The sequence below is a fragment of the Onychostruthus taczanowskii genome, unplaced genomic scaffold, assembly GCF_017590055.1.
Source record: "Onychostruthus taczanowskii isolate IOZ18803 unplaced genomic scaffold, ASM1759005v1 scaffold123, whole genome shotgun sequence".
Lineage (NCBI taxonomy): Eukaryota > Metazoa > Chordata > Aves > Passeriformes > Passeridae > Onychostruthus > Onychostruthus taczanowskii.
This window is the reverse complement of record NW_024498385.1, coordinates 167,483-239,571: the sequence shown is the minus strand read 5'-3', so window position 1 is coordinate 239,571 and position 72,089 is coordinate 167,483.

Below are 72,089 nucleotides of genomic sequence, written 5' to 3'. Positions count from 1 at the left end.
AGCTGGATCAGCTCTGGAGCCAGGATTAGCAATCTCTCTCCTCCCCTTATGCCTTTTCTTCTCTCTTTAATCTATTTGTCTCTCTTCCCATCTTTAATCCATATCTCTCTATCACTCTCCTTTCACCCTACCCTTTTGCTCAAAACCCACCTCTCTGTGCTTGGACTGGGAGATCAGGTGTCGGAACCCAGGTCATTCCTCTGGATGCCAAAATCCTGGCAGGGGCTCGGAGACCCTGGCAGGAAGCCAAAGACATTTGGGAATTCAATCTCAACCCATGGAGCAAATTGGCAACTTTTTATGAAGAATTACATGTCACAAAAGTTTAAGTAGCATAACAGTGGTAGTCACAGGGTGAAAGGTGGAATTTTGAACAATTTTACTATGGGGGTCTAGGGGCACAAGATGTAGGGATTTGAGCGTTGTCCTGCTCTTCTCCCTTCTTCTTCCTAGCCTCCATCTTCTTGGTGATGGTGGCACTTTGGGATTGGTTTAGAGTAGAAAGTCACTGTCTAACATAGGTGATAGGTATTGGAACATAACTGTAAATATCGAATGCTTAGTTTGTAGTATAAAAGACAACACCAGCCCGTGGGTGGGGAGTGTGCCTCAGACTGACCTGCAGAACTTGGCAGGCCAGACAGGAAATGTTTTAGATAAAGAAATAATAAACAACCTTGAGAACAACAGCTGAAGACTCCTGATTTCTTCAGCAGACAGCAGGGTTGTGAAAAAGAGACTTTTTAACACACCTCGGGATCCCCTCGACTGGAGGAAATCCTGAGAATCAGGGATTGATTTCTACCAGTGCCCATGCCCAGTGTGTTATTTACTCATGAAACTTCGTAAGCCTTTGCAGAACCTCTGCCTTCTGCCATTTCTTTCTACCACAAACATCAATGAATCTTGGGTCACTCTTTCCCTTGAGGATGGGACATCACAACATTTTAGCATGTTTCACTCAAGCCACCAATCTGTTAAAGAAAATATTGCTGCAAGACCACAATAAAAGAAGAGGAAATAGTGTAGTAATTTAAATGTTGCAATATTTTTTCACACTGTCCTCAACCCTTTAATAAAAGGTTTCTGGAGCATTACACACCTTGTTGGCATGATCTAATTCTAAAGAATTGCATAGCATGACCAGATGGGTCACTACTGCATTAACAAATAGCTTAATAATGCTGTGCTGGGTTCACCCCACTTTCTATGCTTTTTGCAGGAAAAGAACAAACTGTGTAGGTAGGTTATGTATTCCTTAGAGTGTTACATTTGGAAGAATATGATTTAAGTATATATATTTCCATTTGCCAGAAAGTGAATGAGTTTCTTTTCCCCTAGCTTGGAATGCCAGGCACTTGTACATCCACTGGGTTTTAACTGCAAATATAGAAGATTTCAGAAGGAAGCAACTTTAGTAGTAAATGATCAAGGAGAATGGGAATGATGCAATGTCAAGCATCAAGATTCTTAATAAGGATATATCTTTTCATTTTTTTGTTTCTTAGTGATATGCTTTTCCTTTATAAATCAGGATGATTAATTTACAAAATCAAAGACTTGACCAAGACTTAGTTTGCTATTTCCCATATCCATCCATGTAATCCTTCAGTACAAAATCAGAGAAGACAGAAGTTTTTTTGATAGTTTCATCTACTAGTGAACAGTTTAAATTACTTTTGTTTAAAGGCCAGGGCAGGAGGCTGTTGTGAAAAGTCAAAAGTATTTTCACATAAGTTTGCAAAAAAATATGAATCAAGTTCCCCTGGTCATTTGTCCACTAAGACAGTCAGAAGTTTTTCTCTGAACAATAACCTAGATAACCATGTGGTAGGTCTCAGGTCTCCAATAATTTGCATTTTTATGGAAATTTTTTTCTCACTTTGGAAATTTTTAAAAAGGTCAGGTGTTGACCCCATAGACTGTGTTTTGTACGGTTTCCTGGTTATATCTGTTAGCTATCTCCTTAAGTGAAGAATTCCTTTCAACACATTGTATAGACATAATAGATGTATGGTCAAATGCAGGGAATGTTGGGAACTAGAACTGGTCTTCTCTTAAGAGGTGTGAAAGACCTGTTGCACTGTAATGCCAAGAGAAGCAGTAGGTTGTGTGTTTCACACAGCAGGTGCTGATATATTGCACCCATCAGCTGTTGCTCCCCGTAGTTCATGCTCATCCAAGCACGGCCACTGGAAGCAAGTCCAGTCCTGCTCCAGGCTCTGTCTGCCACGCAGCAACGCCCCCGTGGATGCAGCCCAGGGGTTCATTTACCTTTGCACTTACACCTGATAAGCTTGCTCTCCACCAGGAGCCTAGATACCTTTCAGCAAAGAGCTGCCCAGCAACACAGCCTGCTCTGGGATCTCTGGTCATGCCATCCCAGGAGAAGGACTTTGCACATATCTTTGTTAAACTCAGTAGAGTTCTAGCTCACCCTGCCCAAATCTCTCCTTGTAAGATGGCTCTCCCTTCTAACATATTCATCTCACCAACCAGCTTGGTGTTATCAACAAACTAGCTCACTTATGGAGATGCTGGACAGTGTATCCCAGTACCAACCACTGGGAGACTAATAGCTCTGATGTGCAGACATGCCTCATGTGTGCACTTGTGTGCTAACAGTCATCTGAATATTTGTATGAGTAGCAGATACATTGAAAATCTCAAATAATAAACACTTTGAAGATTTATCTTTACAATTATTTTTTATTTATTGCAACAGGTGGTCTGTCAATCTGTTGATCTGATCATCTGAAGATATTAGCTTGGAAAGATTTTTGAGAAGATTCTTCGGGAAGATTTATTTACTCTTATATGTTTTGGACTTTACTATTCTGTGCTAATCTATTAAATAACTTTTACTATATTTGGATGTGTATATTTTGAGACACCGATGTACAGATGTCTTTTTTTCTTTTCCATTTCAATTTGATAATGTTCAATAACTTACAACTCTGAAAATTGTTTCTTTATTTTGTTTTGAAACTTCCAATGAAGTGAAATCTTTTACCTCCCCAGGAAGTTATTAGAATCCTTAATTAGTATGAAAGTTACCTTGCTACACTTAATTTTAAAGTCCAGTATATTTATTGGTTTGACTCCAAGTTTTGTTTTCAGTAACAAGTTTCCATGCTTATACTTCTCATTTGGTTAATCAATCATTCATTACATTTGATTATAACTGCAACATTTTCTTCTTTCAGAAAACTTCATGATCAAGCATGAATTCTACTTTCTTGTCCATAACATATTCAGTCTCATGCAGTCTACAGTGACAACTTGAAATTCAGGCACACTACAAGATTTATTTTAAAGTCTTTAAAATTAGTCCTTTTTACCCTCAGCTGAGCTTTTTCCTCTCACATGCCCTGATCTAACATGTTTCTCTTCAGCAGAGCCTTCCTCCTCTTTGTATATTAGTACTCATTGCAGACACTAATTTTTCATTATTTAAACAAAGTAATTTTGTGGAGAAGTGAATGAGAACAGCAGAAGGACAAGAAAACTTTCTCCAGCCAGGAGTCTCTTTCGTTACCAGCAGCAGTGTGTTTTAGTGCTCCAGTGGTGTAAAACTGTGTGAGTCCCAACAAAATGCTATCATTGTAAGAGAATGGTTTCTTACATTTCATGTGGATTCTGTGCTGGATTGTGTTGCCTGTAAGGTCCTTGCTATATCTAGAAAATCTTGTCCAAAACACAGAACTGTTTTCCCTGCCAGCTAGCCCACACACAGTCAGTGACCACAGACACACACAGAGCCTGCCATAATCAGTAATACGAATCTCACATTCCAACATTTGTTACTCACACTTCTCCAGCGTCCTTGCCTACCTTTGTGAGGGTTAGAAAAATCTCATGCATGGAGCAAAAGGCTGGCAACCAGGAGGTGATAACTTGATTCTGTAGGTAAGCCATTGTGATCAAAGCTTTGCTGTACATTTCAATGAGCATGTAAGTTAGCTTAAGACGGTGCGATTATCACAAAGGGGATGCAATATTGGGAGTTGCATCATAGATGAATCATGCTATCAGTGGGCGTTGCTTTCATACAGAGCAGGGAAGACTGATCATGTTAATATCTTCCATGAAAAGTGATAGCAGCAAGATGGCTACCAAGAGAATTTCTTCCCAGTGATGACTACAACTTGCTCTGCAGCATAATAGTAAGATACATTCCCTAAAACCCCAATACCTTATATAGAAATTATCTTGTAAATTTTGAAAAATCAATAAAAGTGATAGGTAACTTGGAGTAGGAAAAATTGTATTTCTTTCCATTTGCTCCCCCAAAACTTGAATGTTAATTTTTAATTTTAAAACCTGTGAATGTGTCTAGTTAACAAGCCTTTAGACTGCAGTGTGGAAGGCAGAGCAGGTGAAGTGCAGGAGAAGTATTTTCTCTCTCTTCCTAGTGATGTTATCCCTGTTCTTGTTGAAAGACTGTTAAGCCAATTTTTAGATTCAAGTTTCTTCCTGGAAAGGAAACATATTACATAGAATCTATAATACTTGAAATTTCTATGTTATGATTGATCTGACTACTTGCTGATTGAAGTGTACTGTGCTGTTTGCCTTTTAAAAATGGATTTAAAAGATCTATTATTTAATGCTAGGGGGATTAGCAGAAATTAATTTTTAAAGATTGTTGAAGTCTTAGGGCATTGTCTATAAAGGAAAACAATTAGACACTGACTAAGAGGTCTGGCAAGCATTTCCTATCATGAAGGCTGTGATTTACTTTACCTCCATTTTCAGTTTTGTTCCTGCTAACTTTATTTCATTTAAAAGAGCAGCAGACTCCTGAGGCAATAGTTTCAAAGGCAGCTGTACAGTCCTGCCACACCATCCGTTAGTCTGAATGACGCAGAACAGAAGTTAAAACAAACAGACAATTACTTTGTATTGTAAAATACAATTAATCTATATTCAGACTATGGCAATTAACTTGAAGGAAGTAAAGAAATGCCAATTTCACCTATTGACATTGCATTTCAGTTTGTAACATGTGAGGTAAAAAGAGATGTACACACAGGTCTGTTTTCTACAAACATTGGGACACAGAGAGCAATTGGATATGCTTGATACACCGAAACGATCATTGCCATTAGTTGATGTGAAGCGTTGTATTTTTTAAAGACCTATCAATTAGGAAGTTTGATGTTACAAATAATTAGCCAAGACTCATGCCAAATTCTTGTGTTTATAGAGCAAAAGCCAAACTCCTTCCTTGCAGGGAGGAGGCATAGCCTCTGGGAGAGGATGCAGTCTGACTTTTCAGCAAGAGGCAGTCAGTCAGAAAACACACCTGAGAGCAAGTCTAGAAAAGTATGTTTATCTTTATTTTTATTGACCTCTAAGGAATAGGATATGTGGCTTGATTTGTTTTCTCCCATAATACCTTTTCTCTTCCAGAAAGGCACAACCTTCCATCTCAGGAGGGTGCTTATAAAAAGTGCCAGTTATTTTGGAGTAATGATACTGTGCCCTTAAAATCTGACAGTGCTTAATTGCAGGCCTAAAGATCGTCCTGATTATAGGATAGTTGCAGATTGAAATCTGAAAGTTCAGACTGTAGCTTAAAGGATGTAGACAGCTAATGTGCAGTAACTTGTTTCCCTTTCAGATAATTTCTTTGTGTGTTGAGACTCTGGATTTTCAAAACAGTCTGGAATTTTAACAGACGTGATTTATGAAATTCCTTAGACTGGTCTGAGGAGGGATAGTGGACTGCTGGGTATTTTTCACCCATATGACAGTGTGAAAAGCAGCTTTACTTACATTGGCTTCTCCTGTCCTAAAAAGTCAAATTGTAGACCTGTGGGTTGACACAGGTTACTCTGTTGAACAGTTTGCAGGATAACATTCTGGTGACAGAGCAAACTTGCAGAGATGCAGAATGAATTCTTCTGACCTGTATCCTCCTAATCTCATTCCAAGACTCCTTATGTTTGTGGTCTCAGGGTGGCACAGTGGTTTGCACTTTGACAAGCAGAGAAAAGCATCACTGAATAGTAGCTAACATTATTACCAGTGCACCCATCTTTAGGAAGACACACTTTTATTGGCAGAAGAATTTTTATTCACATCCGGGCTATTAATAAAATTATGATTATCATTGGAGAGCCACAGTCCCTGTAGTCACCTGAAAACATCCCCATTCCATACCTGTCAGTGGCATACACTTTGATGTCTATCAGTCAGCTTTATGAAACTGCTTGTTAGGCATGTTAAGGACATTGCACAGAGTTATTTTTAACCAGAATGCTATGCAGCACCAAGTCAAACAGCTTACTGTAACTGCAGGCATGTTGCCTCTCTGTTATACCTGCACCAAACATGCAGTCTCATTGGCGAACGGAGTTTCGTTTGACAAGATCCAATTTCTACAACACGATGTTAACAAGTATTAATTATATTCCCATCCTTTCATCTTTTATCGCTTGCATTCCATGTTAACTCATCTCCGGCTTCACCTGGATTAATTGAGTGATAAGTATTTAGGTCGCTTCCCTCCTGTTCTCAATAATTGATTGGTAACCGTCAACCTGTCCCTAGTTTTCTGAGATATATATAAAAGTATTAGTGTGATATTCTTGTATATCTCTTTTAGGATTCTTGAGTGGAAGTCTTTATGATTAAAAAAAAATTTTCTGCAAAGATGATGCTGGATGTAGCATCCTCCTTAATAACCCATGAGCTGGACAGGACTTTATTTTCTTTTCTGTGCACTGCTGCTTTTTAAACACACACAGACACAAAAAAATCCACAGAGTAAATATAAGCAGTTCTGCCTTTTACATATATTTCCTGCTCACTGTACCAAACTGTTACTACTACTACTACTTTTTCCCCCTACCAGGAACTTTTCGCCTGCTTTTTATTCCTCTGATTTAGGGTTCTACACTTGACTTTTGAACTTTATGAACATTTCTCCTGCATTATCACTCCTGAATTATCCGTGTTATACACTCCTTGTTTCAGTTCTAATTTCTTCTTTCACTTTCCTGATCTTCTTTCCTAATAGAGGACAGTATTTTTTCCCCTTCGTTTTCTTTCATTTAATTTTGAAACATATGACTTCAATTGTTACTCCATTTTATTATTTTTTCTTCAGCTTTAGGCATTTGATTTCTGACTTCTGAGTTTTTCTTTATCTAAGTAATCTATTACACTTAGGCTAGAATCCAAACTATCAAGTTCCAAGCTACATTTTGTGTTTCAACTCTTTGTGTGAAGAAAAAAGAGCTGGAATCAAGATTCAGGTGTGAAGGTCATCAGTGTTTCCATGGTTCCATGTCATACATTGTACTAATGTATTTGTCATTATGGGGTGGACACACCCCAGACAGAAGTACTTTGGAATAAACATGAACACACAGTGAGTGATTGTGTGTCTCCCCAAATATCAGTTTTGTAGCACATTTGGTCAATGCCATAACCTGAATGTTAGCTTTCCTATCTCCTCTTTAGCACCCAAAACAGCAAAAGAGGCCATGAAATTTTTAATCTAGATTTTTAGAGGTTCTAAAAATCTAGATTAAAAATGTTTAAGGCTCTTGCCTTTGAAATAAACTTTGTTTTAAACATTCTTCCTTAGTATTTCCATTTTTGTATTTTTTTAATTGACAGAAACTATGTTGTCTCATCTCCAGGCATCTGAGCCTTCTGGTGTATGGTATGCCCAAATAATGTATTCATAGGTGTTATTAGTAGTTTCGCTTTTGCTAGTGGTTTCCAATTCAAGATTGGTACTATCAGGATAAACATAGACTTAAATAATAGAATTTTATCTATTAAATTGCAATTGAGTGTAAGAATAAAGAAAAATAAGGATAAATGTTGAGATTTAGCTCCTAGATTGAGTTACCAGAACTGTTCTGATCCTTGCCTTATCACATTATGAAATCTTGGAAAACTTGGTATAAATAAAAACTGATCTTCCTGCAAGAATTTATTAACAAAAAACAACACAGTGATTTGCTCAGCCTGGTTGATCAGATTTAAGAGTATTACTTCAGCAAATGAAAGCTAAAATGAATAATTTTTCTTGAATGGGTCCTTTCACTATCCAGTTTTCCTGTCAGAATATCAGTTTAACGCTGATGATGTTCTGCTGCCTTCTTTAGTGCAGGATTTGTCAGCTGACAGGTTGTGCTGCCCATTTCTCGTTGGGGCCTCCTGTGAAGCCGAGCAATGCTGCAAGTTTCTTCTTGGTGACTCACAGTTCTTTTCCCAGTATTACAGTCCTGATCTTTTCAGAGAAGAGACTCTGAATGGAAAAGGAGATCTGGATCATCCTTTTTGTTTTGATATTATATGTAGCCCTGTGGCTCTTGGTAAGCTGCCAGTGATGGATGTTTGGTTTTTTCTTGTCTTAGCAGGTACCGGGACTTTTTAATGTAGATGGGGAGGTCTTAAACATCTTTCTGTGTGAGTCAGGGCCACTCAGCTAGACATAAACTCAGTGGGAGCCTCATGTTCAGCAGAGAACATTGTCCTCCCAGAATTTTTATTCAGCTTCAGCCATAACAAAAACAAGCAAGAAAAGTGTACCTTCTTCATGTTTTCTTCCAGAAGTTTCACAGTCTGTAAACAGAACAAATCATCAGCCTACAGGCAGTCTTCCTCTCACTTAGTAGTGCTTACAAGCTAGTTTCTAGATAGCAAATCCCTACTTGTTTCCTGATTTCACTGCTCTGGCCATATAAGATAAGCCTGGATAAGCCTGTTCCTTCCTGGATGGAAGGAACAGAGCCACCTCCTTGTATTTCCATGGAAGCATTTCTAAATGGGACAGTAACATCTACTTCAAATCTACATTTGAAATCAGCTTCCAAGTAGGTGTTACAGTTGCCAGAGATCCACATCCAGCTTTAAGATCTGCTTCTGTCAGACTTTCCTGCATCCACTTTATCTCCTAGCTGGTAGTCAGGGCCTAGTAGTAGCTTACCCCAAGCATTTTATTGTTTAAGCCCTCCAGATCCTAAGACCAATCCCCAAAATTCTCAGTAACGTTTAAAAATAGTTATTTGTGTAGCTAAGTTTCGTTTGATGGGTTTTTTATTTATTTGATTCTTTGGTTGGTTTTTATTTTAACTTGAGGGTACTACTGAATCATCCGTTCAAGACTTTTCCTAAACTTATGCAAATTTGAAATCTATCCTTAGAAACAACATTTTAATCTATCCTTACCTAAGCATCTGCTCAAAAGTCTTTTAGAATTTTGCCAATATCTTCATTCTCTTTACTTCAGATCAGGTGCCAGAATAGGTCTCCTAGGCATTATCAAAAAAAAAAAGCAAAACTGAGAAATTTTTTTAGAGATAAGCTGGACAGTTTCTATGTCAATTGCACATTGACATGTTTGTTCACTCCTGACTGACCTAGGAGATGTGAAAAACTGCCAGTCATCTATGTAGGCTTGATTTCTCTTTTCTCTGTTTCCAATTCTTGTGATTGTGAATTCTTTATAGTGTATGGACATCATAAGCTAGGTCAGGGACACCCTCATATTGCACAGACTAAAAAATGCATCTATCTGTAGCCATAAATGCTATTTTTCCACATCAGCAATAGTGTCAAGGGTCTGAAATAGCTCTCAGCAAAACCCAAATTTATTTATTAAACATAGCTCATGTTATCTTAACATTTGCTCAAAATTTCCACTGCATTAAAAGCTCTTGTGTATTTTCTTGAGGCCTTCTATTGCATGTAGACCAAATTGCTCACTTTCTGGCAACATAATGAACAGAAGTTTTATGTTAAATTACTCATCAACCTTCTCCACTGCTGTGGATTAACCTTTTTCTGTCTTTTACACCTGGTAAATGCTGACTTAGCCAGTTGATCAAAAAGTTCAGATTTTTTTTATATTTCTGTAGTTTTACTGTAAATTATTTTTTGTAATTTAGATGAAAATTTACTGTTCTCTTGCTGTGAGAAATGAGATAAAATTCTCAATTTCTTAAATAAATCCTCAACACAGTGATGAAGCCTGATAATAGTGCTAATACCTAAAAATGGCAGTGCAATTTTAAGTGCTCTGTGATGGTCTTGAACTCCACACCTTTCCAGTTTTAGCACAAGCAAATAAAAAAATAAAAATTTATTAATTTAATGACAAACAATTATGTGTTTTGTTCTTGCATCTGTGTATGGGACCTTAGTCTCTGTCTACTTTTATTCTGGGTTATGCAAAATTTACTTTAAAGACAAATGCTTGATTCTTCTTAAGTATGGTTTCCAACTGTTCCCTCTGGATATATTTTTTTATTTAATAATAGCTCTGCAAACAGGCAGAGGAACAGTAGATGTGAAAGTGAGGGATCATTTGGTGAATTCTGTTTATGACAAAAAAGGCAGCAAAGTACTAACAGTACTCTCTTTGTTATCATCCACATGAGCAAAAACAAAACTAAAGCCGAGTTTTGGGACCATGGACAACTACGAATCACATGGATCTCCTAGATGGGCAAGGCCTGAAAAATCGTATATGTTTTATTCTTACCAAAAAATCTTTGAAAACTGTAGACTTGTAACTGTATCAAAGTCAGTACTCTAGTTTCCACTGTAATCTGAATTTCATGACGACTGACCACCTTTGGAATAAACAACTGTTTCCACTCTTCTCACCCAGCCAGGAGCGAAAAAGAGAATTATTCTGGCCTCAAAATTATTTGTTTCAATATGAAAGGAAGTTGAGCTTATCTGCTGACTCTAATATAGGTAGGAATTCCTTGACCATATCATCTCTACAGTGGAATTGTTTAGCATAGTATAAAATTCTTTTTTAACTATTTTGGAAAATGGGAATAATAAAAATTTCAGCTTTAGTAGAGAAAAAGGTGAATCTTTGTCCTTATAGCCAAAATATGGGCTATTTTAATAACAATTCTGAACCTTAATTAGGTTTAGACTAATGCCATAATAATACATATCATGGTTTGTGGAAGTTCTAACATACCACAGCAAAATATCTCTGGAAATTTATATTTCCCTTATATTTAGAAAAAAAAAAAATTGCTAGTTACCTTTCAAGGTAAAACGTTAAGATCATACTTCTCTGAAAGTCTTATTTAAACATCTTTAATGTTTAATGTGTTGTTAATGAAGAGCTTCACCACGAAGTTTTACCCTTCTGCAGAACCAATCAAAGGAGTAGAAATATCCTCTCTTCTTCTAGAAGTGAATGCAACAAGCAGTGCTGGGGTAAAACTGGGAATAAGATAAAAGAGTGAATAGTAGGTTTGGTGAGCTGAACACTGCCTGAAAAACCAGAAAATGAGACCAATTTTGAGGGTGAAGGACAGTGCAGCATCAAGCCTTCTATCTCTCCTGAAATCACCTTCACACAGAAGGGAAGTTTTACAAGGAAGGGAAGTTTTAGAAAGTCAGGGTTATCGTCTAGAGTACAGTCTTTCTGAGATGGTCAGCTTCAATCCTACACTTCTTCTGTTTATCACAATGAGAAATGGTCTTGGATTTTGTTCTCTGCTGAAAAAGGCATTCATGAAATATTGACATGACCACAGAGTGCTGCAGCAATATTTATCCTGCTCCAACCACTGGTAAAAGTCACAAGGAAATAAAGTCCCTTGACAAAGACCTCCCATGCTGGCAAAAACTATTGCAGATTCACATAATAAAGAAGCCTGAACAAAATAAAAAGGGAAGCAGTTGGTACCAAATAACCTGAATATAAAATCATGTGAATTTACACAGTTTAACAATTTCTTTAAGATCAAAGTTTCCTTATCCCTGTGGGAAAAAAACACTCCAGAAGTTGAAATTGTAGTTTTCAGGGCAGAAAATACTAATGCACATGGAAAATGCAATATGTTGTTGTCACACCAGGTCAAAAGTTGTTTCTTGATCTGAGAACAAAATCCCTTTTCTGGCTTTTCAAGAATGTGTAACAGTCCAAAGAACAAGTCAAAGTTTGCTGGTTTAAACAATTTACACTTTGGATCAAGAATACTTTTTTACAGATGTGCATAGAGTATCATTGAAACAAAACCTTGTTTTAAATGATTTTGGAAACGCAGTTTGTACCAGAATTACATAAGGTTAAACTGGAAAAGCATTAAATGTCTAGTGTTACGATTTTTCAAAAATGCCTTTTTTTTTTTTTTAACCCTGTTTCTCCCTGATGGTTGCAATTGCATGGGAAAATATACTGTCATTATGAGGAGACATATAGAGTGTGTCAAGACATGAAAAAGCAGGGCTCAGCTGACTGGAGGGGGAAAATTTGACACCTATTTGAACGGAAATTTCTCCTTCCTCAACTCTTCATTTTTAAAGACATAGCATTAATTGATTACTTCTGTGCCTGAATATACTTGTAATTCATGAAAATCTTCTCATAACAGATATTTAATTTAGTCTAGTTCCAAAATACAAAAATTCTTTACATAAAGAAATTCTCTCTTTGAGGCTTCTTTACCTCCCAGTTTGGCTTTTACTTAGAAGAAAATATGTTGCTGAAGACTTTTTTGATATTAATTTTTTTATTTCTGGCATTTATTTTATCTATATGTATACCTCCCTGAAGTACCCTGTACCCTCCCAGCACCCTGAACAAAATCAGACCATCTGTCTGCAGAGGTTATTATACTGTATACAAACATAAATATCAGATGTTCCATGTTTTTAGTGTGAACACACTCTTTTTATGTTGGCAGAGTAGCATTTTCACCTCCATGTAGTGTGATTTTTTTCCTTTGGTTACAGCCAGACATAATTATGTTAATGAAATATCCTTAGGGAATGTACTATTTCAAACAGAACATCTAGTTAAGGTATCTTTGTATTTTATTATTATCCTGGGTCAGTGGTTTTTAGAGCTCATCTTATAGCCAGAGTACCTACAGGCTACAACATATTCCTTAGCTCAGTACCAAGAATGTTAATTGAACTAATAAAGGGATTATTACATGTTTCATACTTTTTTTTTTAATGTTTAAAATACAAGATGCCCTAAACTCACCTTATTGTAGACTTTTTTTTTTCTTTAACAATCTGCAATACCTGCTTCTGGGTTATTTTCCTCTATATTCTCTTAGTAGATTTTTTTGGGGTTTTTTTTGATATGTATATCTATAGTCCAGGTTTACAAAAATACTGTTGGTATGGGAGCACTGGATCCGAAGATATTTGAGTAGTAGAGATCTAAACCTACATCTGCCTCTATCCAACCAAGGTGTGTAACCCCAAGCATACTCTGCAGTAGTGTTGTTCTCTTCCTTCTCAGAACTCAGCACAACAAATCCCAAATCAGTGATGCATATCAACTGCTGTTTCCTAGAGAGCATCTCTGGGCTGCTCCCTGTAAGCACACTGAATTGCTTGACTTTTTTATATAGTCAAAAAAGTGGTATTGCCTTCAGCGTACATGCCAAAACACTCTTTACCATGGAAACAAAGAGCTTAGTCTCCTAATGAAAGGCTTTCATTCAGGCCAGTGACCTCTCCTTAGCCTTACGTTTCTAAGTTTAAAGCTTAAACAGAGCCCCATTACAACATAATTCCACAACCAAAACCTGCAAACACCATTTAAAGGCATTTAAAATTATATTCTGCATGCATTCAACATGGTGAATCAGACACCATTTGCTGCTAGTCCTTCAAACTGCTCAGACAGCCAGCAATGCCACCGCGGTTGCATAGTGCTGGAAACTATCCCGGTGCTGCTGTAGCCTTATGGCTGTGCATCTCCCAGGAAATCCCTTCATGGTGCAAGAACGTTTTTCTGAAACAAGCAATATTTTCCTGTTGCTCCAACAAAACTCATAGTGTGCTATTTTTATTCATCACCAAACCCAAGAAAATTTAAACACTCCTGCCTCTCTGCTCACACAGTGTGAATATTCCATACTCATGCCATCACAAGGTAGAAAACAAGAGCTTACATGTCTCTGGTAGCAGCAGTCTCTCTTAATGCTGTTTGTATCATAGGCTCCTTCAGCTTTAAAGAACTAAACAGAGTTAAAATTGGTGCTCGCTGTAGAACTGGATGAAGACATTGCAGCTGTCACAAGGTGACACTAGCATCAACCCTCAAAGGTAAGGAGCCCCATGGCTTGGGTTGCATAAAACACATTCAGGGAACAAAGGGAAGAGAATTGCCTGTAAAGGATTAGTTTACATCAGGTCACCTGTGACCCCACTTACTGTTTTAAATTGCAATCCTAGTACTCAATTCCTAAAAAATGTGTTGTAATAGTACATCGGCACCATTTTCTGTATTGTATAAAAATAGATTTTTACAAGGAAAGAGTGCTGTATGGAGCAGTAATTTCAGTGATGAGTGTGCACAATTCTGAAGTAAAGGAAAAAAGCACTACTTTTAGTATATTCCAAATAAAAATCAATAAACATAATTTTAAGAGGAAAGAGACTATTTTCCTGTAAAATTCACATTAAGGGTAGTTCATGATTTCATTTTCATCAGTTTAAATGCAGACAAAATTCATCATGTCTAAAGAGTAATGGAGTAACTACAACATAATCTGCTTGCAGTAGATGAAGATCATCTGGCACAGGTTTATTCCAGTTTTATATGGTTTTGGCTTTGATCTGAAATGGACCATTTTTCTTCTGTTGCGATATTCATGCTAACTTTTATAGTGATGGAAAGGACAGCCAAAAAATCATAAACCTATTAATTCTCCAGTGACATCAGAGTCCAAACCTGCATTAACATGAGTCATTTATCTTCTTGTCCTCTTGCAGTTACTCCCTGCATAAGATGGGAGTGTGTAGGCATTGAAGGAGGAGCTGGTTGTGTGCACACATTTGCTCCCAAAGCCCTCCAGCACTTTCTAGTTTCAAATTTTTTGAATTTTACCAGGTATATATAAATATCACTCCTCTGCTTAATAAAAGAAAATTAGCTCAGTTCCAAACCTCAAAGAAACATTTGTGTATGAAAACATTGCAAGAATGATGTATGTATTTTCTTTCATCTTAAAGGTATCCACTAATTTCCTAAATAATATGTCCATTAATGACAAGTTGCCATCCCCACTGCACAGCTAGAGGGAATGTTTCAAACATGGACTGACAGCACAACAGTTTATAGATGACTAAAGAAAAAACCAAGAACTTCTAAAAGTAATCAGATAACAGCAGCAATGAAGAAGAAAAGAGCACTTACACTTTTTTGAAGAAAAGAGAGCTTACAACCCTCAGAAACATCCATAGCATGTGTGGAGATTGTTGTAAAAGGCCGTTTTGGTTTGACCTAGACTTGGTGACTACTGAGGAGTATTTCAAATAATCTGAAACAAATTTCATGTGTCCTGTAACCTGTGCTCAGAGACTGGATGAGAGTAATCTCTTGTTCTCTTCCTGCTTGTATAAATGGGGACAGCTCTGCACTTCAAAGGTATTAACAGAACTTCCATATTGACTGGTTAATGGGACTGCTCAAACTTGCCTCCAAATAAGGGAATATTTGCCTTTATTTAATTGTATATCACCTTTCTTCTGCCACTGTGTAATTCTGTGACCAAAGGGCTGAGCACCTAGCAACCACTTACAACAAGAAAAATTCTCGTGTTCTTCCTTTATTTTGGATCAGATCAAAAACGTCCTGGTGGACTAAGCTGTTGTAGTGTGGCCTAATGTACAGACTACTGATTTCAAAGTGAAGAGGTCTTGACTGAAAGACGTTTTTTGGAACATTTAGGACAAATATGTTAATCATCACGAGTGCTATCTTCCCTAGTAAAGGAATTAGAGCACATGGAATGTAGAGTTTCCTTCCCTTCTCTTTTCCAGCACTAACCCTTTTGGAATCCTTTTGGATCACATGGGCGGAAGGAAAACTCAGAGCCATTAATTTTTCTACATTATCCAGTTTTGGTCATGTCTTTTCGTGTTCTTTGCACTCCTCAAAGGTTTTCTTAAAGAATATGCCCCTAAGAAGTAAAAAATTTTTACTCAGAGTCTCACCTGGTCGTAAGTATAGGCTTGGCTAGTTATTAAGCAGTGGGTGGAGGTCTCCAATCTTGGACAGGCACCTTCTCCTGCTGTGCACCATCAAACACCACTGAAAGCCAGTGCATTGTCAGAAGACACACTGCATAAACCCTTTTCAGTCCTTTTCAGGACAGGTCAAAAGCAGACACTATGATCAGGACAGGTGTGTTGCTAGAGGAAGTTTGGAAAAGAAATTTATGAAGTTCAAGATAAAACAGTAGTAAGGAGAAAGGAATAAAGTGGTTTTTTGCTCGGTCATTTTAGGTGGCTGCCCTGTCAGAATCTAGTGATAATTTTACCTAATAAAAGTTCTTAGTTCTGTTGCATTCACAGGACCATTGTTAGCATAGTAAATGTGAACATATATTATCTACTGCAACTTACATTCAACAATAAGATTGAGTTGACTGCTGAACACTGTGGCAATAAGAATGTACAGGAAAACAAAGAGAATATATCTTTTCTTGACAGCATATTTAAGGCATAATAATACATAATAAATAATATTACCTATCTTTCATTAAGTGTTCTTCATGTGAACAAATTTGGTAATGTACATAAATAAGTTCCTTAATTGATAGAAAGACACTTAGAATCACAGGAGATTTGTGTTCGCTTTAAAAGTAACTGAAGCTGAAAATCTGGAATAACCAAATTTGATTAATCTGAAGCTGACATACACTTTTCCAACCATCAGCTCCCCTTAACAGAGTGTTCAGTAAGAAACTTGTCAGGTTGTTAGGAGCACTAGCAGCAGTATATATAAATGCATGGGAAGATATTCATAATGTGTTTGCTTTTTTGTTATGAATTCTCTAGAAATCCGCTTCTGGAGGCTGTCCAGTTTGATCCAGTACAGCTGTTTGCAGGATTTGGCATGTGGCAGTGAGAGTGGCAATGCATCTGTTTCAGTTTGGAAACAGACCACCTGTTCTTCAGACCTGATGGTTCTACATAAATGTGAAATGTGACTTCTAGTCACATTTTACAACCTTCTGTAGCAGCTGTGACTTTGACAACAGGACTCTGCTACCCTCATTATGAAGAATCACGGCCATGTAAGACAGTGAGAAAATGGTCCCAAATTTAAAAACACTTGGGAAAACTTATCAAGTCAAAAAACCTCTCAAGAAGCTTTTTTATGTCCTAGTTTACAGCTGAAAATTAAATATAAAGTGCCTGTGAGTTCAGATAGATATTACTGAAGTGTGTCATATTGACAAAATAGATGAGTCTGTGTTTACTATTGTTTGACTTTTCATCATGTTCTCATGCTTTACTCCAGAGCTGTTCTTTATCTGTAATGATATTTGATGAGATTGCTCTAGGAATGAGGAGTGGCACAGAGGAGAAGCTGGGTAGTGCCTGGAATATTGGTATCTACAAAGACTGTGCTGCTAATGATTAACCAATCCCTCTTTTCTTTTTAAGATCCATGATTTTTTGTTGCACAATTGTAAGATCTTTTATCTTGATTTTAGTTGTTTCCTTTCTGTTTTCTTCCTTGTTTCATGTTATTTCCTGTCTCCTCCTTTCAATGGTCATCTTTACTGATGATTTTTCCCACTCTCAGAAATGAGCTAAGAGTATATTATTAAGAGCTGGCTGGGTATGTAGGCATAGGAGGTGGTACCCTATTAGGTCCTCTGATGCTCTGGATCATAATTAAGAATTAAGATTTTAAAAAAGTTTGATATTAATTGAAACAGATATTGAATTTACATAATATAAAATCTATAATACAACACATTCATCAGTATTGGACTAGAATTAATTCAAATTTAATAATTAGATTAAATAAAAAAAAATCCATCCTTGCATGTGCATTGTTAAAAATCTCAGGCTTGTGGGTTCTATTACCCAGCTGAAGATCTGGACCAAAACCAGTCTTATTGATGACTAATAACTGGTATATGGAGGATTCATTTTGTATCAGGAGGGTCCCAGAATAGTGTACTTCTTTTCAGTCAGATAGATTAGTATTCTGACGTGTTCTGGCATTTCTTTCATTACAAAATTAGCTGTTGAATTATAAACTGAAAATAATATATTATCTAAAATCTAAACCACAACTTAGGACTAATTATAAAACTTCCTTCTTACATTGTACTTGTGTTGTGGTGACTTTTCTCTTCCTTCCAAGTGTCAAAGTATAATACAGATGTTTCTTGTAACAGGCTTTTTCCGAATTATTGTAGTACTAGGACTCTTAAGATTGGAAGTCTGGGAGGTGAATGTGTTCGCAAGACAATATTTAGGCATCCTTTTCCTGGCATATTTGTCAGGTACATTTCAGGCAAGTATTAGCTTCACAAAGAACAGCAATTTCACATTTTTAACTAATGAATATGAAAGAGCACAGAGAGCCCACAGAAGGAGATCAGAGGGTTGTGCTGCATGATGAGAAAGAGAGTTACCTGGACTTATTCTCAGAGAAGACAATAGAACTCTGAAATAGAATTCCCCAGTACAATGACAGCATTCTTGTAACTGGTTACCAAACCTCTGAATTTTAGGTTTCATTTGGGTGAGGTCTGGATTATGTTTTCATCTCAAAAAGTGATATCTGTCTTGCATTTTTCTACTTTTCACTTGTATGAAAAATCTTGAGTAAGATCTTGCATCAGTAGCAGTCAGAAGGATCATGCCCTTAATGTCTCTCTCACTTGTAGTTCTATGTTTTCATCTTTATCAACATAAATAACTTCCAAATGCAATTAATCCCCTTTATATGCATGCAAAGCTCAATCGCATAAATCAGGTGTCTGTCCTCTTTTTCTTATCTACCATTTTACATCATGTATTTTAGTTAAGAATTAATTTTTTTTAAAAATGGATTTTGCTTATAAATTATTGGAAAATAGTGATAATATAAACCAATATAAACAGGAAGTAGTTTTTGAAAACAACATAAGTTGCTATTTCTGCATGTAGGAAACATAACTTTCTTTCTAGGTTTATGAGCTGTTAGCCTACATTTTATCAAGCTTTTCTAAAACAAAAAACCAAACAAAAAATACAGACAGTATAAAGACTATTGAAATGGGAGCGTAATTTTCCTCATTAATGAACTGCTATCATGCCCTGCAGTGAATTTCATGTTGCCAACACCGGGGCGTGATCCAGTAATTTGGGATTTGGCAGGGTTTGGCTGGGTCTTTTTTGTGTCTGTTTATGCCGGTATCTGTATGAACAGATTAAATCCCGTCAAGATTAGGATAGACTGTGACAGCTGGGTAGAATATGTACTGAAATAAGTGTTTTGAGCAACTGGCTTATGGAAATGAAGGGCTATTTGTTTTATTTAGGCTAATGTGATCAGTGCAGGTGGTGATTGTTTATGAAATTGAGGAATCCTTGGGATTTTCAGTTTTGCCTTGCTTTCAGACTTGAAACAGCCTAATGAGCACGTTTCAGTGTAGCAGGGGATTATATATCATGATTGCCTAAATTTCCAAGAAACTGAACTTAATGTCCCAGCATGTTTTGTCCAGGCCTGTATGTTCCTAGTCCAAGCAGAACAGTCTGTGTTCTTCTGAGTCTCTATACATCTGTCTTTCATATTTTCCATATCTGAGATGAATAATGTATAGTTAGTAGTCACTGGCAAGTTCCCGAGGAGGGAATTAATGCAAGAGCTAGGACTGCATTAGCATTGGTGTTGGGCTCTCATGGCTGTTTGTCTGTTGCCACAGAATCACAGAAACAGGACGTTGAGATTGGAAGAGACCTTACAGATAATCCACTTCCATCCCCCCTGCCATGGGCAGGGACACCTTTCACTGAGGTTACTCAGGGACCTATATAACTTGGCCTTATCCAAAAATTTTACATCCTTTTTCAGCCAAAATATTCCAAATATTCCATTGCCTCTTAACACCACAGGGGAATCTTAATGAGATCAGTAACAGTATATTAACTAGATTCCTCTTTTGTCTTTTAGATGGATATATGCTTAAACTGCATAATATTGGTGATCAGCTATGCTGATATACAGGCTGTTATTCTGTCAGTGGAGAACCCACTAGTGAAAACATGGAATGTAAATATGTCAGGTAGCTTTTCTGGGACAAAAGTAGTCTTCCTCAAAGTCTATGTGGCTGAACAGTTTGCCTTACTGGAGACAGGAGGAAGATGGCACTCATAGTTTCCTTACCTATCACTGTGTGAACGAAGTTACTGCTCAATAAAAATAATTCTGAATACCGTAGAACAATAAAAGAGATTAGCCACTCTTTCTGGAGATCTGGTTTACCTTGTGAGAGCTGGCTATGCTCAAGAATAACTGAATGTAGATGTGTCTTGCTCTAGAAAGAGGCATAAAAGAAATTATGTGCAAATTCCTGTCAAAATGTGTTTTAATAATTGGGAATGAAAGAGCTGAGTTCAGAAGTCAGAGAAAACATGTGATAATGTCAACATGTCCCTCTGGGTTAGTCACCACATGCTTCCTTTATACTCATTTGAAGGATAGATAACACCCCTGGCGCTGAAGTCATGCTACCCTACAGCAGATGTCTAGAAATAGGTCAGCTGAATCACCCCACCTGGGAGCTGTGGCGGCTATCTCAGAAGTCATTAATCTATGTTGCAGACAACTCAAATCAGTGAGATGAATCCCAGCCTTAAGGTCTCTGTTCCAGCTCAGTGTCTTGCACAAACAGCTATCTGCTTGGGCAGTTTCTGTTGTTCATCTGATCTGGCACAACATGAAACGAGCAGCTTGAGACATGAAATGAAGTGCCCTGCAAAACTGTGTGTGTATGAACAGGGTGAAGTGAATATGCACAGGCCTTACTTGGAGTACAGAAACCAATCTTTGGCATTAATGATACCACTGTGGACTGAAATTAGATTTTTAGTGAGGTACTAAGAAAATTTTGTGGAAAATTTTATTATGGATTTCTATTTATAAGTTATGCTAGCATTTCATTAGCTCCATGATAGGTCCAGCTATGACTCCGGGACACTTGAGTAGGTCCTGATACAAGTACTTTACTACAATGCTTCCACTGCAGTAGTAATTTCAAGTCTGAGACTTGGCAACACATGTTCCTATTTTTTTTTATGTTAAGATCTTTTAATGTAGCTACTTCTGCTTCAGTGTCCCTGAGTCCAAACTATGTATTATGTGCAATAATTATAATTTGACAAAGATGGAAACCTCAATGAACATGATTGCTTACTCACTGCAATGCCAGTTTACTCTGTTAAAGAAGACAAAATGGTCTAAAGCGGTGATTGGTTTTCTGATATAATTCCCACATATCCACAGCAATAAACCAACCTGATTTTCTGGATGCATGCAAATAGAACACCAGATTCAAAGCATGCAAATAGAATACCAGATGCAATGTGCAAATTGTCACCCTATCATGTCACTTGCCACTGAAACAAGCCCATTAACACTAAGTTAATATAGGAAGGTCTGCTTTGAGGCCTATGGATAGGGAAGACAGATGGTTCTGGCTCTTAAAGCTTAAAGCTGGCATAATCCATGTGGCATTAGTGCTGCTGAATGTGTGATACTGAGGATGGAAAACCTGCTTATCTAAACTAGGAAAAAGGAATAGTGGAAACCCTCACAATAGGATAGCTGAGCGAGCATTTTCTGCTTACATAAGCACAGATGGTGGGAGCAAGTGAACTTCATGAAGGTGAATATTAGATGAGATGGAAAAGAGTATTTCAGCACACTGTTAACCAATTCCCATCTTGAGCAATAGCTGATGAGCATCACACCTGGAAGTCTTCTTCCAATAACTTCAGGGGCTTTAATCAGCATGTTCTGGGTGTCGTGACAAGTCACTGAATCAGTCTGTTTTTTCCCTGGTGTGCTGAATCTTTTGCTTCAATAGAGGCGTCATAATTGCCCTAGAATTCTGTTTATGTTTGTCTCCCTTTTTTTAAAAACCATCTGAGTTGTAACCTCCAGTTCAAGTAGATTACACGTCTTTTAGTCTCATTAAGTAATGTCTGAGTTATAGTGTTTTCCCTTTCTCCAGGTACTTCCTATTATTTTTAAATCCACTTACCGCTTACTCATTTACCCATTAACTTAGAGGTCATACTGTTTTGTCTAGGAGCTAAGAAACAGCAGAAATAAGAAAGCAGGCAGTATCTAATAAGACTGAAGTAAATAACATTTAATCTCTGCTTAAGATTCATTTTGATAAACGCCTGTCTAAAAGTATGGGTCTGGATGGTTGTTTGATGTTTGCATTGCAAGTAGAGGGCAAAGTGAATGTATTTCCAGATCATTAGGCACATAATTTGATGCTGTTTTAGTCAGTCCAGTACTAAAACTGGTGTTTTGCTGGTGTGACAGGGGACTACTTTTCATTAACTGATGACATAAATCCCCTTGAAAAAGAGTTCAGGAAAGACATTTTTGTTCTCTGAAGAGGCATGCTGAAGAGGACGCATGAAGCAGCACCCACAGCAAGTGTGTTCCATTTTAAACTGGATAGATTTTTCCATGCAAGAGAACCAGCCTGAACCGGTCCTTGAGCTGATAGAAACATGCCACTAGATTATTGCAACTGAATATAAAGGGAAAAAACATGATCAAAATGGTCTTATCTTCATTGGTTCAGGGCATACTAATGCTTTCTTCAGATATGTACATCCACATGTCCAGATCCATTTGGTATCCAGGATTCAGTTTGGAAAGGATTAAAAAGGAATTTCTTCTCAGTATGCATAGCCACATCTTGTTGTCACCATCATCCCAAGTCAGTAGTGTTTTGTGTTTCTACAGAATTTCAAACTCTGTGACAGTCCCATAGTATCTTAGCTGATGGTGTTACAGAGGTCTGGATGACCACAACCTAGTTTTTGTTGTGATTTTTGTAAATTTGAAAAATCAATATATTAATGGGATAATAGTGTGAAAGAAGCCAAAACTTCACTCAAGTTCATTTCTTTGGCATAGCTGTTAGTGTTTCACTGGCATTCATAAGAGAATAAATATCCACAGAGCCAATAACTCTGAAGAAGAAAGTACTTAAATAATGTATTTTGGGGCAGAAGGCCCTGTCAAAATATAACATTTCTGTGTACACTTCCAATGGAATTCAAATTGACACTTTAGGTTCTGAAAGAGTATTTACTGTCAGCCTTTGACTACTGTACCTTAAACTCAAAATTCATAGGCCTGAATCTTTGCAAAGTAAAATATTGAAGATGTTATGTAAGACATGTTAAATTAAACTTCAAATTTAAAATAACATAAAGATCATTATTTTAGGATGTCTGACTTGGAATTTTGATATAGGTGCAACAGATGATACAGTTAGAAAGATGTATTTTATCCAACATTGTAGTTTACATTGCTGATAATTGCATTGTAGACTTTAATAAAGTTATCAGCACACCAAACCAAGTATTTATAATTTTAGGAGAAAGTGTCAGGTTCTTCCTTACAAGGTGAAGATTTAACATGATAACTTCTACAATAATTTTTTTTCTGTGAAATACGACTGCATTATACTAGTCGTCCTCTTAGTCCTATTCAGGTAGGATTCATGAACATACCAACCATTAAAACCTCAAAATTATTTCCACAGGATATTAGTAATGCTGAATGATTTTGAAAAATGTGATAATCCCTAGATTAGAAAAAATTTTCATTTAGTCAAAAAAAGTGCTTGTAATTTAATTCTGTGTAATGCCCCACTCTTGCTGGCTAGAGAAGAGTTTTAGATTTTATCAACGTATGTCTTTCAATTGATTGTTCTTCACAAAATTTTGCAGTATTGTTGGAGTTAAAATGAAGTTTCAGCTCTGTAAAAGAACATGTTTTTCCAGTCAGATATTTATCTGATTATGTCCCTTGAAAATAAGGGTAAATATTTTAATGTATTTTAGTACCTTTTGTTCTATTCAATATGAGAAGGGGAAGGATGATTTTTTTTCTTTTGTATGAACAAGTGTCTAACTTCTCAGGCAAAGAAACCATCATTCTGCCTGCAGTGTGACTTCTTTCATATTAGGCCAATAGGAGCAATGAAGAGTATATGTGTTTATTTACAATTTTCTTACCAGTATTTCTTAGCATTTTTAATTACCATGGATCTCCAAGGGCTTACACTGGGGCCCCACTTGGAAATGAATAGGACTACTCGCTGAAATAGGACTACTATTCTGAAAAAAACCCAAGCAGATCAAAAGCAGGTTATGTGAGTACAAGTAAAAGAAACCAACAATATTTCTTCTGTTTGCCACAAGATGTGTTTTACACTACCATGACATTTAAAATGACAGTGATAACTGAGAAGCATGGGTTTGGATATGACTGTTTGTAGAGAAGCAGTTTATACAGATCACAGGAGAGACAGAATGTTCAATATATTTTTAGGCTGCGCTTTCTAAATAGATTGTGAAATAAAGGCTAGATTACTTTGGAGTAAGAAACAATACAAACATGCCTATGTTAACATACTGCTGTCATCATAATAGTTCTAAAATCATCACCTGTCTTTGCATGCAACTAAAATATCACCCTGAGTTCTGAATGTGCAAATCATAAATATTTTAAAAGAATATTTGTTGCAGATGTCCTATGTCTCTATGGTCTCTTTTAAGTAGTTCCTGAAATGAAAAGAAAACATGACTGTGAAGTGTGCCAGTAAGAACACTTTGGCTTGCTGACTATTTGCGTCTTTTCAGAAGCGTGACCTACTATTAAAGCAAGATGGAACACAGAACTGGGTCCTTGGCAGCATTTCATATCAAATCAAGTTTAACAAGATCTCTTCTGCTGTGGCTACTCTTCCAAACCCTTGTATTTCTGATGCAAGAAACCTTAGTGGCTCCACTAATTGCAGTTTAATCATGTTCCACCAATGTTTGGCAATTGTTCAGTTTTGAAAATTCTTATTTAAAATGACTTTTGAAAAGTACAAAATTGGTGCAGACATGGACAATGCATGACGCTGATATTCGTCGTCTATATTCATGTTTTTTATCCAATACAATATACAGCATCCCAGAAAGTAGCCATGGTAATAGCAACATGGTGGGAAATTTCCCATGCTTTTCATCTTCCTATAAGGAAGTATTACACCTATACTTCCTATTTCCAGTTGTACAAATTATATTTATGTGGTTTTTGGGGGGTTTTTTGGGTTTTTTTGGTTTTTTTTCTGATCAGGTCAGTAACTTTCCATTGCTCTTGGAGATGGTATTTCAGATAATGCATTGTATATTTTTTCCTCCAAAGCTTGGGAATACTTACAATGTTTTTTACAAAGTAAAAAATCTTCACTTAGTAACTTTTGTTAACAACTGAGAAATCAGAAAACTGTACTTAAATCTCCTCTAATTATTATTGTAATTATAATAAAAAATAGTAATAATTCTATATTTTCTAAATCTTTAGAAGTGAGAAAATTTGTTTGTTTTTCTGAAGTATTACACAAAAAACTTGACTTTTTTTGAACAAATATGCAATAAAGACTAGCATCCCTTTGTTCTGTGCTATGCAGGTAAAATAACTTGACAAAAATAACATTCCAAAATTTCCACAGTAAACACACTTGCTAATTACTTTTATAAATTTAAATGTGATATAGTTTAAATGTGGCTTCAGTGATATTAGGAATTTTTAAGGGTAGAAATAACTCGGGGATATGCCAGGAAAAATATGTTCTTCTCATTTTTGATTGAAGATTTTTGAATAATCAAGTCAGTATGATTTGATAGCCTATGGCACGATTCTCCTTAGAATGGAGATCCAGATGATTCTCATCCAAAGGGCACTGGTAGTTCATATCATAGCCCAGGCTGTGAAAGTGAACCTTGGATTGCCTGTACTTAATTTTCTTTGGGCATTTCATGTAACTGGATACTGGAACAGGTCATTAAACAGATAAATGGTAATTTTACAAGTAATTCCTACAACTCTTCTGAAAATCACTTTGGAGTGTTGATAGACCCCAAATTTTCCTAAATAGTGAATGAGTGGGGAACCAGCCATAGACACAAACACAGTGTGACTAAAACATGTGATATGGTTTGTGTCCATGCAGTATGGCTCTTGCCAGGGTGCATATCCATGTTGTAGATTTGGAATGAGTATCACAATTTTGATACTGCCTTAGAGAACAATTTAAGCTTTTCAGGTGCTACCAAAGACATTCCTAACCCAGTCCATTCGTAACCACATCTGCTTATTCAGCAGCATCCTCTGTTGAATTTTAATTATTTTTATTTTTACCTCTGTTGAATTCACACCTTTAATCACTACGTGTGTCATTTGCTGTCATTCCTGCCAATGCTGTATTTGTTAAGTTGAAGGAGTAGAGAAGGTCCAGCATTTGAGGTCCCATCAGCCCTGTCCTAAATTTCTGGAGGCCTCTAAGCTAAGCCTCAGAAGAACAACAAGGCTGTTCTTGGATTTCCTTCTGACTTCCTGACTGCCTGCTCTTTATTTTATATCTCTCCACTTGTTGTTCATCATTACTTTCAGCAGCTCCTTCACCTCCTCTGTCTTGTGTAACTTACCTGGCCTTTCCTGAATCCCAATACACACTTTCTTTTCAAATTACACTTTCCTTTTCTTCTTCTATTTAGTCTTTAAAATTTTGTAAAGTGTTCTGTCTGAAGACGGTCTACAGAAAAAGAAGTGAAAATTTGTCAGGCAACATGAGAAAACACTGGTTTTCCTTTCTTTTCTTAATCCAAGGTCTCCATAATACTGGCTTGAGGGGTTTAAGGAGTATTTTGGCCCATGCTATTCTCAAAACACTTTTCATAATTTTTCAAGTCAGACAGTTACATGCATGGCAGAACAAGAAATTGTTTCATTATGGATTTGAAGCAGTAAAAACAAAGCATTTCTTTTGTCTGCCATAAACTAAACTTAACAAATATCTCGTAGCCTTTCTACCAAGGTCAAGACTGACAATGACATGCATTTGTGAAAACCATAATCTTAAGAGATAAAATATCTGATCTATTTGTTTTCTTCTGTGCTTATTGAGAAACCAACAGAAGAAAAAGACAAAGATAGGATTTTAAGGGATTCTTTCTCTATTGAAAGGAAATGAAAGATAATAACTTCCTTATTGTTGCTTAATATGGCATGGCAAACTGTAATAATAATAACAATGAAGAATTACTTGGAAATCATGAAGAAATAAGAGAAAAACCCAGAATTAAAATTTTTCCCATGGAATCCCTAATTTTCTTTTGGTGTGGATGCAGATTTATTAAACGTATGACAACTCTTTAAAGTCCTGTTGAGTATTAATCAAGCACACAATAAATTGATTAAAAAATTACCAAAATTACCATCTGCAGGAATGTGTGGATATGTCACCTCATCAAAGACCTTTATTTAAGAAAGGACTCAGTGTGGTATGATGTGAATGCAGTCACGTTCAACAATTCCACCAAGAATTTGAAAACAACCTTAAAATCATCCTTCAAAAATCTCGCCAGAATTGTTATAAGTTTAGGCAAATAGCATATAATAACAATTGCCTGATAATGAAGACCTATTAAGAATGCCTTTTCTCATAAAGTTAAATGCTGTGTTAGTCATCTGGAATCAAGGCCATTTCATGCTTTTCTGAGTTTCAGCCAGGTTGTGTGTCTCTCAGCCTCTTTCTCCTTGTCTCCATGTAAAACCCCAAGAATTCTGTAGGTTTTTTATATTTTAGCACCTTTGAGTGTTACTTAGGTATTTAAATTAGTGCCTTCATTCATTTTTATAGAAAAGAGGACTGAAGAAGCCAGTTTCTTCTGTGCACAAAAGGACTTTGCCTCTTTTTCTTTGCCCAAAGAAGCTGGGAGGAGCCATATACTCCTGGCTTTTGGCAATGGTGAATACATGTTCTGGTGGGACAAGAATGCAAGATCAGCTTCAAAACCTTATTGTATCCATGTTGATGTGAATTGAGATTCTTCAGTGGCTTGCAATTTCTCAAATATCCATGTGCTTTCTGAGAAACAAGCAAATCTCTCTCAAATAACATCTAGCAATGTCCTTAGCAGTCTTTTTACAGTTCCAAGGATTCTTTACAGATGAGCTGCCCAATTTTTTAGCAAGAGCAAAACATATTCCTTCTTTTCTCATTCAATGTTCCATGAGTGAAATTTTGCAAAAATATTTATCAAAGATATGGGAAATTTCGGACCCTAGAGGTGAAGTTTTGCAAGTGTACAAGTAGCTAAAACCAATATTTTACTAGAAAAGGAAGCCTCAGACAATTGTAATATCATAAGAGATTAGCAAAAGCAACTTCCTGAAGCTGTCCTTGAGCGAGTAAGTGATCAGGATGTTAGACAGAGAAAACCACTGCGAACAACTTGCAATAGATAGTCCTCTTTCCTTCCTTTGTCTTAGTGGAACAGTATTTCTATTTGCCATATACTGTCTCATGTTCAACTTTTGAACCTTTTCCTTTTCTCTTCCTGGTTAGCCTTGGACAGGTGTGTGAAACCATCAGTGGTCAGGCACCTTCAGAACACAAGGGTGCTCTTCCCAGCCAGGGGTAACCACAGCCATGCCAGATGTGCCCTTACTCTGCACGCCAGTTCCCTGCTGAATTCTGAGTCAGGTTTAAGGTCTGTGTGTTCTCATTCAAAGCCTTCCCAAGCCTGAGACAAAGTAGTTTAACAGTGAAAACCATATCCATGTGTGCACCTGTTGCACAAAGAAAGAGGCAAGGGCTTACCTGGCAGTCTTAGGGGCTCCTCTGATTCCTGAGGACCTCTATACACATTCCAGCTCTCTCTCTGATTCCATGAGGCATTACTCTGACTTTGTGTTTTCTGTTGTAAACACATAGCAACATGCATGCTAAACAAACAAATAAACAAATGAAAACCACTTTGCCAACACCAGACCCTCCCCTCCTTCTTCCCCTGGGGAAAGAGAAGAAAACAAACAATATGTGACAGATGTTACTCATGTTGCTTAGTGCATGAGTAAAAACACTCAGATGACATGGAAATGACCATGACCAAAAAGAAATAAAATCACAGAATAATTGAGCAGGCAGGAGGTCTTAGGAGATCTTTTGAATGTAGTGGAATCCCCTTAAAAGGTCTCCTTAAATGCTGAATTTTATTGAGTTAAAAGAAGTCTGAGATACCCACAAGAAAAAAAAAATGGGGGAAGTGAGAATTACTAGAGTAAGTTTCTAGTTACTATAGTAAATAAACTAAAAGAAGGGAAAGCAAAAATTTTACAGAGAAGTACCATTTAAAGGAAGCATAGTAATTTGAATGTCAGGAAACAAATCCTAGGTTGTGGGTGACAATGGGTCACATATGTTATGGACAAATGTCAAGGACTGCTGCAAGCTTTGCTTATCTAACACTTCAACAAACTCTGTGTTTCTGAACAGCTTTCTGAAAGACTCTGATTAATCTGTGGAGATACCTTTACAGACTGGTGAAATTGCATCCTCGAAGTGTCAGCTCAGCCTCAATGCAGGTTGAGTTGTTAGTTCTCATTTGCAAATTGCAGGGAGCTATTCTGAGGCAAGCCAAAGCTAGTGCTAGGGTTTTCTCCAAGAGACCTCATGCTAAATTAAGATGGCTCACCTGCTGCTTAGTGAAGGCCAGAAAGCAATGAGCTGCTTTGTGCTATACGCACCCCAAACCGTGGTCAGAGTCTCAGGCTCTCAGGAGTTCTTTTAGCACCTGCACTTTGACTACTTAGAACCAACCAGTGACTGCCAGTGATGGCATGCAAGGGGGACCTGGGTAAAGACAATGCTGTAAATAGTGAAATCCTTGATCTTCAAGAGCACTGAAATAGGTAGGAACTGATTTGAAAAAACTGGACTCTGGAGTTTGCAGCTAGCTGAAGCCATGTAAATCTGATTGTCTCCCAGTATCACCTATTTTAGTGAAGAAACTGACGGAACATGTGGTCTGTGCTTAAAACATTGCTTCTTGGGAATATTTTTCTCATGGCAAATAATGCAGAAAGCTATGCCTGCCCTGGAAATTGGTTTCCTTTTGCACCCTTTTGCTAGTGTAAACCATCTCTGCTGGAAACAGCGTGGGAGAAATAGCATACTCAGTCTTCAACCAAAGTCGGGACAGCAAACCAATGTTAGTGATGGCTTGCTGTTATTTATTGAATACTTTTGTTATTTTGTTTGTTTTCTTAATTACTCTAATTGGAAACACTCTGTTTTGGGATGTTTATGGTCAATTAATCACTTGCTGCTGTAGACACCAAAAAAATCTGGTCATGTATTAGAGAGAGATGTGTCAGTGTTACTTAAGACTGGCTGATTTAATGCACTGCTGATTATATAAAATCATAAATCATTTGGATTGCAAGGGATATTGTAATTGTCATTTGATCCAACATCCCTAGAAATAGCTAGGACATCTTCAACAACCAGGTTTTTCAGAGCCCTGTCCACACTGATCTTGGATGTTTCCAGTGATGGGGCATTCACAACTTCTCTCAGCAACCTGTTCTAGTTCCTCACCACCCTCACAGTGAAGAATTTCTTCCTGATATCTAATCTAAAAGGAGGATCATACTGGTAGGTGGTGAAGATGGGCTGCTTTGTTTGACTCAGCTTGGGATGCAAGATGATGCTTTGCAGGTCAGAAAAGGGATGCTACAGTAATTTTTGTATTCAGTTTGGACAAGAGGATATGGTAGGGCAAACCAAAAAGACTGCTTTGGCTTGCCCTTACAGGATCCTGGTCAGGAAGAGAAGAGGAGCTGGTGTGCCAGGTCAGGGTGTGAGGCTGAGGCTGCAAGTGGGATGCTGGGGCTCTGCTGCTGTGGTACAGCTTCTCCAAGCAGGAAGGTGAGCTGTGGTCAGCACAGGAATGCCTGGTCTGTGACCAGCTCGTGAGTGAGATTTCAGCCCTGTTTCTTGCCATTGCTGAATGGGCAACATAGGAAAGGTTTTGGCATGGAGTGTGGCTGTATTGTTTGCTCTGCCTCGGGTTTGTGGTGACTGAGTGATAGTCTGTCTGTGACACCATGTCAGAGAAGCAGGAGCTGAGCAGCCCTGAAGGCCTGTTTTTCATAGTAAGAAGGCAGGGGGTATTGGAAATATCTTCCATGCCATGGAGTCAGGCTGCAGAAAGAGGATTGTGACTCCCAAGGGGGTGACAGTGCTGCAGGGCCAGTAACTCCTTCTGAGAAATGTCATCTGCTCTTCAGATCCAAAACAGTGGCTGCTGGTTAATGATCTCTATGGTAACCACATGGATAGTTAAATTTAAAAAGGTGGGAAACTTGATAACACATGAAAAGTATGGTAATGGGGGATGAGATTTTTATCTGTTGTATTTTACACAAGGTTTCTACATTTACATATTCTTTCAATGTTGAACTTCACAGCTGTAAATGTAGACTAATTGCCCTCCTGTTTTGATAACTCCATATTTTGTGTAGTCTTAATGTCTATGGTTTCAAAATTGATTTATTTTCTGAGAGTCTTGACCCTTCATGTCCAAAAGGACACAAATTCCAGGTTTTTGAGAGGCACCAGACTTTTCATTCCATCAGAAGTTTCTCCCTTCTCTTGAGAAAAATTGAATTACCTTCTGAAGTCTGGCATTTCTGGGATTACCAAGAGTGCAGGCTGACCTCCAAATGTTGCAAATGGATTGCATAACTTCAACATTTTAGGCTTTCAGCTGCTGTGTTCAATGTGGGGATACCAGGTGGTCTCTGGATCAACACTTCTGTTTTTCAATGACCATGATTTTCAGGGCAAATGATAAAGATCTGATTAGTCAAAAAATCTCAAGAACCCTTGTGAAGATCCATGCAAAGCATTAACTCTATACTAACACATGCTTTAACAACAGCAAATTATATAAAAAAAAAAAGTTGAATTGATTAATTTTAGTATCACAGCACCTATGCTAAAATTCTGTATAATGTTACTAAAATTGAAATTCCTAAATCATTTTACAGCTACCTGTGTGAGCACACCTATGTATGGCTGTCTTTCCTTGTTTGTTCAGAGTATACCCTGCCAAATACTGAAATGTTTAGTTAAGCCCTAATGTTCCAACAATTGTTCTTTCCTTCTAGATGCTGAACCCTGTGGTTAGAAGTTGCAACATCATAATAGGCAGTAATTTGTTTCTCTTAAATCCCTGGGAATGGATTTCCATGCTAGAAGGGGAAAATAGTTATTGAAGAGGTATCTCTATGAAGGAAAGAGAAGAATGAAAATACCTGAATTATGCCTGAAATAGTTAACTAATTGCCTGTAGTGATATATTTTGGCACAAATCCATGTCTGTGGAAATCAGTTTTTTTGATATGCCTCTAAGACTAGGAAGAGGGTTCTAAACTTCCCATCCCCTGAGCTGTCTGTAACATGAGAGAATCCTCTTTGTGTTTTCCATCCCTCTGTGAATGCATGTGTGCCAAGAATTTAGAAGATAAAACTACTGGGCTGGAAACCCAGTAGTTTCATGTAGTGGTAGGTAGACGGGAAAGGGAATGACTCAGTCTGGTGCCTTAGTGGTACCTTTCCATTCAGCTCTATATGCATTTTGTCTGGTCTTCGTGGTTTAGTCCTTGTCTCTTCCTTTACAATTACTCTGATAAACAGCATTGAAGTGAGTGATGGTGATGTAAAGCATGACATCAGAGAGTCATGTGGTGTTGCAAATACTGTGTTTGGTGCAATAAGGTTAATGTTGGCCAGAAGAGAACTGGCAATACACTAAAAGACCAAATCTCAAAGGAAATTCTTTCTTTTCCAAAGTATATAGCTTACAAATATTATCAGAAACAGCAAGATCTTTTTCTCTCCAATACAAGACAGGAAGGGAATCCAGATCTAATAGCTGGACAAACTTGCTCATGTCACCAGCTGCAGCTTAGAGGCTTCAACATTTCCAGCTGAATTCATTGGCAGAACACAAAAGGTGAAGCCCCCCATGAGCAGTGAACATCCCACCAGCAGAACATGTCCATAAAAGCCAACCATGTGATCAACCATGTGATCTTTTTGTCTCACAGACTTTCTCCTGCATTCGTTTGAAGAGAAGAAAGCAAAGAATGTGGAGAGTCTTTTAACGATGATCCCACGAGGCTGAGGCTGCAAAACTATGGGAAGTATGTTTGTTACCTTCACTGTGGACTTCTGAAAATCAGATTCCTCACTCCTCACAGTCTGGCACATCTGGCAGGACCTACTTGGGAAGACAAGTGGAGAGATTGGGAAGTTGATTGCCTAGGTAATGATGCTCTGCAGAAATCCTTGTTTGCTTCTGTTTGTCGCTGAAGCCACTCTTTGTATATACATTCAACCTCCAAGTTTTTTTTCACAAAAGGTAGTGGCACCCCACTGTGTTTTTTCAGCACAGTTGATGGGATAGGGTTTAAAAAAAAAAAAAAAAAAAAAAGGGGGGAAGGATAGGACATATTTTCTTGTATCAGAATTGAGATGCAAAATTTTTCATGCATTCAAATCAGCCTGTTTTCCAGAAAGGAAATAAGTTACAAGAGGTAAGGAAAGTGTGCATCTAGGCCATGTTCTTGTGTAGTAGTTGATGGTTTCTTTGTATAGAATGCCTGAAAAAGGACTCAAAGTATACAAAATACAAAAACCAGTTGGAACCACTGGCTATGATTCAGTACGAATCAGTGAGTCAGCAGAGAACTGGGAAAAATTTCTAGTGTGAAACTGCTGACCTCAGGTCTTTGGACCAAAAGATTGTAATGAGAATAACCTCTAAGAATTTCCAGCAATGTGAAATAGCCAAGAGAGAGAATTTCAGCATGGGCCACAAGGAGTAGTAGCCTTCGTAATTAAATTTTAATCCATGTTATTTGCCTGCATTTTTATAAAATTACAGGCAAAATCATGGCTTCTTCTAGAAGCCTAGGCTGGAAAATAAATAATTCAGGTGAGATACAAGAGTTTGTCACAGACAACCCTAGTAAATTTCTATTGAGACACAATATAATTTAGCATTTCACCCAAAGTCACACTCAAGATGATATTTGATTTCAAAAGTTTTTCAAATTTAAAACTTCCTACTAAATTCAGTGCTTTACATGGTCCTTTGGAGGATAGGTTAAAAGAGAAAAGACAGTTACTAATCTTAATTGTAAAAAAGTATTTTATTTAGACCCTTTAACAAATTTATCAACTTCTATATTAGAATACTATTAAAAGGGGACACAATTACCAAAACCAACAATTATTCAAGCACTTTCAGCTTCTGAAATTGATTTTGTAGAAAAAATTTCAGTGATTCTAAAGGCAGTTACTGCTCTTTATCTGTAACCTGGATGGTTACTTAATGGTCAGCTCTGCAGATCTGAGTCAGTAGAATATGTCTGGAGGGGTTCCTGAAAGATCTTGCTACATTGCATGCCTTCAAAGGGCAGTGAGAAATGATGCAATGTCTTCAACAGATCACACGGCAGCAAGGTGATTAAATCAGCATGGCAAGTTTCACAGCAGTCTGAGTTGATAGCAGTGCATCTAGAAATGCTAGAATCCAGTGAGGATAAACTATTTAAGTCATACTTCTAATGTATTTCAGAGGGGCGTTCCTAGGAATTTGTTGTTTTTCTCAGGCCCATTTTCTCTCTAGTTCAGAGTTTAGTTTGTACATAATGGATGAATTACAAAGTGTGCTGTTAACTGCCAAAAAAATAATGGACTCTGGTATTCTGAAGGCTGGCCCTGAAAATAACACTTCTCATTACGGTGGGATTTTACTCTGGGGACTGACAGCAAGATTTTTTTTGCTACAAGTTTGCTAATATATATTCTCTAGTTTCTGTTGGGGCACAAAATAATGGACCAGGGACCCATTCAATCAGTTTTCTAAGCACAAGCTTAAAAAAAATACTGGGGGATTTATAGGATTCTTTTGTTTGTTTGTTTCTTTGTTTACTGAGGGGGTTTGTGTATTTGAATAAATAACTTATTTCATTTGTCAGTGTTAACTGTGGATAGAGAATTTTCCTGTGGAGTTACATGGCCCTGTCATGGGTAACACAAGGGAATAATTTATGGGAGATCACAATGGAATAATTTACGCAGTTAATAATCAGGTGAATACAATCTAACTGGGAATGGGGTAGGGTGCCAGCAGCAAAGCACCAGTTTTCAAGGTAATTTATGTGCTTGTTATCAATATTTGGGCAGTAACTCTCTACTCTGTCTACCACGGGTGTTAGCAGTAAGTTTGATATGGCTCTTTGTGGTTTGTAGAAGCAGAAGTCATGATAGTTGACTGTCATGTAGTCTGACCTCTTGTGTAAACTCTATGGAGAATAACATTCCTCAGTATTTGTTTAAGTAAATCTATCTTAAATTAAAAGAAATAAATCCACTCCTGACTTTGCTTTGATAGGTTTAGGCATTAGAACAATAATGATAAAAACACCTTGTTATTAATTATTTTAAGCAGAAACACTTTACCTTCTGCTTGTTAACGTGCAGAGAGCAGAAATTCTCTTAGGAAAAAGTCTGGGAAAGTTGGCCTGGCAATATGCCCTAATGCTCAAGTAATAACAGGATTTACTGGGCTAGTAGGGTGGGGAGCAAATTCCAGTAAGAAACAGCAAAAATATTTCTTACAGGGAAACTGGTTGTCTCAATGACTGAATGTCCCCATGCTTATCTGGCTTGTGCTGAGTTCAGACCTCATGTGCTATGTGTCCATAACAGTTTCCCTTTCAAATAATTCTTATGTGAAGCATCCAATGTTGGTTTTCTTGTCAAGGGCAATTCTGTTCTTTTAAACATTTTTGGGTCCTAATGTTCTTCTTGAATGTCTGTGAGATAATTAAAGGTAAAATAAATTAAAAAATGTCCAAGTCCTAAATCAATAGCATCTAAAGAAACATCAGAGACCCTTCACTAGCATTTCAGACTCTTGTTATATTTCTGTTTTCATTGTACCCCATTACATTTCTGCAGATGACATTTGCTTTTGGCTGCTAATAAAGTTGAAGTGCCTTCATAACTTTTCCTTCTTCTTCCCCATGTATTGTACCACCAAGATTTTTTTTCCTCACTATTGATTGAGTCCAGATTGACATATATTACTACTTTGAGTAACTATTTTGAGTTACTACTTTGAGCTTAAGTTCTGCTTCAAAAGTGGGAAACTTCAATAGGCTCTGTTCTGTGTGCCAGTCTCAATGATTTTATAGTGAATGTACTCACTTTGTTGACTGAGCTGAGAGAATCATCCCTTTTACTCTGTAGAAAGAGGATTGATAGTGATCACAGCTCCTCGCTTTGGTATTTTTCCTTTAAAGCTGAAGAACAAATTTCTGCTTAACATTTAGTGAAAGCCTGACTGGAACTTGATTTCCCAATATTTATGCTTCCCACAATGTAACTTTTAGTCATTAGTCTTCTGCTACACTTCACATAACGAGGCTGAAGTTTGTGGGGTTGAAGTTAAAGTGAGATGCTTCCTCTAAAGGAAACGTTACCTTTACAGTTGTGTAATATTTAACCCTCATGCTGCTTAGGGCTGAGGTGCTTTCCATCAAATAATGAACTGAGAAATTGCCAGAAAAATAGTTATTGCTGAATGGATGTCTTAATCAGTTCCTCCACTCCTTCACTGTGTTGGTGAAAGGGTTCACATGAGCAGAGGATGGGAGCTCACAGCATGGACAGACACATGAAGGCCTGTTGGTGAAGTTGCAAAGGCAAAGAACCTGGGTAGTACTATCACCCTGTGAATTAAATCTTTAACCTCTGACATCAGTGGAAGAACAATTTTCACTTACTCTATGAAGCCCTAATGCCAATCTCCTGAAACCTTTCTACCATTGCTGGTTGCGCAACTGGAGTAGGAGAAACAGGCTTGGAAAAAAACCAGCCTTCCACTGACAGAATTTGTAGTTTATCTGCTGTAGAATGACTTTTTCCTTAAAAATGTTCTGTATGAGTAAACATGCACAAAGTGCTTTCAATTCCTTGCCCTTTTTGAACTCCCTTGGGTTTGTGTAATTGACCTTTTTCTTTCCATCTTTGTGGTCACATCATTCTGTAATCATCAGCAACATCTGTATCTTCATCATTTCAGCTATCATACTGCTGACAGGGCTTTCCTTGTGGAATAAAGACATACTTCTTCATAGGCATATCAGTATGAAAATTATCTACTTTCCGATGACCTTGTCAAACATTCTCATTCAGCCTTTATTTTTTTTCTGACATCTTTAAACAGCAATGACTCTCATTGACTCCAAAGTCTTGACACCAACAAAATAAACCACACCATATGTCTGCTTTGGTGGTGGGCGGGAAGGCAGCACTTTGGTCTCTGTTCAGTCAATGAAATGATGCTGGTCCGTCCTTACAGCTAATGGTGTTTGTCCTGGTATGCTGACGAGCAGAACCTGTCTGTGGGAACAGAAATGTGAAGGAAGTGGCATTTGATAGGAGGTGTGCCTGACACCTCTTTTCAAGTGCCATGCTGAGTGCAAGGCTCAGGTTTATCTAAAGCTGAGCCAGGTGAAAGGTTTGCTCAGCTCTGTGTCTGTTTGTTAACGGGTGGCTGGCACTGAGTGTGCTGAAGCTGCAGTTACATTTTGGCTGCTGGATGGCTTTGCTGCAGGAGCAGAGGGCAGGGTAGCACATGGCAGGGTTTTATTTCTTCAGGGTATGCAGTAGTCCTTCAAGAAACCTTCTAAATATAAGCATCTGAGGTTTGATTAACAAAACTGCTGAGCTGACATCTGTGCTATGGAGACAGTAGTGACAAAATAGGGAGTCTAGGATTCTCCTTTAGGGCAGCAAATATTGAAGAGGAGCAAAAGACCACTCAGATGTGACATAGTAGTTATTTTACTGCAGTCAAATCAGCAAATTTTGGTACACAATATATTTAATAAGTGCAGGTTTTTTGGTGGTCAATACTCTACTATTCACTGCATTTTAAATTTGGAATTCAAATATTATAATGTATTACTCTACACATTTACAATATGATATACATGCACAAAAATGCCACTTACCAACCCACTGAAGTCTGGTGTCATGTAAGGGATCTCAGCCTTGGGACATAATCATGAGTGGTGTCCCTGCTCATGGGGACATCACTGCCATGCAGCCAGGTCAACAAGGCCTCATGGTGCAGGAATTTATGGCATAAAGTGCTTGATTTGCAGTAAGATTTTCTGCTGTGTTAATGCCATTTCATCCACTTATCAGTACAATCTCCAACAAAACTTTTTTTTTCTTTTTTTTTTGGTGCTACATTGTTGATGATAACCTCACACAGTAGGATTGATATTGATGTAGCCTACTTGATGAACATCAGCTTGGACCAAAGTGTAGTTAGTTCAAACAGGAGTGCATCCGTCACAGCTAATGAAGAAGGTAGTGGAGATAATGAAGCCAATTCACCTTTCTCAGGCTACTTCTTGCAACTTCTTGCTGCTTCTCACAGCTCAAGAATAGTCTTCAAGATATGTCAACAAGGTCAACAAGGTCACAACAAAGAAATGCACTTTTCATCACTTTTCATCACATATGAGTACACTGCAGGGCTTCACAAGACAGGAGGTTTTGAAAGCTAAAAAGCCAGTCTTTAAAGACATTAGTCACATTAATGTGGACTATCTATGACTTCCCTGAAGTCATAAATGCAGATTTCTCCCCACCATAAATTGCTTCAAAGCTGGAGGATTTACAAAGGAGAGGAGTACTTTTCCTTGTTATTTTCAATTTTTTTTTTCTTGAAGTACTTACTTTTACTCACTCTTTCACTATATGAAATGAAATAGCTATGGCCTCTTTCATAGTCTCATAATGTGGAAGTCCCCAAGCTTAGTTCTCCAAAGACAAGTGACTGGTGATGATGAACTAGCAAAGTGATAAACAGTGGAGAATGAAAAGTGTGCCCTTGAGCTAAAGGGAGATTCTTGTTTGTGCCTTCTGCAGCTGAAATCTCAGACCACAGGACAGCCTGTCCTGCAGGCCCTGTACCTCTAGACTTCCTGAAGTAAGTCCTCATCTCTTCCCTGACCGATTAAGTGATCTGTGCCTTGGATCAGAAAATTTTTTAGGATATTGCCTCCTCAGGTTCCTCATTCCCACAGGGATCTGGTAGGAATTTTGTTCCTAGGTGGTATTTGAGGATCTGGACTGAAGACAGTAATAGATACTTGTTTCTGTTCAGATTTACCAGTGCCCCAAAGCCTGTTTCATTATTTGCTGATCCCTTCAAGAAGCTTTTTTGTTGAGCACATGAGTCTCAGTGGGGTTCTGTGTTCATAGATATACTGGTACAAAATTACAATGAGAACAATTGCTAATTTTGGAAGTTTATTGTGTACCAGATTTTTGTTCTGTTAATTGCTTCACAATTCTCAGCCATATTTTTTTCCTCAGGAGTGTATGTACAACTATGAAACAGATTAAGGATATTGGGTTTCATTATTCTAGTAAAGACACTCCCTCATGTTTTAGAAAGCATTGCAAAGACAGGGCAAAAGGAGGTGTACAGAAAAAATAGAGATCCTGCTTTTAGCATCCTCCTATGTAAAAAGTGCAGAACAAGTAAATCAATGCCATGTATTGAAGATAATCTTTTAACTGTGTAGCTACAGAGAGTGCTAAACACTTGCTATAATTGCTTTAGTTAAAGACCGATGATAAAACATTACTTTTTTATGTCCCTTTGATCAGGATGGTTTTTCCCACCTCTTAGGCATGTAGTTTAGAAAACAACTGTATTTTTCTCTTGCCCTGTTACAGAGCTTATTTTTAATACCTTATCCCATTGCTAAAAAGGTTATTGCTTTTCCTCATACCAGAGATTAGTGATGTAGTCTGAGAAATCAGAGGGATCAGATGAGCACATTAAATAAAAATCTTGTTCTCATTCTGATATCCTGCTAAGTAGAAAATAGATGAGTGAAAGAAAGCATCAGGGAAATTAAAAATCACTTAAAAGCACATTTCTCTTAACTAGGAGAGTTTCCTCAGATTCCTTGGAGATATTGGCTGCTCTCTCTGGCTCTGATTCAGAAAAGCATTCCTGCTCAAGTTCTTAAGGACACATTTATCTCCTCTTGAATCTGATGGTGCTGGAGTCTGGGGAAGTTTTTGTCCGCACTTGCAAAGGAGGGTACAGCACAGGACTGCATGAAAATGTTCTGCCTGCTGGATCTCTGCAGGTTTTGTTGAACATGGGAAAGACCCACAGAGCTCTTATTGCCCACAGCACGTATCTTTCACTGCAACATGCCTTAGGTGTGTTACTAATGTGCATTCTGAAGTGAAGATGCAAAGCTAGAATGATTCAGCTTTGATCAGAATGATTATAAGGTTTATCTGAAGGATGACCTTTGATTGGAATATTGTTTCCTTAATCAAGCAGCCTGCTGATTTTTGGTGCCGATTAAATAAGTTCCAGAGGAGGCACTATGACAGTGATTTCCCTTCCAGTATGTTTGTACTTTGTAAACCTCCTCAGTCACATCCAGGTTGACACCAGGTTCAAGTGTCACCAGGGCAGTTTGCATGTGGCCAGCACGAGGATATTGCTCATCATTTATCCCTCTCGGAGTAATGCTCTCACTAACAGTTTTAAATCAACTTTACTGCAGTCCACTTCATAAGGAAGACAGTCATACAAATAGTGCTGCGCAGATCATAGATTTCTTTGGCGTGTCTGTTGAACTGAAATGTCAATGAGAAAGTTTGCAAATTTCTTTTACTCTTTCTGCTACACTCCTACTTGATATTAGCCATGATACTTGAGGATCTAAACAAACAGGTTTGGGCAGAACAGGCTATATAACATTTTGTTTTGAATATCTGTCAGTATTTTCTGAAGGAAGAGGTGGGATTCATAAACTGCTCCTGTAGGTTTTGTACTCCTAAGCCACATCTCAAAATGCTTCAGCCTGTCTCTACAGACATCTAGGTATTTGTTTTAGATTTCCAGATTTACTTTAAAATTTACAAACTCTTTAATACAGCTCTCTAGAAAAGAAAAATATTTCCAAAATGAAAGCAGTAAGTCTTTAAATTTTGATTTGTTTCTGTGCTTCTTCTTTATCACTTTCTTCAAGCCTTCTGCTTAAAAATGTAAGCCCTTCAGTCTCATCTGTGTGAACTGAGTGAATAGAATGTTTATTTCATATGCACTAGGTCATTTTTGCATAATGGAGCATTTCACACAGCCTGCTTTCCACTTTTCTTAATTTGGCTGAACTTGCTGACTACACATGAGCTGTTGACAGGCTTCAAGTGGGAAATCTTTAATTGTCTTCTTGAAACTCACAGCATGGTGTTAGAATCAAATACAAGAGAAAAAATTTCTAAAATCCTATGTTAAAAATAAGAGAGTTCTAGATGCTTTTATAAATAATAGTCAAATTTTTTTGCTCAGCTTGGTTTTCACAGCAAGTCTTACACCATCTCTCATACTTCAGATAGATATGTTGTGCTATTTATTGAGCAATGGAGTCCCACACAAACCTCAGCTGCTAATGTCAGTTTCAAGGTAAACCAATACTATACTTGAGTAAATAAGATAGCACTTAATTTTGTATATTGAGGGAGAAGAAGAAAAGAATTATTGCAAGACAAAGCAGGTATCACTTTCTCAAAAAACACTAGGAAAGAAGCAGTAAAAATTCTTATGAAAATAAAGCTAAAGGAGTAAAATCCAGCAATGACTTAGCAAAAATAAGAGCTACAATGATTTTCTTTTAAGAAGTCAGCAACTCAGTCCTTGTGTTCCACTGTGGGGAGTAAGGCCAACACTAGAACAGAAGCTGGAATAGCTGCAAGGATAGTTTTGCATTTTCTTTACCTTCACTGCTACAAGGTATTAGTAGGAAAACCTGTCTGTAAAAAGATTATCAACGATAAATATCAAAATCATTATAAACTCATAAACTTTGAAACTGAAAAATTACTAAGAGGGAAATTTGCAAAGAGAATTTGTTGCGTCATTTTATACTATATATTTTCCCTAAAAATTCTCAGAACAATATTTTCAGGTGATTTATTTTCTCTGTCATGCAGTTGTCATCATAGATTTCCATACAAGATGCTCCTGAAATAGATCAAACTCAGAATCACCTGGTAAAGGACTTGAATGGCCAGGTTCTCCTTCTCCCAAGTAGAGTTTAGCAGTACTTGGGCATGAGCTGCCTGCTCAAAACTGTACAATAAGCTGTGCTCAAGAATCACGATCATTAACCAGAGAGCAAACAATGGAGGGAAAGAGGTGCTCTCTGCTACTCTGATCTGTTCAGAAATTAGAATTATTTAAAGCAAGATAGAAAGGTCTATCCAGTGAGATATTCTGCAGCTGGAGGAAAAAAGAAGCAACAGTATTAATTTACTTCATTACTGATAGTACAATTTTTATTTAAAATTTATTTAAATTTTTATTTGTGGAATACTGAAGTGCAGCTAATACAAAGATTTCTCTCTCCTATTAAAAAAACCCCTTTAAAATAATAATAATAATAATAATAAAAAAAACCAATAAAAAGTAAACCAAAGATATTTCCATGGGAAATACAATTGTATAGAAGGAAGTGATAAAAGCTGCCCAGAAAACTCTGTGAGATTTTACTCTTAATTTCTTAATTTTCTGTAAATCTTGGAACAGCATGGAATTTCCAAAGAAGACGAATAAGAAGTTAGTATTGCATCAAACCCTGGGACAGGTTAACAGGTCAGCTAGGATAATTTGAGCCTTCAAGATAATAAGTAGAGTAGTGGAGACTGAGACAACAAAAAAGAATGATGTCATTCCACAAGTCAGTGCAGGATTCTGGAAAAAAGATACTGGAAAACAAATGTAATTTCTTCTGCTTCAGTGAAGGCTTTCATCAATAACAAAAATGTGACACTGAACCTCTGAAAAGTATCTGATACAGAGTCTGCATCATTTACTTATGTTTGCTATTTTCTAGTTTCTTAGTGTAGGTAGATTAAGAATTGGATTTTAATTGATCTTAACACTTGACTATAACCCAGTGAGGAGTCACGATTTCATTTCATATTTTAACCCTGTGGTATATTAATATCCTATAGGGGGAAAAAGATATTGCTACTGTTGCTACTGAAAAAAGTGGCTGATGACACCAAGGTTGAGGCATCAGGAAGAGGAAGATAGATGGTGGAGGGTGTTGTTGGCTGATATATAACTGATTGAAAAATAAAAGTTACTGAAGCTACTAAGGAAAATGTCTTCTGGTAAAAACCAGAGGGGGGAAAAAAAAACCCAAAAAAAAAAAAAAAACAAAAAACAAAAAAAAAAAAAAAAAACAAAAAAAAACAAGGAGAAGAGATAAAAGAAAAACTGTGGTTCTAACTTTGGACAGTACCTACCGAGCTAGAAAGACCACAAATAATTTTATATGCACCTCACAGATGATTTCAGATATCTTTGGTATTTGCTTGAGCTTTTAAGGTTTCAGTGTTGCAATATCCAGTAAAGAGTTCTCTCTTAATTTACAGATGTATGGCAGTCAGTGGGTGTTTTTCCCAGGCAAGAAAAGATTACTGATCATTTCTCAGGAAATAACTGAGGGAAAAATGTGAAACTTAACTTTTGTGATACTCCTAAAACATTGGTAACTATTGATCACATAAAAATGTAAAAGGATAACTTATGTCAAGTACACTTTCCACTGAAATAGTTCTTGTGTAATGAAGAGTTCAAGCATGGATTTACTTTAGCCAATGGATGTCACTGTTGTTCCATTGCATGTCAGATCCAGTAAATTTCTGCCAGTACTGAAAAAGGCCATCTGTGCTGAAATAAAACAGACGTGAACAGAAGCCTCAGGTAGGACACTCTGCTGGTTGGGATGAGAATATTGTTTAAGATATGGCTTAGACAAATCTATCTCATCAACCATAAAATTTATGCCATTTCTTCAGGAAAGATTTTGTACTGCTATCCAAGCACTGGCTGCATACAAAAGTTGCAAGGCAGATGTTGGCGAACAGGACTGAAAGGGGAGGAAAGAAATCCTTACATTACATCCCAGGAAAGTGTGAATTTTCTCAAAAGTAAGAGAATGTTGACAGTCTTACACTGACAGGTCCACAGGAAAGAAAATCATGATAACCCAGTTGCTGGTGAATTTAGCCCTACCAAACAAACATAATAAGTTGGTGAGGATAATGATGTTAGTAACTAATTGTAGAATAGATAGGTGCCATCAGGTCAAGCAGTCAGTCCAAAGACAAAACCGAGAAGGAAATGAACTTTTTTTGTTTTACTTTTATGAGAAGTATAAACTTTTTTTAATGTTAAAACCTACTAGGGAGGGAATTTGAAAACAGAAAAAAAAATTAGGAGGAGGAAGAGGAAAAGATGGACTTATAGGAGATGAGGAGAGGAAAACTCCGAGCAAAAACAAGTCACTCACTCTGCCTCTGACTCATTTTACCTCTCACATCCTCAGCAATAAAATGCAATGGGCTTGAACTCCATCTTTTGTATAAGAATATAAGCACATGCAGTCCCTGTCCATGTACATTGCACCAGAAAACCACGGTATCCTTGTCTGCACTGCCTGTCAGCACAAGAACAAAACTTCTCTCATTCCCTAAAATGCTGCGACAATGTTGGCCAGCTTAGGCCAAAATTGTGTCAAGAGCTCTATTAACAATTACAGCAGATACGTGTCAGGGCCTGACTCTTTAACCCCGGCCAGGAGTAGGTTCTTTGGATAAATGGATACATTAAGGCAAATGAGGTCAGCAGCCTAATAAAGAATCATGCCAGGCCTGGCCCGGGATACATGTCCAAAGCAAGACTTGAACCTGCACTTGTACAAACTACTGTGAACATACTTGGCCACTCTGCCCTTGAACTGCAGAGGAAAACCCCAAGAAAATTAGGCACCTGGTTAGTGCTGGAAAAATCTTCTAGAAAAATTCTGGAAGAACCCTGAAATGAGCTACATTAAGGACTGTACAATACAGTGTTTCTGCAAAGGTCTTCAAAGAGTATGCTGGTATTTCCTAGATCCTGGCTGGACTCTGAATGGTATTCCACAGGGTGCCATCCCATATAGAGGTGCCCAAGCAGCTGCTGCACATTTTCTGAGACAGGTGTGGAAAAACGTCCTTGGAGCATCTCTCTCCTTCCTCTTACTGATGACAAGCTCTCTGCAAGATCCTGTGTGCTGGTTCTCCTTCAGCACTGTGATGGCTGTGTCCATGGGGACTTGCTGTGTGAAGTGCTGGATGGGAGGATGGAATCCACGCCTCCCTGAATTCAGGTTTCAGTGATGCACCATTTGCCTACAGCCCCAGCCAGCAGGGCCTTGCCCTGTGATCACAGGATTAATGGGCTGGGAAGTGATAGCAGTCTCCTGGCTGTGTACATCTAGCACGGAGAAAAACCTAGATGCTGTTCTGCCCACTGCAAGGGACGCAGGCCTGGCTTCAGCATGCCACAGAGAAAATCTGCAGAAATCCCTTTTTGAATCTCATGCTTATGAGAGAAAATGATCTTCCTGCTGGTATGACCCTTCCTTTCTGGCTTCTTTCTGGTTCCTCTCATGGGCTGCATTGAGAGAGACAATATTTTTCCTGTCAGACAGTGTTTCAGATCTGCTCATCACTGAGTTGTTGGTAGTATTTGCTGTTTCCAGGCACCAACCGGTCTCTCAGGTTTAGGTTTGACAAAGATTATTGAAGTTTTGCTACTGTGTTTTGGGACTTATAGTCTATCCTCAAGGAGAGATTTGTGTGTGCATACACACATATAAGCGTCAAGAAAATAGAAGCTTTAGAAATTAAATGGTACTTGATTTCTGAAAGCAGCCCCTTTTATTGTGCTGAATGAGAGACTGCAAGGAAGGGGGAGAGGCAGAGTTTTTCTTGTTCACTTATGATGAAAATGTGGTTTTTATTTCCTACCTGAGCATCTAAATTAGCACAGCACCCTTTTGTGCTGTCCTGTGGGAGGAAGCCAGCACTAAACCTGAGTGAAACAACCAAATTACCACTGTGTCTTACAGAGGTCCCATTTTCCCCAGAAACCCATTGCCAAGTGCTGCTTTGACCAGACCTGCTGAGCTGAGGTAAGGTCTAATGGCTGAGCTGTGGCTTGAAGTGGTTTATGTGCTATGCTGAGAAGTCATAAACAGCTCTTATGTAAATGGTTTATGAGGGAGTGGGGAACCTTTAGCCATGTTAGAAGCAGATCTGAGCTGATAACTTCATACCACACTGTTCTCACAGATTATTTTGTTTCATAGAACAACAACAAAACAAGCCTTTCCCTCCCTTCCCCCAGCTGAGTGCAGGGGTGGTAGGTTCTGTTGGCCTCCAGGAACAAGGGAGATACAGGAGATATTCACAAACAGCTGAAGGCTTGAATTTAGCAGGGTGAACAGGGAGGTCTGGTCAAAGACCTGGTGTTCCAAAGCAAATCAATGCAATCCCTGGTGTAGGATCTGCATTTGGTGTAGATGCAGTGGTGGCTAAACCTGTTTCATCATATTCAAGAGACTTAAATCAGTTACTAGTAGTTTCTAACACTTTTACTAGATTCCAATTGATAGCAAAAGCAGAAAGATGACTTATAAAAATATACAAATAATGCAATTACTTTCTTTTTTAGCTTGTGCTTAATGCAGTTTTATAAGGGAAAAGAAAGAATTCTGTTCTTCCCCAACATATTGGACAGGTTAAAAGATCAAGATAGAATTGAAGGCTGATACAGCATAGAACTGTGAAACTCCCAGTCTTCCCAGGAATTATTTTATAAATCTTATTTTTTGCTTTTCAAACTTAATTTCTGACATGACTTACTTGCATGAATTGCATTCCTTTGCTTATAATACAAGACTGAGTTTACATGGTGACATAGCTGTGGGAACTAAAATAGCTTCTTACAAGTTAATTTTAGAAAACTTGAATTGTTTATTTGTGAAAAGTCCTTGGGCAAACTGCTCAGGGAGGTAAGGAACTCAATGACTTCCTATGCAGGAGTCACAAACTGAGAAATATTAATGATGGCTATATTTTTCTTGTAAGTTAGAAATTAACCTCTCATGGTTCTATACATAATTTTCTGTAGTCTCAAATCTTGCATTTTGTTATGAGAGATGGTATGATCATAACATTCTATCTTTTTTCTTGGTACAGGGATAGGAATTAATCAAAAACTCATCAAATGCAGTAGGTATTCCAGACTTCCTCCCTCCCCTCCTTCATCTTTTTCTCCACATACGCCTCATAACTGGTCCAGGATGGACTACAATGCTCTAAGAACTTGAACTGCAAAATGTTCTTGTTCAAAATACTATCCCAACTAAAGGCGGCAAATGCTTCTGCTGAAAACTGGCACATCAAGCATACTGAAAGCTGTAGGGTTAGAAATTCGCTTCATGGATAAAGTTAAGCACGGGTCAAGCATTAGGTAAGTGTTTCTAGCTGAGAAAATTGCATATAATTAATTGAGCCTCTCAGTAATTTCAATAATTGTTATTTTCAATATGCATATATCCTCCTTGTTTTGTACATACCAATATTTTACTTATTCTCTGTATTCAGTTTATGGGGTCTTTTTATTTTTCTTTTTCAACAGTTTCCTTTGTCTGCTGCCAAATCATTTTAATACTCTCTTCTTTTTCCTCCCTTCAGTTTCCAGCAGAATTGCAGATGAAAACCAGTGCTGTTTATTGAAAGATTAGGGATCTGAACTGATCACTTATTCTTTTAACCAGACCAGCTAAGTTAGAACATTAGCTGATGTTGGCACCTTGGCCTGGCAAAGGAATTCAGATGATCCATGCACTGCCTGCACACACAGATATCCTAAAAAATTCCTCTAAAACTCCCAAGTACGCCAGCTTTTGATGTTTGTTATTTGACTACAGCAACCAAATACATCTGTAACTTCAATCTATTTGACTGAGATTAATTTAGTCAATGTCTGGCTTTCTAGAAAATGCTGTTTGCTATGGGTAAAAATGGTATTCTGAAAAATAAAAAACTCTGAAGCATGTCAAATTCTGAGACATGCTTTATTGATGTGAATATGTTCCATTGCAAAAGCTTGAAAACTTACTAATAAGCTGTTGAAAATTCATGCAGAAGACCTTATTCCAAATGTCTGGAACAGTTTTTTCCTAAAAATACTATTTCTACATGAGCGCATTCAACATGTCAGACATAGTCCAGACGTGGACATGCATCTGCCTTAAAGTCAAACCATAAATCACGATGTCTTAAGGCCCAGACCCAAAAACCTAAAAGATATCTTGGAAATTTATTTTGAGCTCCCAGACACAGGCAGCAATGGGTTTACCCAGGGCTTTATCTGCCTCCCCACAGCAATTGCCGTTGCAATGCACAGCAGGATGCATTGGCATTTAGAGCTTGTACTCATGGCATAGTACTCTTTTCACACTGAAATCAGAGCTCTACCATCTACCCCCCATTTGAAGATCAATGTATCCAATATATTGATGTTATGTCAATTGCAGTAGAAACTGAGAATGTAATGAATGCATAATGCTAGTGCAATTTTCCAGTGGCTTTTTCAAGTACATAATGACTTATCATTCCCCCCCCCCCCCCCACTTCTCTCCATATTTTGTTAGTGTAGTTCATTCTTTTTCCATGTCTCTCATCACGTCACAGTGTCTGCCAGACTCACTGTTGTTTGCCTCTTAGTGGGAGATTTTCTGTTGACCAGGCCAAATGCAGAGATGATCCTCTCTCAGGAGACCACTACTGCTCTTGACAGTTTTACAGTTCATGATAAGCAGGGAAGCCATTGGCAGCTTCTTGTCCCAAGCAGAGAGCTGGAGAGGACACACAAATAAGGGCTTGGTTCAGCTCTCACACTTCCTGCTACCTAAGGAGCCCACAGGGTGAACTTTGTTCTGTTAATCCTCAGCACACGGAAAGGGCTTAACTCTTTAGGATCCTTTGTTGAGTAAGGAGTCGCCTAAATGAGCTAGTGACAAAATGCTGAACTAATTTGGTGCTTAGCCCCAGGGGAACTTGTGTCTTGGGTGCGCGGGAAATATCTTAACCATGTCACCTTAACCAGCAAGCCTTTTCCTTCAAAAGACAAGGAGCTGAAATGTCTCCCTGGAGGTGGAAGCTGCCCTCTGTCTGTGTTTCTTACTGAGGAGTTTGAGTACTGATCTGCTGGATATTCTGGCATTTTCTTTGGTGTTCTCACTGAAGCACCATCCTTTCTTTGCATAGAACAGTTGTCATAATACTGGATGACTGAGCCTATCAGTCTACAGTCAAATATTTAGTGAAAGATCTAGAAGAGTTATTTAGATGGAAAACTTCTGACACCTCTCTGAGTTCTCCAAACATGGCACATCTAGCAAACCCTTGGGAGGATGGAGCAAATATTTCAATTTTTATGCAATGCAAGGAAAACACAGCAGCTTTTTTTCACTAAGCAGAAAACCCCCAAATGAGATATTAGAAGTTCTGGAAATGCCTGCTAAGTCTTACTGCTGGCTTCTTGGAGCTTTTCATAGCTCTTCATTTAGGATTACCATAGAGAAGTAATAATGTTTCTCACATCAATTGCATAACTATTGTTATTACTAGTACTAATAGGAGTAGTAATTCAGATACACTGTAGAGACCAACTTAAAAGCTATTCTAAAAGCCTGTACAGCAATATGCACAACATGTGACTTGAAAATGATATCCAAATATGTGTTGTAAGTTTTGCAGGTTAAGGGTGGAGGTGTGTATGGTTTGGAGAGAGTCCCTTCCCTACAGGTAACTAGGATTAGCTAGGGTTAGATTAAGAAGCTCTGCAAGCTACTGCTGACTTCAGCTGAGGCTGCAAATCCTCAGGGGATGTTGGAGCCCTGTTGGATGATTTGCCACTGTCAAATAATTATCTCTGGAGCCAGACTTTATGTCAGGGGGCATGTGCTGCCAAGATGAATATCTGTTTTCTTCATTATTTTGGACTAGATTCCATAGAATGAACTGGTGCACAGCTGACATTTTCTGACTGACCTACATGAAGTTAAATGCTTGATAAAAGCTTCCTTCTGCTATTTCTTGCTGTCCTTGTCCCTCCTGTATTCTAATCCCTGCTTCAATTATTTTCCTTACTTTCTCTGTGTTTGCTTACTTTAAACTTTTATTGGAAATTTTCCACCAAAATTAATTTAAAAAATTAGCAGAATATGTAAAAGACTTTTCCTCTGTTTCTTTGAAGGGAGCCTTTCTCTCAAGTCCCTCTTGTTTTGATCACACTGTAGTCAAAAGTACTGTCTGACTCTGGTCAGAATTTAAACACAAATTAAATGAGGGGATTTGATAGTATTTTGCAACGGTTTTCCTACTTAATTAATAAGATTTTCTTAAACTTTTGATGAATAAAATTTCAAAGAACTAACTTTACTTTGCTTTCTTGACTTTCTCAAATAAAAGTGGATTTTAGATTTTATTTTCAAAGAGAAGAAAAAACTTTTCAAAGTGATTGATTTTTTTCAAATTCACAGTGAATTACCTGTATCCTCTAAAGTCTCAAAAAATAGAATCATCTTCTGGAGCTTTCCTGTTCATGTACACTTTCATGTCTATGAAATAAAGCAAATTTTTTTGGCTTTTGGGATTTTATTTACTCACCATCACTATTCCCCCACACCCCGCCCAGCCACCCCAAGCCAGGGCTGGGTATGGAATCTTTAAATAGATGAGAAGTGTAATCACTTTTAGCATGGAGCATTTATGCTCTATACTTTCACACCAGAGCATGGAGAGACAGAAAATTTGTAACTTCTCTTACTTCCCCTCAAGTTTTGTGGATATTTCTCACTGCTTAATTATATTTTCATTTGAAAGAGAAAATGGGTGCAACTGTAGAGAGTAGTGATCAGAGATTACCTAGTATCAGACCTTTTTTTCACTTTCTATTTCTTCAAAAATCTTGCTTAAGGCAAAATATTTAGTGCATGTCCCTATGTTAAGGTCTTAGCCTGAAGGAGGCAAGAAGTGAGGTGCTCTACTTTCAAGGTGCACATGTTCAAAATCCCTGATATGTATGAGAGACACAAACGTGGGTCTCCAAAGGATGTGAATCATTTAACCACCAAGGCATTTTATGCACAAGGGATTCCTCCTTAACCTGTTGGTTTACGTTGCGTTGCATCAAACAGATTTGCCAGACCAACACTCCCAGCACCAAATAAGCAGATTAATTCTCATTTTCTCTAACTGTATCAAAATTTGTGGCCAAGCTAAAGACCTATCTGTTTAGAATTTATTTATGTTTCATCGTGTGTGCACCAGACGGCAGCAGAAAGTGGGGAAATGTGGCTTACCAATGTTCCTTTTCAGCTGTGAAGGCTGATTACGTGTTTGACTGTGTTTGTGAGTGTAGCCAGCACATTGTGAGGTGATTATTCCCATTCACTCAGCAGTCCCAAGGCCACATACGGAGTGTTAAGTAAAGTTTTTTTTGTAAAGCAAGTACAAGATTTGCTTACAATCTGGAGAAAATCTAGTAGATAGTCACCAGGGTTTGGAGTGTGATGTACAGGGAGAAAGGGAGTAAAGGTCTGCTTAGCCTGGAAGACAGAGGGCTTGGTTAGAGCTGGAGTAATCTTCTCTGCTCCAGTGCATTACAGAGTACATAAAAAAGATGGACCCAAAGCCTCAACATGCACAGCTATCGGCTGAGAAGGAATAGTGATAAATTGAAACAAGGACATCCTGTATGGATAGATAGGAAGGATTCTTCCCTCGCAGATGCCTGCTAGGTTCCCACAAAGGCTATGAGAAGTTCAATTTTGGAGACTTTTAAAATGCAACAGGACTTAAAGCAACTTCATCTACCTTTGAAGCTGAGTCTAATTTGATATGGGCGTTCAATAAGATGACCCCAAGCCTCCATTTTTACAAAATTATTCCAGGACTTTTACCAAAGAAAGTAGTAATCACTTTTAGCATGGAGCACTTGAAGTTAGGTGGTTTTGGGAACTGCCATTGCTTAATAAATGCTTATCATAGGCATTCAGAGAGGTGTGTGGGCACCAAAGTCCAACTGTATGTCTAGCCTGCCCAGACTAGGGTTTCTTGACTATTTCACTTTTATAAATGAAGGCCTGTTTTGAACTTTACTGCTTCCTTTCCAGTATCATCAGGTCTGCTTTGGATTAAGAGGCTGTGAGGTCCTGGAAACAGTATCCAGCCATCTACAGGTCCAACAAACTGGATTTACTGCTTAAACGTGGGTTACTCCACACAGCATCTCCACTCTTTCTGCACTTTGGATGCAGAGCCTATCCTGATTGATGCACATGGGTGGTAGGTGCTGCACCTGTCCTGAGCCATGCTGTGCACTGAATGCACCTGGCTGTGTCACACACGTGCAGCAGCACTGGTCACTCATGGAACAGGGATCCCTGAATATGGGCCTCTCTCTTAGCACTCCAGAGAGAGCCAGCTGCAGACTAAAAACCTTGTACTTAAAGTAATTCTGAAGCAGTTCTTGAATGGGGATTAGTTAAGATCTCTTGAGTGCAGCAGGCACTTTCCTGGCATTTTCCTTTCCTGGCATTTTCCTTTCCTGTGGGCACTTTCAAGCACTTTGGACTCCAGAAATAGGATACACTTTTGTAAATGGTGCTCTGTCCCAGTAAAATATCTAATGGAGTAAATCCAGTGATCAGAAATGACTATTAGGCCAAGTAACCTGGCATCTTGCTTAGCAAAGGCATTTATTTCCATCCATTTGGAAAAGCTTTATACCCAAAGCTGTGAAATTTAGGTGTCATTTTGGGGGGCAAGAAGCGGGTCAAACATGTACTCCTAATGACTCAGACACTACAGTATACATTAACATATTTATGATTTCCAAGTAAAAAAATCACTAAAATCTATTATTTCATTATTCATGATATTACATTGGTTATAATTAAGTTAATATTAATAGTCTTATTTATTATGAGTTGATTAATTCAGATGAGGTATCATTGCCTGCGAACCTCATACCACAGTAACCCATAAAATTATTTAGTCCAGGTTTTTACAGTTTAATATTCCCAAGAAGCTATTTTGTGGTTTTATTTTAAAATAAAACACATGATTTCTTCATTGCAATTTCACTCTTAACTAGGCAGAATTAATGACCTGATATGCTAAACCTAACACTTACTGCTTTTTTTTGTTTATTTGGTCCTTTTAAAATAGTTCATAAACTGAGTAAGGAATTACTTGTTGGCTTAGTGCCATATGACTTTGGGCAAATTTTTTTATGTATTGCTATTAAATAAACCTTTATATTTACAAAAGCAAACAACAGCAACTTTTCTGGTATGTTAACTCACCTCTCATGGTTGCTGAATCTGTATTTTTTTCTTGATCTCAGTTTATTGATTGATACATCTGCACTGAAATAACTGCATCTGTTGGAAAGGGGTGTCAGCTGAAAACTTAATGTGTCTGTCTATATGTACATATAGTCGAGCACACTACTTTACACAGGCTAATGCAATGACATAACAGATATCTAAAACTGACCAGCTCTTTGATTGTTTCAAATTTAAGTGTTTCTCTCTATTTCCATTACTGCCCAATTTGGCATCTTGGCTGGAGTTCCTCGGTGTTATTCATGAACATTTGTTCTCTGGCCTTCATATAGGACTGCATTTTGCTGACGTTGCCAGCACTGACTATTATTGAGATTTATCAAAACCTCATTGTTACAACACTTTCATCTTAGCTTACCGGCAACTTGGCCAAATATTAGCCTCTTAGGCTGCAATTTGCCATGAGGTGACATTGGGCTCACTTAATTTCTTTTTCCAAAAAGTTTCAGCCAAAACAGTTTAGCCGTTTCCAAGAAAACGATGGAGAAAATACATTGTGTTGCAATGTTAAAACAACCTTGGCAACCTGTTCTTTGAGTAAATATGTACTGCCCATACTTTGGAGAAAATATTTGAAATTTGTTCAGAGTACTGTAGCCTTTCTGTCAGGAAAGTGTGTCTTCCCATCCCCATGAAAATTTTTGACATAGTTTTGGAAACTCTGAATTTACAGGTGCAGAAATATTACCTTCTGGCACTAGGCAGTTAAAATCAACTTATGTGACAGTCTGACAATTTTGACTGCTCTGCACGCAGAGTTTCACTAAACTAATTTGTATACACAGAAGTTGCCTGCCCACACAGCAACATTTCAACTCAGCTTTTTTTTGTGTGTACAAGGTGAGCAAAGGGGAGAAAATTATTTCAGAGAGGAGGTGGGCACAAAGATTAAAGAGAAGTTGTTGAAACAAGATAGACAATATCAAGATGGAAACAGGTTAAAAATAATAATCTTTGTGAGTGATTTGTGAGAGAGTCAGCATACACAAATAAAAATGACACTGAAATCCCAGGAAAGAATGCAAAGGAAGAAAGCTTCTAAGACACTCCAAGAAACTGTTCTCTTCGTGAACTGCATGCCTAAGTGCAAGAGGGATTAATTTAAAATATTTTTCAGTCAACATTTTGCTTTTGCCACTTTCAAGATGAGTTTTCATCTCAAAACTGATTTCTGAGTCTGTGTGCCATTTCTGAGAGCATACTAAGTTACAGAGCTCTGTTTTATTTGCTGTCCACCACTCATCTGAGTTCAGTATGGGATGTAATAATGGAATGACTGAGGTTGGAGGGAACTCTGGAGTTCATCTCAGCTGAGTATTGTCTCTTTCAGCATCCTAGGCTTTCTGCTGTAATTTCTGTTCATCACTTCCTCCCAGGGCTGCTGGTGGTTCCCTCCTTGTCTTTTCCAGTTTTAAGTGTTTGCTGACTCAGTAAAACAAGTGTTTTGATCATTTACAAGGGCATTTACTCATGTCACTTTAAATTTTGAGTGCTGAGCTCTACCTTAATGGGCTTTCCTTGCTATATGAAATTAATTTTCAGAAGACTTAGAAATGGAATGTTCTGTAGACAATTAAGTAAAAAAGAAGAAGCATTAATTTTTATTTACATGACAGAGTACCAGGACCGGAGTAAAGAACTTCATATTGCAATTCTGCTAGTGTAGCAGATACGTAATTATGTTTCAGGGGTTGTTGTCCAAAGCTTCTTAAAATTGCATTTTTAAAACTTACTCTGATCATGTTTGGGAGACCCTCAAGAAAGTGACTGTTTTCTCAGATATGGTAATGTCTCATGGCCATGGTGATTCTTTCTACAGGGTGCAAGAAGCAAGGCTTCTGAAACTCTCTTGCACCAGAGACAGGATTTGGAATCCCATCTACTCTTCTTGCTGACACTGATAAACATGGTCACTTGTTAATATTTGGTCCAGAAGTTTTTTCTACCAGCCCCCTCAGCCCCCTTTTTTTAAAAATTACCTTTATTGTCAGGTTATAGATACAATTTTACTTTCTTCCATATCAGCCTTTACCCACCTAAGCAGTTGCTTTACATAAATATCATTTGAATACTGAAAATGTGTGTTCAGATGCAACTGTTTATTGTGCTTATACAATTTGTCTGCAAATAAAAAGAAGAAATGCAGTCCTGAAGTTCTTTATTTGAAGAAGTGGTTCAGATTCCAATTCAGATGAGAAGTATTGGAAGAAAGTATACAGAATTTTCTTGAGTGGCCCAAAGGACACCGGCATTGAGGACAGTCTGAGGGAACCCGATGTAGTTTTAATTTGTCAGATGAGAGGCTAAGGAACAACATTATAGCAGCCAACTTGAGGAAGAGTTATAAAAATTATGGAGCTGGAGTCTTCTAAGCAGGGGAAAGACAGAATAAAAAAGGACAGTGATCACACATTCCTTGTTGTGATGTCGGCTGCTAGGAAAAAGGGAGCTGGTGTATCTCTGGAGAGAGTTGTGCAAAGGACCGTGGAAATTCCACTCTTGAGTTTGTCATGGCTTTGCACAGCCAAGTTTTAAAAACCCCAGTCTGGTATTTTTCACAGGCTGACTTCAAGCAGCTTGTCCTGGATGGGTTCCAAGGGTCCCTTCCAGCCAACCCTTCTATGATCGTGTGTATATCTGTGAGCTTCAGCTTTACATTTTCTTAATTTTTGACATGAATGTCAAAGGTATTTAGATGCTTAACTTCTGCTGAACTCAGTGGGAGATATAGAGGCTTCTACTTTTAAAGGAAAGTAGAAGAATAAGTTTTTAGGATATTATTTTCTTCATCATAATTAATTTAATCTAAATTCTGTGTACTTACTGCTCAGGATCCAACAAGTATGGAAGGGGAGAACCTGGTGCTGTCCCTCATCAGGAAATGGCCATAAAAATGTGTCACAGAGTCAGACATGGGAAGGGGGCTATCCAGTGACTTGGAAAATTCATGAAATGTCCACATGAAGTTAGTTGTGACTGATGCACTTTTTCTAGTTAAATTAAGTGGAAGGTAGTAATGAGAGATTACTGAAATGACAGCTCAGTTTTCAGAAATTTCTGTTGGATGAGATTTCGAGATGAATAATTCTTTATTCTTCTTTGAAATGTGGAAATAGCTGATTGCCTTTCCTTGGTTTACCTTCCCCTAGGAAAGAAGAGAATAATGCAATAACAGTGAAACGAAGAATTATTTAAGAGGACTGACTTTTTTCTATCCCTATTCCAAAACCCATATGTTGTTAGGGAGTTTGTCTCTGAATGGGAATATAGAAAGCAGGCCAAGGTTGGTAACTTCCAGCAGACTAAAACATTCACTTGAGAGGATTAGGTTTGCAAATAACTGGACAGACAAAGTCAGATGACTTCTGGTAAATCAATTGTGGTGTGGGAACAGAAAGATCCAAAAGTGGCCAGAGATTCAGATACAAAAAATTGTGCACTGCACAGAGTATTCTCAGACTTTAAACAGTGAAAATGTTGTCTTGATTGGCAACCTTCCTATCCTTTAAGCTGAAGACTCTAAAAGTTTATTTTATTTCTGTGTGTTTGCACACTCATTAGTGTTTCACAAACACATCCTTCTCTTAATATATTTGCAAGGTGTTCTTTTGAGGCTCAGTTTTAGATTACTTATCCTTTTAGTTTTAAATGTCCTGTCTGTACTGTAAAATAAAATGGTTTGTCTGGTTAGAAATTTCATTGAGGTCTTCAGTGATGGCCAAATAATATTGGCAGAGCAAGTTGCTTACCATAAATATTAAGATAGTAGATTTTTTCAAAAACATTTCTCATGGCACAAAATTTATTCTTAGTCAAGTTGCAATGAATTTCCAGGCCAGGGTAGAACAGTTAAAAGTGAAATCAAGTTATTTAAAATGTTTTTGTTTGCAAAGCTATAATTCAGTTTTACGGGCAATGAGTCCTTTCCTATTTTTAATATTGGGAAAATAGGTTTGTTTTTAAGCAATGATAATAGGCCTGCAACTAAAGCATCATAAATGTGGATGGGAGCAACACACTTTTTGAAGCATATCCCAAGGTCACATTTATATTCATTCTGAAGAAAAATACAAGCTGATATGGAATAAAGAAACTTCAATACGTGCATGGCAGTTTTTCATTTCTTGGCAGAAAATCCAGCTGCTAGTTGCTCAAAAGCTGGGGTCAAACCAGGAACATCTATCCCTAGAGAACACATTGCTTGCACTTGGTTCCCAGGATAGTTAAGCCAGGTTTCCCAATCTCCAAAACTGGCACAGAGCACTATCAACATCTTCAAAATTGCTAAATTTGAAGCAGTTTCTTGTATGGAATTCATATGTTAACTTATACACATACTCACATGAAATCTGGGGAGAAAAACTAGTATTAGCTAAATAGTAGTTCATGACAAATTGTTTTCCTCTGCTCTTTTCATAATTATGATCAGGTTTGAGAATTTTCTTATGATTAACTTTTGGGAATCATAAGTTTATTAGCATACTGTCTGAAAGGGCTCAACAATTTGTTTGTGATTGCTATTGGTCCCGTTCGACTTGAATTATGAAATTACTGCCATGGTACTTTTATAAACCAATTTCTACTGCCCTTTTGCTTCAATGTTTACAAGGAATCAAAAGTAATGGTCAAAGGGGAGAAGTAAAAGGTGGCCTGCTATGCATGTTCTGAAGTGAAAGATTTCCTCAAATCTGATATTTAGTAAGACTATAGGTCTGATAATTAACAGACTAAATTATAAACCCTAAGAAAATATCTTGCTAAAGATCAAGAATAGTCTTTAGTTTTGTTACAGCTGGATTAGTTGCAATTGAAATACAAAATAATAAAAGACCTCTCTCATAAAAGTAAATTTAGGTTTGGGGAGTTGAGAGTAAATTATATCAGAAAGACTGACATCTGTTTTCTGTTGTCAACTCCTTGTTAATTGCCTTCAGAATTCTTATATTTCCCTGTGTGACAGAGAAAAATACATACTTAAGGGTGAATTTAGATTTTGTTACTGAAATTTTATAAATTGCATTATTTACAAAGGACTTTTTGCAAAATCTGTATAAAAGGAACACTACAAAAATTATTCACTGGATAGGGTTCCACAATATGATGTGGTCTCCACAATAAGATGGGAGTATGTAGGGGAAATCTGCTAATCACAAAAATCAGGGCTAGAGGGGACTTTAGGATTCATTAAATTATCCATCTGCCACAAGGCAGGATCAACTGTACACAAATTATTACTGAGAGATGTCCTTAAAGACCTCTGAAGACAGACTCAATAAACTTCCCCCCAACCTGTTCCAAAGCTTCCATCTCTTTGCTGTTAAGAAGTTTCCCAGACTATCATGGCTTTGGTTTTTTTAGTTGTTTTGGTTTTTTAAAATTTATTTCACTCTGCTTTTTTTATCATGGTAAGTTTGGGAAATGCCCATTTTATTCCCTTCATTTTTAAAGTTAATCAAAGTACACTCAGTTCCATATGAGTGTATTGTAACTCTGTCAAGATAGGAACAATTCTAAAGCACGGATAACTCTGCTACACTGACTGATAAGGAAGTAGGTTATAGAATTTTCTGTAAACTGACAAAATGTAATCTAAAGTCTGTGGTAGAAGCTGGTTTTTTCCACTTTTTTCCTCATGCATACCACTTTCAGGCACCATATTGGGTTTAGCTTTTTTCTTGTAGATGTTGAGAAATCTCTTAATTTTGGGAATTAAGTTCTAAGTAAAAAAGCTTTTTTTTTTTTTTTTTTTTTTTTTTTTTTTAATTGGTCTTGGGATCACCCATGGCAGATTCCTGTAGCAAGGTTAAATCATCAAATGTTGTACAAACCAACAATGGAAGGTTTTACTTGTAGATACTGTATGGCTTTTGGAGGTTATGTAATTGCTAAATTTGCTAAGACAAGCAGCATACCACATCTGCCATGCAACATTAGTATGCCTGCCTAAACAAGACAACAACAAAACCAACAGATTATTTAGGTGTGATCTTAATAAAGTGGATTTAGAAAGCTTTGAGTGCATTCTTCCAGGTCAGCTGCAATTTAAGTGAAGGATGGGAAATTTTTTTGTGTATGTCCAAGGTTACTCAACTGTTTGTGTAATTTTTTAATAATCTTGACTATTTTCCTTTGCTTAGGAAAGACAGCACTTAGAAAGACAGGAATTTTGTGTACTACAATAAAGTTATAATGGATTTAATTTTTTAACTTCATTATTAATATTCAAGCATATAATCTCCAACAATAAATCTCTTCCTGGAGGAAGTGGGAAGTGGTTTCTGTAGCATTCCTTAGTTGAATGAGAGCTCAGAGGATGAAGAAATAAAGGCATCACATGATTCATAATGTAAACCCAAACCAAGGCCCCTCAGCTAAACGTAAATAGCCAGCAGGTTGTCTTTTACAACAAACAGTTTTGTCAAAATAAGGCTAATACCTTCCTTAATGTTTTTCTTGCTCTTTTTGTTGGTTTTGGGTAACCATGAGTTCAGCTGTAGGAGCTTTAGAGTGTCTAAACTTGCTACAAGTGTACTGTACTGTGAAGAGCTGCATTCCAAGTTTTCAGTCACGCAACAAAGAAAAGAAGTTCCAGTAAGTATCTCTTTCAAGGTCAGACTGCGTTCATCACTGAGACTAGATAATCAGACACAGTTAATACTAAGATAATTTGATGGGACTAAAAGCCTCAGACACTTAATATATGAGACCTGGGGGCATCAAAACCCAGATTCCAGATCTTCTGAACTACTTGCAACATGAATCTAACCCAGAAGGCATCTGGAGTACTGAGATTCTTACATTTTTTCCATGATAAATTTCCTGAGGGATTGAGGGTCTGCTTCTGGGCAGGTCAGAAGGGTTCAAATCTTGACAGGTCTTTACTAGCTGTCAAGTACCTAACACATACCTAGTATCCCTGTATTTCATATGGAAAGATTTCTACTCTTTACCTCCCTCTTAGATGCATCAGGACCCAATAACTCAGCTAGATGTGATTGCTGGGTATCACCAATACTCCTTTGCCCTCAGTTCCCACTTTTCACACTCTGCTCTGTTGGTTACAGCCTTCATCCAAAGGCCGGGCATGGAACGTGGCCCAGTGGCCCAGAGCTAAGAGTCAACAGGAAGGCCATGAAAATAATGAAATATAAGTGGGAATCTGTATCTTTTGTGGACTCCTTTTAATATGAAGTGTGCTGATTACTTATCTTAAAGCAGGACCTTTGAACCTTGGAAAACCTCTTTAGGTGCTAGTACAGATACGCTTAGCAGTTTTTGCAATCCTGTTTTTGAAAGCTGTCTTTAAGTAAATGACCCAATCATGAAAAGCACAGTGGCTCTTAGGAGGAAGTTACTGAGTAGCCACTGGTTTTCCTAGTGGAACAATTTGAGTACAAAAACTGTAAACTCTTCTCTGGGATGCAGTTTTCCTCAAAAAGTTACTTAACCTTAAGGCAGACCTTTTGGGAAATATGGAAATAGTCACCCTCTGTGTAGAAAGTGATGAATGCTAGGAAAAGCATGGTGCTTCCTGAAGACTTTGGGCAGAGTGTGGGAGAGAAAGTTGGAGTAACTCAAAGAACTCCTGTGGGACACTCCTGTGTTTTGGGCTGTCGATGCAATCACTACTATGATAAATGGCTCAAATTCTTACTTTATCTGTATCCAGAAAGACATGTCTAACCAAATGTCATTACCACAGGTCATCTTTCTACTGATTAATATTTTCTCTAAGTTCTCAAGTGAACAGTGAGGTTTCTTGTGTGTTCTTTTTTTAAACTATATCTGTCATGTCAAGGTTAAAGAGTTGTGGGTAAATAAACACTCTGTTGATATTAGGCAGAACAACTAATCTAGAGTGAAGCTGATTTATATGTTCTGAGTTGTAAAATACTGGAAATTCTCAAGAGGAGATCAAGGCTGTTGATAGCACAGTGCACTATGTTGCATGAAAGAAAAATCTCAAGCTAATGTAAAGAATTTTGTTATTGGTTTGTTAACAATCAGCATTTCAACAAGTATCCTGAAAGTCAAGCTCATCCTTAATGTAGTGCAGTCATAAATTATGGAATTTCAGAACATATGAACCAGGACAAATATATTTATCTCTGATAATTCACTGTGTTTTCCCTTGATTTCTCTCATGAAAGGTAAAGGGAAAACAGTTGCCAAGTTTGGAGCTAGAGCTATCCTTTGCTGAAAGCAGTGGGAATTCCTTTTCAGAGTGTCTCTGGAATTTGGATAATTCTTTTTTACTTTTAAGTGAAAAGTTCAGCAAAAACACATCTCAACACATCCTTTCATATTGGAGAAAGAAGGCAGACTAACACAATAGTGAATATTTCTATTTCATGGAATGTTAAGGCTTGGAAGGGACTTTAAAGATTATCTAGTTCCAGCCTCCTTTTCCATGTGCAGGTATATATCCCAGCAGACCAGGCTGCTCAAGGCCTTATCCAATCTGGCCTTAAACTGTCACAGGGTTGGTAATCCACAGCCTCCTGGTAATCCACAAGTAATCAACTTGTTTCACCACACTCATAGAAAACATTTTATTCCTTATATCTAACCTAAATTTTCCTCCTTTCAATGTGTACATTTTACTCCTGGTCCTATTGCTACATTTCTTGGTGAAAAGATCTTTTCCTGTATTCCCCCTTCAGATGTTGGCAGGTTGCCATGAGGTCTCCACACAATCTTCTTTTCTCCAGGCTGAACAGCCTCAACTTTCTCAGCCTGTGTTTGTAAAGGAGGTGCTCCAGTCCTCTTATCAGCTTTGTGGCCTCCTCTGGACTTGTTTCAACAGTTCCATGTCCCTCCTGTGCTGGGAACCCCAGAGTTTGATGGTGGTCCCAGTGGGATCTCACAAAACCAGAGTGGAGGGATAGAATCCCCTTCCTTGACCTGCTGGCCACGCTGCTTTTGATGCAGCTCAGGATTCCTTTGGTTTTCTGGGCTGGCAGCACTCACTGGAGGCTCATGGTGAGTTTTTCATCAGCCATCACCCCCAAGTCCCTCCCCACAGGACTGCTCTCAAGCACTTCTCTGCCCAACCTGTGGGAGTGTCTGGGATTGCCATGATCCAGCAATAGGACCTTGCACTTAGCCTTGCTGAACTTCATGAGGTTTGCATGGTGACATCTCTCAGGCCTGTCAAGATCTCTGTGGATCCCTGTTATGATTGATAGTCCTAACAGACTCAATTCTAGCAGGGCCTGGGCTTCCTTAGATTTATCCCTAGTTTCCCATGAAATTTCTCTGTATTCCTCACAGAGTACCTGTCCTCCTTTCCAGCTTCTGATTCATTTTTTTTCTCTGAGCTTACTCATCAATTTTTTTTTTTGCATCCATGGAGGCCTTTTGGCACCTTTCCCAATTTCTTCCTTGTTGGGTTGCATTGCTCCTGATCTTGGAGGGGTGATCCTTCAAATTCAGCCATTTTTCTTGGCCCTCTCTTCCTTCTAAGGCTCTGTCCTATGAGACTCTACAAAGCAGGTCATAAAAAAGGCCAGAGACTGCTCTCCTGAAATCTAGGGCAGTGAGTTTGCTGTGTGTCCTGTTCGCTGCCTCAAGGATTTCCAGTTCCATCATCTTGTGGTAACTGCAGCCAAGGCTGCCTTGGAGCACTGCATTTTCCACGAGATCCTTCTGCTGGTGGCACCTCTCCTTGCTGGCTCCTCTATCACTTCTCTGAGGAAGTTGTAGTTGACGCATTCAAGGAAACACCAGGATTGTTTGTGCTCTACTGTTTTGCCCATCCAGCAGATTTTGGGGTGGCTGAAATCCCCCATGAGGATTAGGGCTTGTGAGGCAGCTCCTATTGGCCAACAGAGGGGTTTTTCAGCTTCATCCACCTGCTGGGGTGTAGAGATTCTAATGTACCATGTCCCTGCCCTCCCCTTAATCTTGACTCACACGCTGTGGGCTGGCTCCTCACCCTTTCCCAGGCACAGTTTTGTACTCTCCAGCTTGTCATTGACACAGAAGCCTATACCCCCTCCTCATCTCCCTAGTCTGTCTTTCCTAAAAAGCCTAAAACCTTCCATTCCATTCTGGTCGTAGGTGCCACCCCACAAGTCTCTGTCATGCTGATGATACCATACCCATGCAGGTGTGTGCATGTCTCTAGTTCCTCCTGTTTGTTCACCATAATATATGTCATTCCCAGACTGCTGCTCTTTATCTCTGGCACCCACATGGAACACTAACAGTGGGTAATAATCAGTGGGATCAATTAGGCTTGGCCTCTTCTCAGTGACATCTCTCCTCTGGACTCCCAGAACACACCTCCCTCGAAACACACATCTTTGAAAGATGACTGCCTCTGTACCTCTTAAAGTAGAATAACTCACTGGGTTAGTGGTTGATTTCCTTATTTGTGGAATAAATGGTTGGGCTGCTCCAGTTAGTTATGGCTGTTCTTCCAGTGTGCAGTTTGACATTCTGGGCAGGGATGTGTAGCTAGGTGGGAATACCTGGTTTTGGAAGAAGCCTCTTCCTTTTATTAGTTCCTTTCCTCTTCCTTTCCAGCTCTTTTCCTGCAGACTTGCTTTCCAGAATATTAGTTCCTGTTTCCTTTCCAGGCCATGATTCCTGATGCAGGGCTTTGCACTTCCTCTTCTTCTGTGAGGCTTCCATCAGCCTATTTCTCAAGCTCTTGAGTCCCCCCCGGATGGCAGCAGGACTTTTCAGTGTAGCAGCCATTCTGCTCAGTCTTACAGAAAAAAACCACAAAAACTTAGTGTCATGGCTGTTTTCAAGCTGGTCCATGCTTTCTCTCATACAGTTCCCTGGGGCTGTGTCATGCTCTTCTTAGCATTTCTTTAACTGATCCCTTCTTATACAAGCTGATAAAAATACCTCCAATTTCCACATATATGAATTTGAAGACAACTAGATTGTTTCCTTCCTCTGCTATATTTAAAATGGATGAATATAAGGATAGGGTATGTTTTTGTTGTTTTTCTACAGTTTTTCCTGGACAAGAATATATTATAAATAAATGCAATTTAAAAATAGTATTTTAAAGCATCCCTAAAACATACTAAGTAAAGAAGTGCTGTGTTCACTATCCTCTTCCCTCACACAAGAGACACAAATGTGACAACCACATATGCTTGTTCCTTTGTCCCTCCAGAAGAGTAAATAATTTGGTGTCATGTCAAACTGACAAAGGACATCTGGAGCAGCACAGCTTCGAGATATGAGAGCCAGGGATAAAGGGTCTGGCTGTTTTCTGGAAGATATGTTTGTTCATACAATAAACAAATAGAGGCTTTATTATGGTTTTTGTAACTGCTAAATATTTTAGAGATATAGCGGCCAAATTGACTTTCAATGGTTTTCTGTAATGAAACATCAGCCATAAATTTTATAAAAACATGGGTAACATCAATTACTTTATGAGCTTTTTTTCTCTATCCAAAATAACAACCATTTGATGTTTTGGTCAGTGATTTGTCTACATATTTTATAATCAGTCCAATATTTTTGATTGAAAGGAGGTTCATTACTTATATCTGGACACTTGATGTGTTCATATCTCCAAATCTCAACAGTTAGTGAGTTTGCCTTAGAAGAATTAATTCTGGGGGCAACAACTTCAGAAAGAAATGTAAACAATCACAAATTTTACCCAGAATTTTTAAGGTGAGACCATATGGTGAGTGATTTCTAAGCTGATGTGTGACTGGCTGTCACAATGGCTTTTTACTCTCATGTACTACAGCCATTCAGCTCTGCTTATTCTCAGCTGACCACCCTGTCAGCTCAGCAGCATTGTCATCCTGCTCTTACCACCTAGCACACCATTTTGGGTTTGCTCTGCTTGTTCTCAGTTATCTCGAAAGCTATTTCCACCTCCTTCTTTCAATTTTAAAACATCATAGCCTTTTATGGCTAATCACATGTTTCTTAATATCCTCTCATTAGAAAAATGAATAATTTAGGTAACACCAGATTTGAAATAAATCACTGAAATGCCACATTGCAGTCCTGTTCCAACTGTCCTGTGCTATTGTAGGCAGCTGTAAGGAAGTTAGTCTGTTAGTTAGGCTTCCGTGGCAAACAGAAAAATTAACTCACTGTTGTTTCTTTAAACCTACATATAAATATTTATAACTAAAGATATCTAGACACCATCTGTAGTTAGGTATAAAGAAATTAAGGAGAAAGCAGAGAAATGAAGAAGAAAGCAGAGAATCCCTCCAACATTTTTAGAATAGATAATCCATAAAGATGAAATTTCATAAGATAAGAGATTTTGTGATAGCTATATAGTATATCATCATATATTTCAGATTAAACAAAAATATTTTTTAAAATGGATTAAAGTTTGTCATAATGTTCAGATTATGTTGGGGCAAGGAAAAGTAATTTTCAGAGTAAAATATTTTGAGTTTAGACAGATTTTTTTCCTTCAGTTAGTTTTTTCCCAAATCTGTATTATGAAAACTTCTCAAGAGCTCTGTGGCAGCCTGAAATTTTGAAACCAAAATGCATTTGTTTGCAGGGTTTGTTTTTTTTTTTAAATTTCTGTTTCATTTCAAAGAAAGTATAGCTACATGTCTAAAACTCAAATGCCTATGGAATATTTCCTCCAATATAATCCTATTAAAAAGCCTTGCCAGCAATATTTTAAGGAAACTTTGTCAAATGGGTTTGCAGCACCTTCTTATGAGGCAATGTGTTTTGAAATTTTGTCACAGAAGATGTAGTGTTGTGTAGTTGTAGTAGTAGAGGTGTTGTGTCAGTATTGTATTGTATGTGTGTAGTATGGCATGAAAGTCATCAACCATCAAACTGTCATGTACTTTCCTGCCATAATGTAATTATGGCTTTCACAGAAAATGTGCAAATATTTTCATATTGGATTTTTTATTGCTGTATTCATAGCATGTTTGTATTATCCAACACAGAAAAACCAAAGTGTTTTTTGTGGACCTTATGTTTTGTAAGAAAGAGAAAGTTGACATTGACTCTTTGAGCTGTGGTTTAAAAACATGATTTTTGTCAATTCCTAACAAGTAAACAAAAAAAAATACCTTTTATAAATGCTATTTAATTTGCCGTTATTGTGCCTGTCACTCAATTACTTCAGAGAAAATTACGTTTTCTATATGATTTGAGAATACCAGCTTCCAGAAAACTTATTTTTAACATATTCTAGCCTGTGAATTTCTAATATACTTGGGAAGATCATCCTTCTACAAACAGCCCATTGGAGTTGAGTCTAAGGTTCATCCAGGGTTCAGATGCTTCATTACCACCAGGCAGGAAATGAGCAGGTTAGACTTCAGACCAATATTGCTGTGCAAATAGCAGGAAAATTTGCTGACTAATATCTGATCTCTGATTCATGACTTGCAATTAACATTGTTGTCATTCGAGACAGCTGGAGGCACTGTAAACACCAGCAGTAAATATTCCATTTATTTTCTAGGTGGCCAAGACAGGGTATTGAGGCATGGGGGCAGTACAGATGAAGGACTGGATAGATAACATGAAAGAGGGGTGAGGGTGGGAGGACAGAAGGAAGATTACAGAAATCATATAATAGCCGTGCCACTGCAATGTTAATGTATTTTTGATTAACATGCAATGTTTCTGCGATATGTGATCAGGATTGAGACAACTTTCTCTCTCAATATGAGTATTCCCATGACTTCTACTTCAGACTTGCACTTTCAGTATCACCTGTCCAGGTACACTGCTTACAAGTATAAAATTAGTTACTGAATCAGCATCTTCACATTTATGCTACGTTCTGGGCAAGATGACTTTACAGGCCCTGATCTTAGAACAACTGGATGGGAGGCAGAAGCATGAATCTCAAGGAATATGTAGTAAGTGAGAGATTCATGGCAGAAAAAACTTCATATGAGACCTAGACAAATTTGACCTAAATATTGTTCTTTTCCTTGTCTTGTAAAATATTTTGAAAATACATTTAAACATAGGAATAATTTTTTTTAGGAATAACTTTTTTTTCTGTAAGAATCCATGTGAGTTCACAATCATCACCTGTTTGAGTACAAAGTATGACAATTTAACATTAAAAAAGGCAGGAGAAACTGTACTCATTTCTTATTTCTATGGTGTTATTTTTACTGATCCTTTGATAATTAATGCTGGCTTGATACAATCGTGTACTTATTAGTCTAAAATTAGGTCTAAAGTGACATCAAAGAGGTTTCCCTCTCTTTATGTTAATTTGGTTTTATTCTTGTTGTACCACAATCTTTCTGACTGTTTTGATGTTCAGAATGAATTCAGTGGTTGATACAGACTTCTAAAGGTGTTTGAGTGTCTGGACAGCAGTGGATGGATGTTTAGGTAGAAGGCCCCACTACAATCCTTCTACTACAATCCTTCCACTTATTCATGGGATGATTCCTACAATTTTTGTGGTCTGGAGTGCCTACAGTGTTAGAATAAAATACTACATTAATACCAAAAAAATTTATCTGTGAAGATATAGATTAAGTTGACCTTAATCTAATGTGGATAGAGCTAGTTTTCTAGCTCTAAGTATCTTATATTTCAAATTTTAAAATTAAGTGGAAGGGATTTGGGCAGCAAAAAATAAGGGTCTGATTTCGGAAAACTGTGACGTATAAGAGGAACCTGGATATTCTAGTGACTATTCAGCTGAATGTGACTTCTCCCCCTGAAAAAAGTTGTAATCAATTGGAAGAATATGGTCCTGCAAGATGTGAACAGGAATCATGAATGCCATGGATATTTCTTCTCTGTTTTTGCTGCTGCAGTGCATAATTTTTTAATGTTGTGTCCAGTTTTACTATCAGTGTAAGAGACAATCAATCAACAAAGAAAAGCCATCATAATAATGATTAAATTGGAAAACACATTTCCTATGGAAATATTGAAGACATTCTTTCCCTTATCTGTTAAAAATGTTGAACAATGAATAATGCACTAGCATATGTTAATAAATATTTGATTCTGGAACATTAATTTGGTAAAAGACAGCTCTTCATTCCATTAGACACAAAATTCAAGAAGAAGAAGTTGTATCTTGACATTTAATGAGAAAAAAATATGTTTTGTAATCCAAAGATTACTTAGCCTTTTGAGGCTAAGTAATCATTGGAAGACCTTACCAGTGGTGTTGGTGTACCTTTGGCAATCAAGATTAGATATCCTTGGAGGAGGGCAAACATGAAGGGTTGAAAACTTGATTAAATATAAGAAATGCACTGTGCAAAAGATCAGATTTATATAGTGTTCTCTTCTGGTGTTGTTTTTCTATGATTGTTGTGTATCATACAAGAGTAACCTACATAATGCCTTGTACTATCTACAGCACTAAGTCAGGCTTGATTTACATTTCAATTGTAGATTATCTGTGTAACTATAAAATTGTGCTTTGGTAGAATTTCTGAGTGTTTATTCCATTGAAAACACCACTTCCCATGGTGAACACTTCAACTGAAGGGAAGCCATCCCCAAGTCTGTAAATGTCTTTATGAACACTGGTCTTTATGAGGTGGCCAAGAGAAGTAAGGTCCAAAGGAAGTGGGAAAGCTCGTTTCCTCAATTACTATAAACAACACATTCTAAATTAATTTTTACGGAATAGTTTAAAAACATGTAACAAAGCTGTATTTCTAATAGTAGCTATTTATCATACACATTATTTCTTTAGTCAAATAGTAAAGTTTATATGTAGCTGTTTGAAAGACAGGACACAGTAGGAACATTCTTTCCTATGCAAACACTATGAACTATTTTAGTTACTAGGGTATTTTTACTAACTGTAAAAAGCCTCAATCAGCATACATTAAAGTGATGAAAATGAACAATACTGAACAAGAAATATTTGTTGTTTTATGTGTTCCACACAACATCAGACATAAACTCTTGTTGGGAAGTATGAGTGGTTGTCAAATTTCTGCACAAATTTATTTTGCCAGAAGCCATGGGTTTTAGTCACCAGTGACTGACAGTAACAATTTATTTCTTGGCTCACCAGTATTTCAGCACTCCAAGAAAAAGAGTTCACACTGGGAAGAACCTAGCAAAAGTAAACAAATCAACAAATAAATAGATATGACTACTCAAGCCTTATACAAAATGAAGTAAGCACTCACTAGTTGTGAGAATTTATGAAGCTTTTATTCCTAAAACAAGCAGAATCAATAGGATCAATTATGCTCAATATGGCAATTTGGAAGAGGAAAGGAGGTGTAGGTGTTATATCCCAGAGACTCTGTCATTAAGGTCTATATTCTCTCCTCCATTAATTTCAAGATGTGCATTGCCTTGGGTTTAGCAAATCCTCAGTATGCAAACTGTGGCAAGAAAGAGTGAAAGCATGTCCAAAACATGAGGTTCAGGCAGCTGAAGGTAAAACTCTCTAGTGGTATTAAGACATTTTGTTATTTTGTAGAGATTAATCTCATTTATCCTGCCTTCTTAAGAATCCAAATACCAACCTCAGAAGGCAAGCTACTGTATCCTTGAATGCTGTTTGTACTGGTGTTCCAATGCTTGTGTCACTGCTTAAGTATCTGATACCTGGTACATCCTGGTTTTAAATGTCTGTGCAATATGTGGCCATCCATGTGCCTCTGGGTTTAGTTCTGGCACAGTTCCAAGTCCTTGAAGCTGAGCACCTTCAAAAATCACATCTGGCCCAGTGATGAGGCTTGTCCTTGTTGCCATCACAGAGTATGTAATCTGATTTCTTTGGTGCTCCAGGAGTTTCTTGCATTGTTCTCCTTGCTGTTACTCTTCACTGGGTCTGAGAGAAGAAGCAGTCACTAGGAGCTTTGGAAGAGAAGGTGGTTTTGGACAATAAGAAGCTGTAGAGTAATATTTTAAATGAGTAGGCCCTTGTAATTCTGAGGAGAGGTTGCTGCAGGCCTGAGGTGTTTCAGGTGACAGCTTAAGGAGAAAAAAGACTAAAAAATTTATGTTCTGTTCTTAGTTCCCATAAGAAGGTGTCATGGTAATTTTATTCACTGAAGAAAGCAAGGCTGAGAGAATGGGGTTTTTTTATTAATAAGTTATTAAAGGAGGTCAATGGGACAAAAAAACAAAGCTGGAATATATACTCCCTCAAAATTCCTGTGAGTGAATATGAGAGAAAAATTAATGAGGGGGAAAAACTGTCTGCCAGTAGGGCAGACTGATCTCAACACCTGGTGAGCTTTTGGAAGAAGAAGAAACTGTCCGCATGCAGCCATTGCACTCAGGGAAGATATTATCAATGTTTATAAATACATTAAGGGAAAGTGCAAAGGCAACAGAGACAGGCTTTTTCCAGTGAGCCCCAGTGACAGAAAAAGTGGTAACATTCAGGAGTCATCTGGACATGGTTCACTGTGTGGCCTTACAGAGCATGAGGTTGGACCAGATGATCTCCATGCACAGGAATAATTTCAACCATTCTGTGATTCTCTGAAGAGGCAACAGATACCTATTCTCCCTGGCAGTGGTAACAGCAATGGTGGTAAATGTAAGGAGCCACAGACAATATTTTACCTATTTGGAATATGCCTGTAGGCCCCAAAGTCTCCACAAGGGGCAAGTCATAGTGCAGTGGCAAGGAAGGGTTTCTTCTTATGTTACACTTGTTCCTGAACCCTAGACAGTAAATTCAAACACGTAGCAGGACAGGATTTCTCCCTAATAGGTCTGTCAGGGCTGCAGCAAGGCAAGTTGCTATAGGCATTTTCTCCTGTGTGAGGACAGCACAAAGAAACTGAAATAATGGGCATTTTCCTGGAGAGACACCAGTCACCTCAGAAGATATGGTACTGGTTTCAGTCATGAATGTCCAGTGTCTGACTGAGACAGACAGACCTGCTTTCTTGGCAGTTCTTGGGCTAGAACAATCTGACTCAAGTTACGAGCATAAATTGTTACTTAAATTTCACTAACTACCCATTTTGCTGCTGAGAAAGACTTCATTTTGTGACAATTATACAGAACACAGGAAACAAAAATGTCAACAGTGTTATTTCTCTTTTACCTATGTTAGTGGGAGGAGACTTTAGGTCAACTATTCCGGTGTGAGAAAACTGTCCACTCCTCCAGGAGCTGTCAGGTGTTTTAATCCAGACTGTCTGCCTCATGGCTTCTCCAAGCTGCTACATATAGGCTCATTTTTGGTCTTCATTCTTCTGAGAATAAATTGGGTTATTTGGTCTTTACTGATCACTCACACTCTATGTGCACTTCAGCTGTCTGCTTGCAATTCATTCCCCTTAAATACAGTCCTATCTTGGGATTGCATTTTCCTCATGGCAATTTCTTGTTTATCTCTGTAGAAGAGGAGGAAATTCCTCTATGAAATGCAGAGGGCTTTGCTTCAAATGTTTGAATTCCTCCAGCTGTCTGCTCATGTTGCTGAAGTACCAAAGGAAAGCTGTGCCTGTCTTTGGCAGGTCTGTGATGACCACAAGGGCTTGTTTCCAGTGTCTGCTCAGACTTTGGGCTCAGGCTGACACAGAGACAGATGTGCGGCAAAGCTCTCAATCACTGCATGCAAATATCAGTGGGTCTGTTTTGGAAACAACATCATTGCATGCTTAAACATCTCAGAAGGCAAATGGGACAATATGGGACAGGTTCAAAGAGATATCCCTTGAGATATCAAGAGATATCCATCCAATCAAGATATCCATTCATAATTTGACAACTATATCATTAGTGGTTTAATAATCACAGCAGAAGCCAGGGAAGGAGCTAGAAGAAGCAGAAAAGGTTTCACAGCACACAGCAGGGACAGAAACCTCAGGAAGCCCAAACCAGAACTCAT